The sequence below is a fragment of the Phyllostomus hastatus genome, unplaced genomic scaffold, assembly GCF_019186645.2.
Source record: "Phyllostomus hastatus isolate PE091 unplaced genomic scaffold, TTU_PhHast_1.1 phas_scaffold_114, whole genome shotgun sequence".
NCBI classification, from domain to species: Eukaryota; Metazoa; Chordata; class Mammalia; order Chiroptera; family Phyllostomidae; genus Phyllostomus; species Phyllostomus hastatus.
Window position 1 is genome coordinate 28,703 of NW_025334006.1, and position 54,699 is coordinate 83,401.

The 54,699-nt window shown below is 52.6% G+C and overlaps 13 gene segments (V, D, J or C); all 13 read right to left on the minus strand.

The window, feature by feature from the left end:
• Nucleotides 1-5,607: 5,607 nt before the first annotated feature.
• Nucleotides 5,608-6,302, minus strand: LOC123829685. The segment is given in 2 exon segments: nucleotides 5,608-6,032; nucleotides 6,132-6,302. Coding segments are annotated over 2 exon segments (474 nt in total).
• A 1,148-nt stretch (nucleotides 6,303-7,450) lies between these two features.
• Nucleotides 7,451-8,431, minus strand: LOC123829686. The segment is given in 3 exon segments: nucleotides 7,451-7,606; nucleotides 7,905-8,194; nucleotides 8,304-8,431. Coding segments are annotated over 3 exon segments (525 nt in total).
• Nucleotides 8,432-9,770: 1,339 nt separating this feature from the next.
• LOC123829687 lies at nucleotides 9,771-10,620 on the minus strand. The segment is given in 3 exon segments: nucleotides 9,771-9,790; nucleotides 9,992-10,408; nucleotides 10,538-10,620. Coding segments are annotated over 3 exon segments (486 nt in total).
• Nucleotides 10,621-16,601: 5,981 nt separating this feature from the next.
• Nucleotides 16,602-17,286, minus strand: LOC123829688. The segment is given in 2 exon segments: nucleotides 16,602-17,020; nucleotides 17,113-17,286. Coding segments are annotated over 2 exon segments (468 nt in total).
• A 2,980-nt stretch (nucleotides 17,287-20,266) lies between these two features.
• On the minus strand, nucleotides 20,267-20,875 carry LOC123829689. The segment is given in 2 exon segments: nucleotides 20,267-20,661; nucleotides 20,770-20,875. Coding segments are annotated over 2 exon segments (420 nt in total).
• A 2,757-nt stretch (nucleotides 20,876-23,632) lies between these two features.
• Nucleotides 23,633-24,263, minus strand: LOC123829690. The segment is given in 2 exon segments: nucleotides 23,633-24,024; nucleotides 24,125-24,263. Coding segments are annotated over 2 exon segments (441 nt in total).
• A 1,437-nt stretch (nucleotides 24,264-25,700) lies between these two features.
• On the minus strand, nucleotides 25,701-26,279 carry LOC123829691. The segment is given in 2 exon segments: nucleotides 25,701-26,086; nucleotides 26,216-26,279. Coding segments are annotated over 2 exon segments (435 nt in total).
• A 1,692-nt stretch (nucleotides 26,280-27,971) lies between these two features.
• Nucleotides 27,972-32,698, minus strand: LOC123829692. The segment is given in 3 exon segments: nucleotides 27,972-28,021; nucleotides 32,206-32,493; nucleotides 32,594-32,698. Coding segments are annotated over 3 exon segments (387 nt in total).
• A 1,276-nt stretch (nucleotides 32,699-33,974) lies between these two features.
• LOC123829693 lies at nucleotides 33,975-34,542 on the minus strand. The segment is given in 2 exon segments: nucleotides 33,975-34,360; nucleotides 34,491-34,542. Coding segments are annotated over 2 exon segments (435 nt in total).
• Nucleotides 34,543-39,036: 4,494 nt separating this feature from the next.
• On the minus strand, nucleotides 39,037-41,853 carry LOC123829694. The segment is given in 3 exon segments: nucleotides 39,037-39,304; nucleotides 41,344-41,665; nucleotides 41,775-41,853. Coding segments are annotated over 3 exon segments (669 nt in total).
• Nucleotides 41,854-44,623: 2,770 nt separating this feature from the next.
• On the minus strand, nucleotides 44,624-45,453 carry LOC123829695. The segment is given in 3 exon segments: nucleotides 44,624-44,641; nucleotides 44,745-45,076; nucleotides 45,177-45,453. Coding segments are annotated over 3 exon segments (399 nt in total).
• Nucleotides 45,454-46,750: 1,297 nt separating this feature from the next.
• Nucleotides 46,751-47,325, minus strand: LOC123829696. The segment is given in 2 exon segments: nucleotides 46,751-47,136; nucleotides 47,267-47,325. Coding segments are annotated over 2 exon segments (435 nt in total).
• A 5,947-nt stretch (nucleotides 47,326-53,272) lies between these two features.
• On the minus strand, nucleotides 53,273-53,851 carry LOC123829697. The segment is given in 2 exon segments: nucleotides 53,273-53,622; nucleotides 53,732-53,851. Coding segments are annotated over 2 exon segments (429 nt in total).
• Between the last annotated feature and the right edge of the window lie 848 nt (nucleotides 53,852-54,699).

Sequence of the window (54,699 nt, forward strand, 5' to 3'; positions counted from 1 at the left end):
ACACCTGCCTTGCAGAGCTCCATGCAGAGCAAAACCCATCTGCACAAGAGAGCAAGAAGTATTGGTCTCTGTTCTTCATTCTCAGCATCATTCAAGGGATCTGCAACTCCTTTAATCTAAGCCCCGCCCCAGGGTTTCCCTCCATCCTCCCCCTCCAGGGAAGAACCTCCCTGCAGACTTTAGATTACAACGAAGCCACAGCGCCTCCTAGTGTCCAGTGAGCAGAAAGAGCACAAACAGGCTCTCTTGACAGGACATAAAACAAGGGGTGTTTTGTTTCGTTGAATACAAGGGGTATGAGGTACTGATATGATTTACTGGTGTTAGAGGATCAATAAATAAAACTGTAATATTGTAGCTTCAGATGGAACCACGTGAGAGCTGGACATTGGAGTCAGATGTGTGGAGATAATATCAATTTTAATATTGGTGAACCACAAGACCCAGTTGTGAATCCGAGGGGGCTGGCTAACACTACGCAGAATCAGAATTTAAGTCACTTCCCTCCCTTCCAAACTACAGGTGGACCCCGTAAAGAAAGGAAGTTCCCCGCTAATTTTAGTGCATGTTGAGAAAACAGCCTACCTCTTCTCTAGGTGGCCAGTAACAAAGCAAGAAGACAGAGGCTAAAGTAAGGTGAAGAGATTAAACAAAACACTTTACATGCCTTTCCAGAGAGCGATTCCACGAGGAATAGGAAAATCAGAACAGGGCGATTTCTTTAGGGAAGCCCCCCAAGTGGGAAGTGTGGTTTTCCCCACAAGACTGGGTTTCCGTGGGGAAATGCAGGTGGCCATGCATCAGCCATTCTTCCCAGTTCCAACCACTTGCCCCTGGGCACCTTCATTTAAAAAGCACATGGGTTGCACTAGCAATGACGCAAATTGTAAGTCTCTTCTATGCTTCCTGACTGAGTCTAAACATTCAGTCCCTGCTTTATATCCTGTCTTGTCACATGGTTCAATGGCGTGTCAGAGGTCAACGGAATGTGACTTTTATTGGAATACAATAAAGGTAAAAAAATAAACATTCCAATCATAGAATGACAAAAACAAACAGCTATCTCAATTTGATAATAAATACCATTTAAGTTTTGTAAAAAAAAATTTTGGTTGAAATTAAAGTTGATAAATCTCATGCAAGTTGACATAAGTCTCTATGTCATTTGAGTTATTTAAAGAAATGATAGACTCAGAATCTGACATTATTTTTTATTTAAAATTTCACATGAAATGATTTTGACCTCAATCTTAGTAATTACAGATGAGAGCACTCAAACCAACCCTTCCTGATTGTCTAAATAGTTGGATAAAATAAAAGAAAGAACTTTAATTAATGTCCTAAAAATACAGGGAGGGACAGGAGGCTGGGATCTTGCAGAGCGTGAGTACCGAGGGAGGGGCACAGCTGTCCCTTTGCCCCGAGGGCACTGGCCCACCCGTCTCAGTGCTCACAGGACAGGGGGACAAAGGTCAAAGGCCAAATGTATCAAACTGGGAAAACAGACAAACTCATTGCACAGATGACCTAGAGGTGAACATGTTCTCTAGCTGATCTGGGACACTTCTCACCTTGAATGCTACCTCGTCCTAGGTTGCCCCAACTTGCTGATACCCCTTGCATTTGGCAAAAGCAAAATAAAATTCTCTTTGGAGAAAGACTCATCCATCTGAGATAAAAAAAAAATTATATCTACAAAGCCCGTGTCTGGCACCAAGTCAAAGATAATCAGATTCATAAACAAAACATACCAACACCATGAAAACCCAAACAGCACGACTGAGAAGCAGCAGAAAATCAATTAAAACAGCCCCACAGAGATCTCAGCTGTGAAAATGATCAGCCTCTAAAACCACTGTTTCCTGCTTTAAAGAAATCAAAGATGATCTAGGAGAATGTTATTAGGGGGTTAGTAATTACGAAATGTGACGTAGCAGATTGGAAAACAAGCACATAAAACCTCTGGCAAGGAGACGGTGGGTTGCTGCGCTCACCGATGATGGAGGTTTGTCAGACACGGCCATTGGAGGGAAGGAGGGGGACATGGGCCCAGGAGATGAGGGGTACGCAAGGTGTGGATGGACAGACATTAGACTGGCAGTCCTGGTTGGACAAGGAGGAAGTGAGGCCAGCAGGGGCTGAGCAGCAATGATAACACCTTCAGGAAAATCTGCGTGTGCTGCTTTCCCAACAGTTCCAACCAGTGTTCCAAACTGCCTCCTCGTCTTAGAGAATCCAGGCAGAAGTGAGAGTACAGCGCGTGGGTCTCCACACAAAGAATGCGCAGTATTATCAGATGGGATCATTGGACCAAGGGCAATGGATTGTTTCAGAATTTTTCACTAAGGAACATTTTAATGCACTAAGGAGCTATTTTAATGCACCAGGGCAGACAGCTGGAACTATCCTCAACAGCCTCGGAACTGGCTGGCTCTGGCCTGGATATAATGTTGAGCGGTCCTGGTTATGTTGAAGAGTGAGACCACCCCGGAGAAAGGAGGATTCGTTCTGAGCTGAGATTTCAGACTGGTTGTCACAGTATCCATTTGCGTGTATTCCTTCGAAGTAGGAAAAGGACTGAATAAAATAGCTGAAACCATCGCCATCATCAACAACATCATTATTATCAGCACATTTCCACAAAATGGAAAAAAATGTTTTCCAAACACATACCATGTACTGAGACTTGGCTGCAGAAAATTTGATAAGAAAGGCAGCGAGGAACCTAGAAAGCAAAGGATATCAATTAAAATCATTTAGAGGGTAAAAGCCCCCACAAAGGGAGAGCCTGCTGTTGGCCACTCTCCCAGAATCACCATCTGTATTATTATTACAGCGAATTGTACGCTTTTGGTGACTGCATAATTTTTGTAAGAGAAGATTCCTCATTAGTGCCTGAGGACTGACTCCGTGAGACATAAGTCACTTTCAGTTTTGCATCCTTGAATTGTCACCAAAAAGTGCTTCAAATCCCAGAGTCGTAATTATTTTCAGCCCTGATATTTCAAGAAATAATTCACATCCTCCTTTCTCACGAATTCTAGATTGCTTCTTTCCCGTGCGTGAGGAACAAGGGGAGGCCTGTGTTCAGAGCTGCCGGGGGCGGAGCAGAGGGAGGGGAAGCCTGGTGTTTTGTGCACAGGAAGGAAGCGTCTCTGTGACGCTGTGGCTAAGCTGCTGGCGCAGAAATACACGGCCGAGTCCCCCAGCTCTGCACGCAGGATCTCGAGAGTTGAGTCTGTTCCTTTGGGCCTCCGTGCAGAAAATCGATCCTTAGACAACTGAGAATCATCCATTGCTTCTTCATTCTCAAAGCGGACCAAAAGCCCTGGGCCCTGTCCCTGGAACTGCTGGTACCAGTAAAGGGTTTGGTGGTCCGAAATGGGATTACACCACAAAGTGGCCGCCTGACTCTTTCCTAGGATCTTATGTCTGGGAGTCTGAGTGACGCCACCTTCCGTGAGTTCTGTGAAGGGAAAAGACAAAGGAAGTAGGAAATGATTGGAATGATCCCTGGAAACATAAAATGCAGAGATCTTGCTGTTCTAAGGACTCACCGGCCCCCAGCAGACAGAGGGTTACCCAGCAGAGGAGCCTGAGGCCCATGGCAGAGTCAGGTCAGGAGTGGGAGGTTCACCGGGTCAGGTTCCTTGTGAGCAGGAGCCGAGGAGGAGGGACGTCTCTTGTCCCCACAGGGCAGTCCCCACAGTGACATCACTGTCTCCGCAAATGCTCCGTCTTAAAAACTAATGGTTGTAAACTAAAACATACCTACAAGTTTGTTTAGCATATTCGCAGACTGTGTGTAAGCTCATCCAAGCGGCCTCCGCTCACTGCTCCAGGGCCCGAGTGATTGGGCCCCCCCAACCTCACCTCTACATCTCCATCACCATCCTCTGACCCTCTGCTGGATGTTTCTGCTGGGACGTGGCCAAGGCCCATCGGTTAATGACCTCTGCGTTACCGGTGATGGCCCGTCTCCTTGGATGTTTCTCTTTTATGGCGGTCTCCATTCCCCCAGTCACAGGAGCTTAGACAAAGTGGAAGCTGCGGTAATTCCCACCACTGTAGCCTAGAAACACAGGGAACCAACGGCACGCTTGAAGGTGGAGAGATGAGATGAAGCCCGGGGCGCAGATTGAAGTCGGGAGCTTTCATTCTGCCCAGAGGTCGGAGACCACTTTCCTCTTGGCTTTCGCCAACCTCCATGATGCACAACGAACTGGAGCCTTCATCTCCGCGCTGCTGGCTCCCAGGTGAAGGGTGTCGTATATCTTACCTGCAAAGGGTGGAGAGCTCTCTGATCCCTGAAAATACCAGAGTGGACACAGTATTGGCAATATGAATTGCATAGACCTTCTGCAATGTGAAAAAACCTACACCTCTAACATGACTTACAAGTGAATTTCATGGTTTTTTAAAAAGAGAGCAATTGCCTTGGCCACATGGCTCAGTTGGTTCAAGTGCCGTTCTATGAACTAAAAGGTTGTGGGTTCGATTCCCAATCAGGACCCATACCTAGATTGCAGGTTTGATCCATGGTGGGGGTGTGAATGGGAGGTAATGGATGGATGTTTTTCTCTCACATCTCCCTCTCTCTCTCTCTCTCTCTCTCTCTCTCCCTGTATGTGTGTGTGTGTGTGTGTGTGTGTGGTCCCTACACCTACAAGCAAGGCTGGGGATCTAGAGCAGCCTGGGGAGGTGGTGACCACGAGGGGTCTGTCACATGAGGATGGTGTCCCTTCCTCATGCCCCTTCCCAGTCTGCAACTTACCCTTCTGTGTCTCATGGTGTGTTTTGTGGTATCTTTTGATGTACAAGGATATAATTTAACACCACTGAAATTATAAATATGTTTGTCAATATTTGTATATTACATGATTTTATAAGTATTTATATGCTTTATAAATGTTTGTGCTCTTTTGTGTCTTTGCTAAAAACACTCCCCCTTAAATGAATGCCTGAATATCTTTCCTTCACTTCTCCTAGTAAAATCTAAGTTTTCCTTTTCACATTTGAGAGTAAGTATGCCTAAAATATATTGTCACGTAAGGAATGAAGGGGAAACCTAGAGATAAGAGGGTGGGACGTAGGTTCCATGCTGAAGAAATAATCTGTAAAACAGATCCCTGAGATGGCACATCTGAGGGAGAAACTGAATGCAGATGAATGAATCTAGGGAGAGCAGAGGAGACTTGTACAAGAAGACCGTGGAGGTCAAGGGCAAGGTGAAGGGCAAACACTATAGGACCTTGTAGGGCTATTGTCCCAGAGGAGAAAGGCAGCCAGCGGCAGATCCATCTGAAGGAAAATTTATGACTATAAGTTGAAGGGGATAGAGGGTGGGGACCAGCGTAAACGAAGTCACTGAAGCCCCTAGGAGAGTGTGGGGACTTTAAGATTATCAGGAGAATCCTCATGCAGCTCAACTTGTGATGCATTTTCCTTTCTGCAAACGGGAAAAGAGAAAGAGAGAGAGAGAGAGAGAGAGAGAGAGAGAGCGCGAGAGGGCACTGCAGAAGGCAGAACCAGCTAGTTAAGTGTGTTCGGGTGCTTGGTCTCCAGTCAGGCTGAGACTGGTACAGAGGAGGACTTTGGCCCTGAGGGTCATGCCCAGTGCCATAAGGCCCCCACACTGGCAGGGACTCCTTTGGGTTTGGGCCAGGAATCAGAGCGCAGCCTCAGGATTTCTACTGACACTTTCTGTGCAGAGAGGAGGCGGCCGTGCAGCACTGTGGGTTCACTGCTGGCACAGAAGTACACAGATGTCTGGGAGGGGGTGGCCGACTCCAGCGTGAGGGGGAAGTCTTCTTGTTTTGATCTAGAGACACTGTACCCATCAGGGACCTCTCCTTTGTCGATGACCCCAACACCCGCGGAGTAATGGATCAGCCTCAGCCCGTGACCCGGATCTTGTCGATACCAGTACATATAGTTGTGGTCATAAGTCTGGTTGCAACTCAGTATCACCTTCTTTCCTGTCCCTGTGACCTTGTTTCTTGGGCTCTGGGTAACTTCGGCATCCAGGTGTCCTGTGAGAGAGAGTGACATAGTGTGAGGTTGTCATCCTAAGATGAAGGCTTGGGATGAAGTCTTGGGAATTCCAGGGGAGGAAGCCCACCTGCACTCACCTGCCCACAGGAGGCAAACAGCTGCGCAGAAGAAGAGCCTGGTGACCATTTCGGGTCCAGGACAGAATCTCACGTCTTCCAGTTCCAGTTGGGCACATAGAACTCGGCCTCTCAGGGACTCGGGGACATCACTGACCTTCACAAATGCTTCAGCTACAGAGCTAAGCTGCCTCACCCCTCCCACAGGAACGAATCAGTGACACAGAGAAAGCTGAGCAGTGCAGCATGGGAAAAATGTGTAAGTCTGTTTTTAAAGAAATCTAGTAAGTCCCACATTCTTTTTTCCCACCTTCAGGTATGAAATTCATGCCTCTATGCATAATGATACAATTCCTTATTTGAATACTGCTACAATTTTTAACACCATTTTTGGTGCTTTGGCAGATTTCTCTGCTGATAATACACCTTCACATTCTGTCTACTAGTGATTCTCTTTGCATATATTCTGGATAATTTCGATGTCAGCCCACAGGGATCCTCTTGGTTAAAGGAACTAACTGATACCCAGAAAGTTTTCACAGTGTCAGCGTCAGGGTCATTGGAATCTGAGACTTGATTTACGTTGTCTCACGATCCACCCACTGGTGGGAGCCCAGCCACCGAGCTCAGGTCTCTGCATGCTCACGCGTAAGAGTCTCCCCTGGTTCCAGCTGAGGCCCGGGGGGACTAGATACTTATGGCCCCGTGACTGCACTTTCTGTGAAAAAGAGAGTTAGTGACATAGACAGATATTTAGCCAGGGATCCCCGTCCTGCTACCTCTTACACAGGTCATACCTCAGTGTGACATGACCCTGTTTCTGTGACTGCTCTTTTGATGTCACGTTGATGGGCAACACCAACCACCCAGCAGTGAGAAAGGACATGGAGTAAAAAATCAGAGGCCAGGGCGATGTGACACTCAGGTGTTGTCTGCAGCTCCTCACCTGGGCACATGGGGCAAGTTGAGATTTCCTGACCAGAAGTGGTAAAGCTGAGGACAGGCTGAGAAACCCCCATTCGCCACCCTGTCCGGTAGTTCAGAAGCACGCATTCCCCACATGAGCTCCCAGAGTGCTCCTTGACGTTCCTGGAAGGCTTCTGTTTCCCTCCTAGGATCTCCTGATGGACTGGAATTTCCCCAGGTGACTTAGCTCCTCTCATAGGAGCATATCATGGTCTTGCTCTGTCTGGAACTATGACACAACAGACACACGTCCTCTGGCTTGAAGCTCTATGTCCTTAGCAGTTGGCAGGCAATCAGCCATGTACCCTACATCTGAGAGGTGACCTCCCATCCCAGATTAGAGGGTCTTGAAATGGAAGATACTATGCTCTGTTCTATCCCATGGACCAAGGCCCAGGCAGGACCATGGAATCCAGGCGCTTGTTGACTTCAGAGGCGTGGAGATGGAGGATGCACGTGCATGGGACGTTTGGAAGGTCCAGCAGCTGCAGCTCCCTGTCTAGGAAATGGTGCACTGAGTGCTCCCCCCTCTGCAAAGTGGACACACGGTGTTCACCAGGACTGGGCACCACAACACACAGTGTGGACTCCACTCTGTCACAGAAGAGGGCTTCCTGCCATGTGCTGGGAATTGCACACTGCTGGCAGAGCTGGGAAAACATTCAAGAAGGCTCTAACTGAGCTCAGCAGGGCAGGGAGAGAGTTAGAAAGGAAACAAAAACCAACAGTGAAACTCAGCTGAGGCCCTCTCCCTCTGCCTGTGACATCAGCTGGGACAGGAGGGTTTGGGTACAGAAAGGCATGGGCCCTGCAGGGCTGTGTGTCTACGCTGCTGGCACAGAGGTACACGGCCGAGTCTTCCACCTGCAAGGTGCGCATGGTCAGCTCGGAGCTGTAGTCACTGAATACTTTTACTGAGAAGTGATCTGGGATGTCTCCTTTCATGTACTCCTGCTTTTCATAATACTGAATGAGAAACCTAGGTCCCTGCCCTTGAGCCTGTTGGTACCAGTACACACTCTTGTGTCCGGAGATGGGGTGGCAGTTCAGAACAGCCTCCCCACTGCGGCCTTTGATGAGGTGTCTTGGGGACTGGGTGACTCCAGCAGCCACTGACCCTGTGGAGGAAGGAGACGGAGCTGAGACCAGCCCAGGAGGCAAATGGACACTCCAGGAACAGCGAAGGATGTTGAGTTGCAGCGATGTCCCACCTGAGCTAAGACTCACCTGCACCCAGCAGACACAGGGCCATGCAAGAGAGGAGCTGGGTGCCCCTGGAAGATTTAGGAAGGACCAGCCAGGCCATGTCTCTGCTCAGGGCTCTGGTCCTTTGGTTGAGAATGCAGTTTTGTCCCTCTCTTTGCTCCCTTTGGAGGACTTGCTTGTGACGTCACTGTTCTGATGTCACTGTCTTTGTAGGCACCCATGGGTACTCACACCCCAGGACAAGCTCAGCTAGTCCTATTCTACCTGAATCTGTCCATTTTCCTATGAGCAGGTGCAGCTAGCTGTGCTGAGTTGGACCCCGAGGGTACAGGGCAGGTGGCCATCAGCACAGGTTGTCTTTGCCTTGAGCAGGTGCTCCTTGCTCTACACTGGCTCAGGTTACCCAGGCTCCTCCCTGAAGCCCCATCACACTCTCCACCAAACATGGTCTCCAGGAGAAATTTAACTCCATGTAAGGCCAAGTTCATGGCTCCCTGCTATAACATACACACCGACATATCTGTTAATGTGAGAAGATAAGATCAGTGAGCCTCTGATTCATCAGATAATCTCCTTGATGCAGGAATCAACCCAAGATTCTTCCCATGAATCCTCCCTCTCCCACAGGGCACCATCTGCATCTCACTCCATGGATCCACAGCGCCCTCATGTGGCCACTTATGCAGCAGCGCTGTTGACACCTCCCTTGCAAGGAAGCCTGGGAACCATGAGCAGAGGGGACCACAGGAGGGTTTGTGAGCAGGGAGGCGGTGACAGTGCCACACTGTGGTTGCAGTGCTGGCACAGAGGTACACGGCCGAGTCCCCAGGCTCTGCAGGCTGGATGGTCAGATTGGAGTAGGAGCCGTCAGGTCTCACAATGAAGAACCGATCCTTAGGCATCCCGGAGGTGTCCACAGGTTCCTTGTTTTGAAAGTACACTAAGAACTTCGGGCCCTGCCCTGGCACGTGTCGGTACCAGTAAAGGACAACATGGCCAGAAATAGGATCACACCGAAAGGTCACATTCTGTCCCCTCTTGGTGACCTTGTAACTGGGGGACTGGGAGACTCCAGCTTCTGTATGACCTGGGGACACAGAGGTTGACAACAGAATGAGGAAAACAAATGTAATCATCTCTCTCTCTCACGCACACACACACACACACACACGCACTAAAACTACTTGGTTTTCTGAGGACTCACTGGCCCCCAGCAGAGAGAGGGTCGCCCAGCAGAGGAGCCTGGTGCCCATGGCAGGGTCAGGTCAGGAGTGGGAGGTTCCCCAGGTCAGGTTCCTTGTGAGCAGGAGCAGAGGAGGAGGGACGTCCCTCGTCCCCACAGGGCAGCTCCCACAGTGACATCACTGCCTCTCTCAGGCCCCTTGACCTCAGGGACATGTGATGTACATGGGCACACTTGGGTGACTCGTTTAAATACTTACAAGCTGTCAGGGAAGAGGTGACAATCCCTGATGGTCCTTCCTCCCCCTAGGCCTGCTCACCTAAACCTGGAAGATGAAAGCCACGTGGGCACAGCACTGGGAGCAGCGGGCAGAGGGGCAAACCACAGGTGTTGAGGAACAGACTTCAGTGTTTCCTTGCTCCTCTGCTTATGAAATGTGAGTCCCAGAAATGTTACTTCCCACCACGTATATAAACAGGAACAAGGATATTTAAGCTGCACGATGTCTGGGGGCATTACAACCTACCCCATCTGTAAGCAGCAGAACGGTGTCTGGGGAAGGCCTGAGCCCGTCTGGCTGGCAGCTGCCACTTCCTGAGTGGGGCGGAGTGTTTTTGTGCAGGGGGCTGCCGCTCCTGCAGGGCTGTGTCACGGCTGCTGGCGCAGAGATACAGGGCCGAGTCGCTCAGCTCCAGCGAGCTTGCGGTCAGCTCAGAGCTATAATTGCCAAACTGCTTCATTGAGAATCTATCGGGAATGTTCCCTTTTTGTCGTTCTTGCCCATTGTAGTACTGAATGAGGAAATCGGGACCCTGTCCGTGAACCTGTTTGTACCAATACACAGACAGGTGTCCAGAGATATAGGAACACTTCAGCGTCACTTGCTGTTTTCTTGCTGTGATCAGGTGTTTTGGGGTCTGCGTGACTCCAGAGTCCACTGGGCCTGTTGGGAGGAGACACAGAGGAGCTGGGGGCAGAGCACAGGGAGCCTCCCGAGGCAGCCACCACCCCAGGCTTGTGTGTCAGGGATGTGACTGCGTGTCCAGACTGACACACAGTGTCCAGGGCTCACCTGCTCCCAGGAGACAAAGGGCCACACAGCACAGGAGCCTGGGGCCCATGGCAGCTTCCCAGGACTTCTCCCAGGTCTGGGCGGGGTCCCCTGGGGTGAGCGGTCTACAGTTCTGTGCTCCCTGTGTCCTGATAGGAGCGTTTGCTATGACGTCACTGCTCTGATGTTGTAGTTGCTCTGATGGGACTCTCCAAGGAGGCTGCCCCCTGGTGCTCTGTACTCTCGGTAGGACCCAGGGTCCAGAATCTATTCACCACTCCCTGTGCTGAACAGCCCCATGGCTGAGGGTTGCCTGCAGCTTCAGCACTATCGCCAGGTGCCTACAATATTGTCCCTACCTGGCCCTGCCTGACCTAATTACGAGCCCTTGTTGCTGACTCTACTTCCCATCTTGGGATGTAGACCCCTCCTTGGTGTCTCCTGAGGTGCAGGCATGTCCCCTCTTGATGGGCAGGAGGAGCCTGTGCCAGCTGCACACATGTCAGGACCCCTCAGTGACTCCAGCTGCTTCCCCCTGCAGACATGTGGGCCAGGGGTCCCTTAACTTCCCTCCTGTGGGCCACTCCTGGTCTCACAGTGCTAGGGGACTGTTAATTCTCTCTCTGCACCTGCCCCTGCCAGCAAGGCTGCCTTGACCAAGTCCACCAACAGTGGGTCTTTTAACGTTTAGCGGGACCTCCCGCCCATTCCACAGCTGTAGGGAGACTGCCCACAACTGAAACCTTCCTCAGCATCTGCCCTGTGTTGGGTCCCTGCCCAGGTCTTCTTAACCCTTTCCTGCTCTCCCAGACTCTCCCCAGAGCCCCTTCCAGGTCAGTGGTGTCACAGCGCCATCTGGTGGCCAGTAACTGACATCTCATTACCGTGTCTTCTCCCATGGCCCAAGGGATGGTGGGCAAGTCTGCCTGGTCTAGAGGCAGAAGATTCCAGAAGCACTATCCTTTATAAGGTATCTCAACATCCTGAACCCTAATCCCAACTAGAATACCTACTGTGATCGTATTTCTTTCAGGTTCCAGGCTTAATACCCCACCCCTGTCCCCCTGGAGCACTAGCACGTCATCTGCAGCTGCAGTCTGGGATCGGCTTCCTTCACATTGTCTTCTGAAAGGCAGAGGGAGAGAAGGGGAGTGGGAGGAAATACTGTCTAGTCTAAGTAGGAAGGAAAACACACAAGTTGAAGGTTAAAGCATTTCTTTTATCTCCATTGCTGAAAATAAACACAATGCAAAAAAGAAAACAGGTGTTTTGAGTTACCTCCAAAATGTAGATAAGCAAAAGACTGGGAAGATAATGATATTACCTTCAAGATGGAGGCAAATGTGTGAGAATAAATGTTAAAATTGAAACACAAGTGATATATAACACACACGGTTGGGGATCAGTCGTGGAGAAAAGACACCCAATGGGGAGCTGTGGACGCGGGGACTGAGAACCCCACGCACAGCCCACACGGGAGGAGCAGCCGCACAGTGGGCACCTGCTCTGTGAGCACGGAGCTGGTTTTGGGGGAAGCGGCGGCGCTGTGGGAGACAAGCGAACACTGGTACAAAACAGTGTCCTAAGGAAGCAGAGCGGCCAGGGTCAGGTGCTGGGCAGTGGCATAAATGGGGACACAGTCCGGGAAGGGGTCCCTGATGGCTTCCCGAGGACAGGGAGCTGCCCTGGGAGCCCAGGCCTCCCTCCCTCCCAGGAGGCCCAGGGGCCTGAGCACAGTCCACACACGACCAGGAAATCTCCGCCCCAAGGACTCTCGTTCCTGGGTGAGCAGATCTGGTGTCATGGCTACCACAGTGTTGAGGTGGGTTTTCAGAGACACTTACTGTCCTTACCTGCTGTGCAAGGTCAGGCTCCTGGATCAGGACTGAGTCTGTGACCTCCAGTCCCACCTCAGAACTGAGGACTCCCGGACACCCATGATCCGAAGGCCTGTCCCCTCTGCCCATGAGTGGGGATTTGCCAGAAACCTACAGCTGCCCCCACAGACAGGGGCTCGATTATTTATATTTGCAGCAGATAATATATCCCAAAATAACACATAAAATAATTAAAATGAAGTAAGGCATATTATCTAGAAAATGTCACACCATTGAGTTAAAAGAATTCAGGGAAATGACTTCAAGTCCAAATGCGAGGACACCAAGAAAAACCCTCATCTCTAGAAAGGGTTACCCATGGGGTCAAGATGAAACCGAGAGGTCGTGGACGCACGCTGCAGCCTGACACTCAGGATGGAGCGGCGGGAAAATGAAAACACAATAGAGTGTGGGCTCCTGCAGCCTGGCAGAGGACATGACGCCGTTCAGGCATCACTATGGCGATTCTCAGTCAACGGGCACAAAAGCGGTGAAGACCTTCACTCCCAACAGGAAGGAACATTTGACAAGTTGCTGCAGAAAGCCCCCAAGGTGATAGGGTGGCTCAGAGAAGGGTGCGCAGGAAGAGGGTGTCACCAGCATTCCAGATGCGGACAAGCCGTGAGGAGCAGGCAAGCTTCCCACCCACAGCGGAGCTGTGTTGGGGGCCGAGACCCACAGTTTTACCAAAGACTGTTTGTGTCCATGAGGTTCAGTGTGTGTCTTGGAGCACTGAGCTGGCTCTGGGAATCCTCATTACTTAATTATGTTACTTATTTACTTCCCTAGAGATGAGAGGGAATGGGAAAGAGGAGAGAAACATTGATGTGGGAGACAAATATGCATAAAATACCTCTTGTATGTGCCTCAACAGGGTACCAGTTCTGCAATCCAGACATGTGCCCTGACCGGGAATCGAACCAGCAAGGCTTTGGGTGGCAGTACCAGGCCCAGCCAACTGAGACTCACCAGGCAGGGCTTTGTTCTCTCTTCCCAAAGCACAGCTGATGCCCAGAACTGCATTGTCACTGGGGAATGCTGAGCAAAGAAGGGCTGCTTAGAGTGGGGGAGCCGCATGGAGGGAGAAGGATGAGGGTATGTGCCCATGAAGGGGTGACAAGGCCACCCTGTGCTGGAGCTGCTGGCACAGAGGGACACGGCCGAGTCCCCCAGCTCTGCAGGCTGGATCCTCAGAGTGCAGTGGAGCCCCCTGGTCTCTGAGCAGAGAACAGGTCCTAGGCATCCCGCAGGAGTCTGGGGATCCCGGAGTTGAAAGTCCATCAGAAACTCTGGGCCCTGTCCCAGGACCTGTCAGCACATATAAATGTCAAGTGTCCAGAAATGGGATCACACCTGAGGGCCACTCCCTGGGCCCGCTTGCTTGGAGACACCTGGAGTGATGCCCAGGGAAATATCTGAGTTGGGAAGCTCCCACTCCTTCTGCAGGGCTCGACCTAGTGCCATCTCTGTGCTCATCAACCTCCACGTACTATTAGGTGTCTCCCCTGCCCACAGCAAAGCCCCGTGTCCTCCTTAGTCACCAGCACTAAAAACCACGTTTCTTATACCTTCCGTCTGGAGGAAGACTCGATGTCCTGCACCTTTAACACACCTGCAGGTGATACTCACGGGGATCTACGTGCATATGCTGTTCATGACTCCCCACCCTGGAGGCATCACACTCAGGCTGATGACAAGAAAAGCTAGAAAGAGGAAACACCTTCCCAGCTAACAGTGCACCTGGCAGGACAGACTGACAGACAACAGCAGTGCAGACTGTGTGTCTGAGGCCCTGGACATAGACCAGGCCTGGTAGACACTAACCTAGAGGGGGACCTCATCACACACTGAGGGTCCCCCTGCAGGCAGGGTGTCTCAGGGCTCTAAAGTGTAGGAGTTTAATCAGGGGTCCCATGAATCCCGAGTGCAGGGCCTCAACCTTCCTTTCTGTGCAGAGAGAGGGTGGTCGTGCAGCGCTGTGGATCAGCACGTCTCTGCTGGCACAGAAGTACACAGATGTCTGGGAGGGGGTGGCCGACTCCAGCGTGAGCAGGAAGTCCTCCATGTTCACTCTAGACGCACTGTACCCATCGGCATCCTCTCCTTTGCTGGAGATCCCAACACCCCCTGAGTAGTATATCTGCCTCAGCCCATGGCCCAAGTTTTGTCGATGCCAGGACATAGCATTATGGTTATTAGTCTGGTGACACTTCAGTGTCACCTTCTTTCCTGTCCTTGTGACCTTGTACCTTGGACTCTGAGTGACTCCTGCATCCAAGTGTCCTGTAGAGAAAGTGACAGACCCTTATGTTGTCACTCTATGACCAAGCCTGGGACTGAATGCTGGGAATCCCAGGGCAGGAAGCCCACCTGCACCCACCTGCCCACAGGAGACAAAGAGCCACACAGAAGCAGACCCTGGTGACCATCTCAGGTCCAGCGCAGAATGTCACCTCTTCCAGTTCTGTCTGGGGAAACACAAGTCAGCCTCTCAGGGACTCAGGGACATCACTGTCCTTCACAGATGCCTCAGCTACAGAGCTCACCTGCCTTCCCCTCCCCCACAGGAACAACCCAGTGACACAGAGACAGTTGAGCAGTGCAGCATGGGAAAAATGTGTAAGCCACTTTTTAAAGAAATCTTAGCAGTACGTATGCTTTCCCCTGACTTTTGGTAAGGAAATTCGTTTTTCTATGCATAATGATACAATTCCTTACCTGTACAATTTTTCGTCCTATTACTGTAGACTAGGAAATGTTCCCATAGCAATTCTCATACTTTGGTGGTGACTTCTCTGATCAAATTTCACTTCAGATACATTATTCTCGCTTTTCTCTTTGCATAAACTCTGGGTAATTTCAATGTCAGCCCACAGGGATCCTCTCCCTTAAAGGAACAAACTGATACCCATGGCATTTTCAAAGCTTCAGGTTGGAGGCCATTGGAATCTGAGAATTACTTTCTGTTGTTTCATGATTCACCCACTGGTGGGAGCCCAGCCTCCCGGGCTCAGGTCTCTGCAGGCTCACGGGTAAGAGTCTCCCCTGGTTCCAGCTGAGGCCCCGGGGGACTAGACACCTTTGGCCCCATGACTGTGCTTTCTGTGACAAAGAGAGGAGCCTTGTCCTGATGAGATATTCAGCCAGTGGTCCCAGTGCTGCTACCTCTTACACAGGTCACACCTCAGTGTGACGTGACCCTGTCTGTGACTGCGTATCTTGATATCATGCTGATGGGCAACAACAAGCACCCAGCAGTGAGAAAGGACACGGAGTCAGAAATCACAGGCCAGGGCCATGTGACACTCAGGTGTAGTCTGCAGCTCCGCACCTGGGCAGATGTAGCAGTTGAGATTTCCTGACCACAAGTGGTGGAGCTGAGGACAGGCTGAGAAACCCCGATCCCCCACCCTGTCCGGTAGTTCAGAAACACGCATTCCCTGCATGAGCTCCCAGAATGCTCCTTGACACTCCTAGAGGACTTCTGTTTCCGTCCTAGAATCTGCTGATGGACTGGAAATTCCCCGGGTCACTTAGCTCCTCTCTTAAAGGGATATCATGGCCTCGCTCTGTCTGGAACTATGACAGGACAGACACACGTCCTCTGGCGTGAAGCTCTATGTCCCAGAATTCGCAGGGAATCAACCCTGTACCCTAACTCAGGGGTACTGGTCCTTTGGGTGTGAGGGCGGAGTTTGTCCCTCCCTTTGCTCTGTCTGCAGGATTTCCCTGTGATGTCACTCTCTGCTGTCACTGTCCAGTAAGGTTCCTCATATACCCTCACCCCGAGAACAGGACCGTGTGGTCCAGTGTTCCCCTACTCTGTCCGTCTTCCTATGAGCAGGTGCAGCTGGCTGTGCAGAGCTGGCCCCCACCATGGTACTGAGCCAGAGGCCAGCCCCATAGCTTCAGAGCAAGGGCCCCTGTCTCTACACCTGGCTTGGGTTTTCCAGGCTTCTCACTGGAGCCCCATCATACTCTGCACCAACATAGGCTCCAAGAGAGGCCATAACTCCATGGAAGACCAGTTCCTCTCTCCCTGCTGTGACAGACAAATGCTTATCTGTTAATGTGGAAAGATACGATCAGCAAACCTCTGATTCATCTGATAATTTCCCTGAAGCAAAAACCAAGCCAAGACACACCCCCTTCACCCTCCCTCTACCTCATGGTGCCATTGCATCACACTCTGCGGATCCACAGCGCCCTCATGTGGCCACTTCTGCAGCAATGCTGTTGACACCTCCTGCTAGGGAGTCTGGGAACCATGAGCAGAGGGGAGCACAGGAGGGTTTGTGAGCAGGGAGGCGGTGACAGTGCCACACTGTGGTTGCAGTGCTGGCACAGAGGTACACGGCCGAATCCCCAGGCTCTGCAGGCTGGATGCTCAGAGTGGAGGAGGAGCCGTCAGGTCTCACAATGAAGAACCGATCCTTAGGCATCCCGGAGGTGTCCACAGGTTCCTTGCCTCGGAAGTACACCAAGAACTTCGGGCCCTGCCCTGGCACGTGTTGGTACCAATAAAGGCCAAAGTGGCCAGGAATAGGATCACACCGAAATGTCACATTCTGTCCCCTCTCGGTGACCTGGTTCCTCGGGGACTGGGAGACTCCAGCCTCTGTGTGACCTAGAACACAGAAGTTGACAACAGAAGGAGGAAAACAACTGTAATCGTCAAACACACACACACTGAAGCTGCCTGGTTTTCTGAGGACTCACCGGCCCCCAGCAGACAGAGGGTCGCCCAGCAGAGGAGCCTGGTGCCCATGGCAGGGTCAGGTCAGGAGTGGGAAGTTCACTGGGTCAGGTCCTTGTGAGCAGGAGCAGAGGAGGAGGGAACATGTCTTGTCACCTCGGGGCTGTTCCCATAGTGACATCACTGCCTCTCTCAGGCCCCTTGAACTCAGGGTTGCATGATGTATGTGAGAGCACACTTGGGTGACTGGTGTAAGTAGTTCTACACTCCTTCTTAAACAAAACCCATGCATGGCTGTCCCTTTGGGGTTCCCTGCTGCTGGACCCAGGGTTCCCACGTGACACCTATCCCCTGTCTTCCGGGTCGGCTGGCATTTTCACTCTGACATGTCAACAGTGTCATCAGTACAACACACCAAAGGGTGAATCCATTATCTTCTTTGCAATTTGGGACCTCCTGGTTGCACCCTATTCTGTCACCATCCCCTCCTCTCTCCCAGTCACACATGCTCAACCTTGTCCCTTTCTTAGCAAGGAGGGTGTCGGGGTGACTCAGCTTTGCCCTGGACACACTGACACACTCAGAGATGCACGGATGCAGCGACGCCCTGGGAAATGTCGGAGTGGGAGCTCCTCTTCCTTCTGCAGGTCAGGACCGAAGCCCTGCCTGTCCTCATGAACCTCCACGTGGTGTTACGTCCACACAGTCCGTAGCAAAGACTCGTGTCCTTCCTAGTCACCATGTATTGAAAAATCAACTTCTTATAGCTTCTGTCTGGAATAAGACTCAATATCCCTGACGTTTAGGACCCCTGTGGGTGATATACAGGAGGGTAGTTGGGTCTGATTATTGATGACATTTGCCCTGGAGGCAGGAGACTCAGGCTGAGAACAAGAAAGCTAGAGCTGGGGAGGCTGCAGGGAAGGACACACTGGGGGAAAGCAACAGGGGAAGCGTGTGGGCCTGAGGCCCTGGGTCCATGTCAGGCCTGGCAGACATAGCCCTGGAGGTGGACCTTGTCACGTTCCAGGCTCACCCTGCAGGCAGGGGCCACTGGGGGCTCCAAGCAGTAGGAGTCTGCACAGAGATCCCCTGAGTCCGGGTGCTGGGCCTCCCCCTGACTTTCTGTGCAGAGAGGAGGCGGCCGTGCAGCACTGTGGGTTCACTGCTGGCACAGAAGTACACAGATGTCTGGGCGGGGGTGGCCGACTCCAGCGTGAGGGGGAAGTCTTCTTGTTTTGATCTAGTGACACTGTACCCATCATGGACCTCTCCTTTGTCTGTGATCCCGACACCAACTGAGTAATATATCTGCCTTAGCCCGTGACCCAGGTCTTGTCGATACCAGGACATATACTCATGCTGGTCAGCCTGTTGACAACTCAGTGTCACCTTCTTTTCTGTCCCTGTGACCTTGTACCTTGGACTCTGGGTGATTCCTGCATCCAGGTATCCTGTAAGAAAGGGTGACGAAGTATGAGTTTTCACCATAAGACAAAACCTCTAATGAAGTCTGGGGAATTCCAGGGCAGGAAGCCCACCTGCACTCACCTGCCCGCAGAAGACAAAGAGCCACACAGAAGCAGACCCTGGTGACCATTTGAGGTCCAGGACAGAATCTCATGTCTTCCAGTTCTGTTTGGGCACACAGAACTCAGCCTCTCAGTGACTCAGGGACCTCTCCGTCCTTGACACACCCTCCCCCACAGGAACACACCAGTGACACAGAGGAAGCAGAACACTGCAGAACAGATACATGTGTAAGTCTGTTTTCAGAGAAGTCTAATAAGTAGTACAGTCTTTTTGCCAATTTTTGGGTAAGGGAATTTGTGCCTCTACTCATAGTAATAGGATTCCTCACCTGAATGTAGGTACAATTTTTAATAATATTTTTAGTGCTTCGATAGATTCCTCTGCTTTTAATATACCTTCAAATTCTGACGACTAGTGTTTCTCTTTGCATACATTCTGGATAATTTCAATGTCAGCCCACAGGGATCCTCTTCCTTAAAGGAACTAAGGAAGAGTTCTCACAACCTCAGGGTCAAGGTCATTGGAATCTGAGAATTACTTTACATTGATTCACTAGTCACCCACTAGTGGGATCCGGGACACCCGGGCTCAGGTCTCTGCGTGCTCACGGGTAAGAGTCTCCCCTGGTTCCAGCTGAGGCCCGGGGGGACTAGATACATATGGCCCCGTGACTGTGCTTTCTGTGACAAAGAGAGGAGCCTCGTCAGTGACCTGGATGGGATATTCAGCCAGCTGTCCCCATCCTGCAACCTCTTACACAGGTCACACCTCAGTGTGATGTTACCCTATCTGTGCCTGTGTATCCTGATGTCATGTTGATGGGCAACAACAAGCACCCAGCAGTGAGAAAGGACATAGAGTCCTAAAGCACAGGCCAGGGCGATGTGACACTCAGGTGTAGTCTGCAGCTCCGCACCTGGGCAGATGTAGCAAGTTGAGATTTCCTGACCAGAAGTGGTGGAGCTGAGGACAGGCTGAGAAACCCCCATCCCCCACCCTGTCCGGTAGTTCAGAAACACGCATTGCCTGCCTGAGCTCCCAAGGTGCTCCTTGACACTCCTAGAGGGCTTCTGTTTCCCCCTGATGGACTGGAAATTCCCCGGGTCACTTAGCTTCTCTGTTAGGAGCATATCATGGTCTTGCTCTGTCTGGAACTATGACAGGACACACATGTGCTCTGCCTTGAAGCTCTACGTCCTTGAAGGTGGGAGGCAATCAGCCATGTACCCCACTCCTAGAGGTGTGACCTCCCCATCCCAGCTCAGATGCTCTTGAAACAGGAGAGACTGTGCTCTGTTCTACCCTATGGACCAAGGACCTGGTACGATGATGGAATCCAGGGTCTTGTTGACTTCGGAGGCGTGGAGATGAAGGATACATGTGCATGGGACGTTTGGAAGGTCCAGTAACTTCAGCTCCCTGTGGATGAAATGGTGCGCTGAGTGCTCCCTACTCTGTAATGTGGATACATGGTGTTCACCAGGACCAGGCACCACAACACACATTGTGAACTCCACTCTGTCACAGAGAAGGGCTTCCTGCCATGTGCTGGGAATTGCACACTGGTGGCAGAGCTGAGAGAACATTCAGGAAGGCTCTAGCTGAGCTCAGCAGGGCAAGGGGTATGGCAGAAAACGATGAAAACTATCTGTGGAACTGGGCTGAGGTCCCCTCCCTCTGCCTGTGACTACAGCTGGGACAGGACGGTTTGGGTACAGAAAGGCATGGGCCCTGCAGGGCTGTGTCTACGCTGCTGGCACAGAGGTACACGGCCGAGTCCTCCAGCTGCAAGGTGTGCATGGCCAGCTCGGAGCTGTAGTCTCTGAACTGCTTTCCTTTGAAGCGGTGGGGGAAATTTTCTTTGTCGTACTCCTGCTGTTCATAATACTGAATGAGAAACTTGGGTTCCTGCCCCCGAGCCTGTTGGTACCAGTAAACACTCTTGTGTCCAGGGATGGGGTGGCATTTCAGAACGGCCTCCCCACCACGGCCTTTGATGAGGAGTCTCGGGGACTGGGTGACTCCAGCAGCCACTAACCCTGTGGAGGAAGGAGAAGAGCTGAGACCAGCCCAGGAGGCAGATGGACACTCCAGAAACAGTCAAGGATGCTGGGTTGGAGGGACATCCCACCAGAGCTGAGTCTCACCTGCACCCAGCAGACACAGGACCATGCAACAGAGGAGATGGGCACACCTGGAGGATTCAGGCAGGGCCAGACTGGTCCATGTCTCTGCTCAGGGCTCTGGTCTTTGGGGTGAGAGAGCACAGGCTTGTCCCTCCCTCCCTTTGTTCTCTTTGGAGGGCTTGCCTGTGACGTCACTGTTCTGATGTCATTGTCTTTGTAGCATCTCGTGGGCACCCACTCCTCCAGGACAGGCTCAGCTGTTCCTGCATTTCCTGAGGTTGTCCATCACCTACGAGCAGGTGCAGCTGGCTGTGCTGAGTTGGGCCATGAAGGTACAGGGCAGGTGGCCATCAGCACAGGTTGTCTCTGCCTTGAGCAGGTGCTCCTTGCTCTACCCTGGCTCAGGTTACCCAGGCTCCTCCCTGAAGCCCCAGCACACTCTCCAGCAAACACAGGATCCAGGAGAAACTTAACTCCCTGCAAGGCCTACTTCATGGCTCCCTACTAAAACATACCCACCTGCTTGTCAGTTAATGTGAGAAGATAAGATCAATGAACCTCAGATTCATCAGATAATCTCCTTCTTGCAGGAACCAGTCAACATTCTTCCCATGAACCCGCCCTCTCCCACAGGTTGCCATCAGCATATTGCTCTGTGGATCCACAGCGCCCTCAAGTGGCCACTTGTGCAGCAGGGCTATTGACCCTGCTGGAGCTGGCTGGGTTCTCTCTAAATTAGTCATCAGGGATCCCCTAGGACTCTGCTCAGCTCCTGCTACTTTCTTGTTTACCTTTCTCAGGCTCACCCTTTGCTTGTGGTGGTGCAGGAGGTGTGATGCCTTCTCCAAACAGGAATTAAAGTTATCAACCTGATCAGTGAGTGATCATGGAAAGAGGACGCCATGCACGCAGCTGCCCAGGGAAGGGAAGGCAGGACCCTCAGCAACGCTCTGTCTTCACCCAGCGATTCCTGGGGAGGGTCTACGCTGGGCTCCCGTCAGCCAAAACATCTCCTCAGCACTGAAAGAAACCCTCTGTGCAGAAGGAACTAAGAAATGGTCTACTTACATGTCACTTTTTTTTTAGAGCACCATGTTCAACTTTTTTTTTAATTGATTTGTCTTCTTTAATTATTGACTTCTAGGAATTGTTTATATTTTGAATACATGCTCTTTTCAGTTATATAGTTGAATGTTCTTAATATCTTTTGATGAACGGGATTTTTAAAATTTTCATAAAGGAGAATGTGTGTAGATATCTTCATTTATTTTAAAAGTATATTTTACTAATTGTGCTATTACAGTTGTCCTGATATTTTTCCTCTACTTTCTCCTCATCTTCCCTGCACCCTCTCACCCTCCAACATTCCCCCCACCCCTTAGTTGATGTCCATGGGTTGTACACAGAAGTTCTTTGGCTTCCCTGTTTCCTATACAATTTTTAACCTCCCCCTCTCTATTTTGTACCTACCAATTGTGCTTCTCATTCCCTGTACCTTTACCCCCATTCTCCTCCCTCATCCTCCCCACTGATAACACTCCAGGTGATCTCCATTTGTGTGATTCTCTTCCTGTCTTATTGTATGCTTAGCCTTTGGTTTTGTTTTTTTTTTAGGTTCAGTTGTTGATAGTTGTGAGTTTCTTGTCATTTTACTGTTCTTGGTTTTTGATCTTCCTCTATTTCTTACATAAGTACTTTTATCTTTTTACATAATAAGGGTTTGGTGTTGATGAACTCCTTTAACTTGACCTTATTTGGGAAGCACTTTCTCTGCCTTTCCATTCTAAATGATAGCTTTGCTGAGTAGAATCATCTTGGATATAGGTCTTTGCCTTGCATGACTTCAACTACTTCTTTCCAGCCCTTCTTGTCTTCAAGGTTTCTTTTCATAAATCAGCTGATAGTCTAAAGGGAACTCCTTTGTAAGCAACTCTTCCTTTCCTCTTGCTGCTTTTAACATTCTCTGCTTATCTTTACTCTCGGGTAACTTAGTTATGATGTGCCTTGGTGTGTGCTCCTTGGGCCCAATTTCTTTGAGACTCTCTGAGCTTCCTGGACATCTTGGAAGTCTATTTCCTTTGCCAGATTGGGGTTTCCCTTCATGACTTTTTCAAATAAGTTTTCAATTTCTTCCTCTTCCTCTTCTCCTTCTGACGCCTCAGCTGGCCGTTTCACTAGGACATGCCAACAGTGTCATCAGTACAGCACACCAAAGGGTGAATTCATCACCCTCTCTGCAATTCAGGATCTCCTGGGAGCACCCTGTCCTGTCACCACCCCCTCCACTCTCCCGGTCACACGTGCTCGACCTCCTCCCTTTCTTAGGCGAGGGTGGGCATCGGGGTGACTCGGCTTTGCCCTGGACGCACTGACACACTCAGAGACTCACAGATGGAGCGACGCCCTGGGAACACCTCAGTAGGAAGCTCCTACTCCTTCTGCAGCTCTCGACCAAATGCCCCTCTGTGCTCCCTGACTTCCATGTGCTCTCATGTCTCCACAGCCCACAGAAAAGCCTTTGTCCTTCTGAGTCACCATGCATTTGAAATCAGATTGCTCAAAGGTTATTTCGAGGAGACCACCTGTGACTGACCTGTCAGACATGTGTGTATGATACACAAGTGGGCACAGATGTGTCTGGTTACTGATGACCACCCACCCTGATGGCCTCTGACTCAGGCTGGTGACAAGACAAGCAAGAGCTGGGGAAGCACCGTCCCAGCCAATGAACCAGCTGCAGAGGACAGACAGACAGACAGCCATCACAGGGGGACAACTGTGTGTCCCAGGCCCAGGCTTTGGTCCCAGCCTGGCCGACACTGCCCTAGAGGGCAACCTCAGCACACACAGAGTGTCACCCTGCAGGCGGGGGTCACTGGGGGCTCTAAGGTGTCGGAGTCCGCACAGGGCTCCCCTGAGTCTGGGTGCGGGGCCTCCCCCTGACTTTCTGTGCAGAGAGGAGGCGGCCGTGCAGCACTGTGGGTTCACTGCTGGCACAGAAGTACACAGATGTCTGGGCGGGGGTGGCCGACTGCAGCGTGAGGGGGAAGTTCTTTATATCTGGTCTAGAGACGCTGTACCCATCAGGGACATCTCCTTTCTCAGTGATCCCAGCACCCACTGAGTAATGGAGCAGCCTCAGCCCGTGACCCAGGTCCTGTCGGTACCAGTACATGTTGTTATGGTTCAAGTCCTGGGCACAACTCAAGGTCACCATCTGTCCTGTTGTCACGACCTGGAATGTCGGGGACTGAGTGACGCCAGCCATCCCCAGACCTGCGGGGAAGACAGGAGAACAGATGCTGCAGCCTCCAGGGAGCGGCTCGCTGCTGGGCCTGGGCACTGTCCCCACAGAGGGGCCCAGCCCAGGACCCACCTGCACGGAGGACACACAAGGCCACACAGCACAGGAGGCCGCCGCTCATGGTACGATCCGGGCTGACTCAGGGTCCCTCTGGGTCTGTGGGTGGCTGGGAAGGAGCAGGGCTGTCCAGGGAGTCTCTCTGAGGTGTCACTCCCGCTGCCTGGGCCCCAGCGCCAGCTGGTCACATGGGGACACGCCCCTTCCCCAGAGCGTCAGATCAGAAGCAGACGGGCAGGGGAATAGCTCAGTGAGAAGAACGCTTGTGGCCAAACTGACTCGAGTCCGAAAGTCATTGTCACCCTCTGTGCACACAGTGTGTGACTCAGGGGTGCTTTCTGCTGCCCGCAGACCTTCCTGCCGCCCTGGTCTGCTGTGAGTACACGTCCCTGTGCTCTTGCACCTGAGGGCAACCCTGAGGGCATTCTGATGCCTTTAGGGCTCGGGGGCCCAAGTCGTCCCTCAGCCTCCTGTTTACTTTGCTGGTCGTCCAGCCTCCGCTCACTGTCCCTCCCCCCACAGGGGCCCTCCTGGTCTCTGGTGGCCAAACCTCAGGGGCAGGCTTGTCACCACTTGAGGATCCTTTGACTCTGTTTCCTCTCCATCCCCCGACAGATGGGACCCCTGCCTCGTGCTCCCCAGTACTTTCAGAGTGCCCTGAGAACGTGCTTCCCATGTTCGGGGTGAGGCAGTGGCCAGCGCATCCAGTCCAGGGAGACACCTTCCTCTCTGTGGGGTGCTCAGCTCTGCAGGTGCCCTGCTGGCCCCTCGGGTTACAGAAGGATATGGGGAGAGGCGGCTGCCACCAAGGATAGAGAGTGAAAAATGCTCTTTTTAAATTGAGACATTGTTCCACACAGAATGTCTCCATGTGAAGGTTTCCTGACATTAATTATAATAAAAATAACGGGTCTTTAAATACTTGCAGCTAATCTCCCCACAGTCCCATGCTTTTCAGGAACCCTAACTTCCTCCAAGACTCTGTGCAGGCCCAGGTGACGGGGACAGTGCAGGAAATTGTGCCTTGCTCAGTTGCTGGTTCAATTCCAATTCCCAGACTAGGGCACATGCCTGGGTTGCAGGCCAGGTCTCCAGTAGGGGGTGTACAACAGGCAACCACAATGATGCTTCTCTCCTTCTTTCTCCCTCTCCTCCCTTCTAAAAATAAGTAAATAAAATCTTCAAAAAAAGAAAAGAACAGAAATTGTGCCTTTCTTTGCTTTCATCGTGAAGCATGGATGCATATTCACTGCCTTGAAGTGAAATGTTCCTTGAAGCTGTCAGGGAAAAGGTCGACAATCCCAGATGGTGTGTGATGTCCCCAGGCCCATTCACCTAAACCTGGAAAAGGGAAGCCAAGGTGGGCACAGTGCTGGGAGCAGGGGTGGGGCAGTCGTGTGCATCCATATGTGTTGAGCAGACTTGAGCGATTTCTGGCCTCTTGGGTTATGAAATCTCAGACCCAGGAACATGACTTCCCACCAGGTGTATAAACAGGACAATGACACCTAAGCTGCATGATGTCTGTGGGCATCCAATCCCACCCCATCGGGAAACAGCAGACAGTGCCTGGGGAAGGTGAGCTGCGCTCTCAGGCCTGAGCCTGTCTGGCTGGCAGCTGCCACTTCCTGAGTGGGGTGGAGTGTTTTTGTGCAGGAGGCTGCCACTCCTGCAGGGCTGTGTCAGGGCTGCTGGCGCAGAGATACAGGGCCGAGTCGCTCAGCTCCAGCGAGCTCGTGGCCAGCTCAGAGCGGTAGCCATCCAGCGGCTTCACAGAGAACCGATCAGGCAGGTTCCCTTTTTGTCGCTCTTGCCCGTTGTAGTACTCAACCAGGAAATCAGGGCCCTGACCCTGAACCTGTTTGTACCAATACACAGAGAGGTGTCCAGAGATATAGGAACACTTCAGTGTCACTTGCTGTTTTCTTGCTGTGATCAGGTGTTTTGGAGTCTGCGTGACTCCAGAGTCCACTGGGCCTGTTGGGAAGAGACACAGAGGAGCTGGGGACAAGGCACAGGGACCCTGCTGAGGCAGCCACAACCCCAGCCTTGTGTGTCAGGGATGTGACTGCGTGTCCAGACTTACACACAGTGTCCAGGGCTCACCTGCTCCCAGGAGACAAAGGGCCACACAGCAGAGGAGCCTGGGGCCCATGGCAGCTTCCCAGGACCTTTCTCTGCTCAAGGTGGGGTCCCCTGGGGTGAACAGTCTACAGTTCTGTGCTCCCTGTGTGCTGATAGGAGCATTTGCTATGACATCATTGGTCTGATGTTGTCACTGCTCTGATAGGACTCCCCAAGGAGGCTGCCCCCTGGTGCTCTGAACTCTTGGTGGGACCCAGGGTCCAGATTCTATTCACCACTCCCTGTGCTGCACAGGCCCGTGGATGAGGGTTGCCAGCAGCTTCAGCGTTGTCCCCAGGTGCCTACAAGGTCCTCCCTGCCTGGCCCTGCCTGAACTAATTACCAGTCCTTGATGCTGACCCCTACATTCCTTCTTCTCCTAAAGACTCAGGGAGACCCCTCCTTGGTGTTTCCTGAGGTGCAGGCATGTCCCCTCTTGCTGTTCAGGAGGAGCCTCGGCCAGCTGCCTACATGTCAGGACCCCTCAGTGACTCCAGCTGCTTCCCCCTGCACACATGTGGGCCAGGGGTCCCTTAACTTTCCTCCTGTGGGCCACTCCTGGTCTCCCACAGTGCTAGGGGACTGTTAATTCTCTCTCTGCACCTGCCCCTGCCAGCAAGGCTGCCTTGACCAAATCCTTCAACAGTGGGTCTTTTAACATTAGGTGGGACCTCCCACCCACTCCACAGCTCTAGGGAGACTGCCCACAACTGAAGCCTCCCTCAGCATCTGCATTGTGTTGGGTCCCTGCCCAGGTCTTCTTAACCCTTTCCTGCTCTCCCAGACTCTCCCCAGAGCCCCTTCCAGGTCAGTGGCGTCACAGCGCCATCTGGTGGCCAGTAACTGACATCTCATTACTGTGTCTTCTCCCATGGCCCAAGGGATGCTGGGACTGTCTCCTTGGTGTACAGGCAGAAGATTCCAGAAGCACTATCCTTTAAACGGTCCTCAACATTCGGAACTGTAACCTCCTGATTGACGGCACAGGAATGAAGGATGATTTCAGGCTTTCTGATTTTCAAAGTCTTTTCAAGATTTCTACCAGGTTTCTCTATTCTCTTTTTCAAAGAGCACCCTACCGTTTTATCAGCTTTCATCCCCACCAAGCCCTGCCTGCTCTGTACCTGGATTCCACCAGGGCTCATTGGAAGAAAGATGAAAGGAGTGAGTGGTTACCTGAGTCCAGGCACAGGCGTCTTCTGTGAACATGACCCGGTCTAGTCAGTGACCAATAGGTTCAGAGCGTGAAGGGAGCAGAGACCCACGTGAGTCTGCTGGGAATCCAAAATACAGCAAAAGTCCCTGGGAGGACATTCATTCATAGGTGTTGTGGTAAGACTTTTTGTTTTCATAAGACTGTTGAATGAATGGGTGGCAGAATGAATGAAATACAAATGGCGGTCTCTTCCAGGGAGAGGGGACTTCTGACAGTCACTGCACTCCATCCCTGTCACAGTGTAGGCTGCACCCAGGGTCGCAATACCAGAGAAGGTCTTAGGAGCACGCGGCATATTTGGGAAATGACCCCAGGAAGCAAAAATAAGGGAGCAGGGAGGAAGCAACAGGGAAGGAGAGACCAGTATGAGGTGGGGTGTTGCCTCTGTGCTGGGACATGGGGAGATGGACTTGTTAGCACCTGCTGAGAAGCACACATGATGCCTCCCAATCTCTCCTCCTGAGCTCAGAGGCTAAAATGTTTGTCCCCTGCCCTGCCCATGGGCCCCAAACCCCAGGAGTGTTAGCACTTCTGCAGCTCTGGCTGCTCCAGGGAGCAGGCCTCCTGGGCTCCTGGGACAGAGAGGAGACCAGCGCAGACAGCAGAGGGACTCCTGCTGGACTGGGGCTGGGGTGCACTCAGTACCAGGAAAATGGACACGGTCTTGCAGGGAACTGCCCACTGCAGCTGAGGCTGAAAGCAGAGCAGGGCCAGGATGTGATGGGGGGCACTGGAGGCCCCACCACGATGGCCTCTCTCTAAATGAAACTGTCCTTTCTGCCCTCCCTCTGCTGTGTGATCACCAAACGCCCTGGAGCCACAACTTCTGGAAGCAACACACCTTCTTGTGTGTCAGACTTCACGTCAGACAGGAAGTGCTGTTGTGGGTCCCATATTCCATTTCCCCCAGAAGCAACTCTTTGTCCAATAGCCCACTCCACTAACAGATTACCAGAGGTCACTGCTTGCATTTCAGAGGAGTCTGTGCGGGAACGGACGTGAGGCAGGGACAACGCACCTGTGCCTGCCTTGACCCCGGCACTGCACCCAGCAGTGATTGTGCTGGACGAGGGGTTTGTCACAGACTTTATGGGCACCTACGGACACCTGAACCCATATTTTTTTCATTAAAGCCCATTTCAAAATCCTCTGAACTCTCTAACAATCAGTGTTTTTACCACTAATATAGGTTGCACGCCCACCTCACAGAAAAGGAGCAATAATTTCCTCCTATTGCCCATGTTTTGTGTGGTAGCATGGGTCATCCATGGAATTTCCTCAACTAAAAATGGAACTGCCTTTTTACCCGGTGATTCCACCACTGGGAATGTACCCTGAGAATCCCCAAACACCAATTAGCAGGATTTATGCACCTCTGTGTTCATAGTGGCACCATTGACAGTAGCCAAGAGCTGGAAACAGCCTAAGTGTCTGTCAGCAGATGAGTGCATAAAAACTGTGGTACATCTACACAATGGAATGTACACAACAGAAAAAAATGAAGGCATTCTTCCCTTATGGAACAGCATGGATGGATTTAGAAAGCATTATGTTAAGAGAAATAGGGCAGTTGGTGAAAGACAAATACCATATGATCCCACTTCTAAGGGGAGTCTAACAAATAAAATAAACCAATGAGTGAAACACAAGATCCAGTAGAATTAAGGTTTGCTTGAGTGTGGTTGGTAGGGTAACAATATGGGTGTAATCATCTATACTTTTAATTTGAACCTTTCACCTAAATGTCATTCGGTGTGACTGAGTGTGTGATGTTGTTATGCTACAGAATGATGAGCTCTTCTTTGATAATAAAAGATTTGGAAATGAAAAGTGTCCTTATTAGTGCCAGACTCTGTAGAATGGAGCCATGGCACAGACTGACGGCTGGAGGAGGCGAGGGAAGAACTGGAGACTCACTGACAGAGGAGGAGGGGTTAGTAAGGAACAGAAATGGGGGACCCACAGACAGAGATGTGGGGATTGGCTACGGTCGTGGGAGGCTGGCTAGGTGGAGGGGAGAAAAAAGGAAATACTACGACCTGTAATAGCATGACAATACAATGCTTCAAAAGGGTAATAAATAAGGTATTGAATTAAAACACAAAATAAGTAGAATTGAAGTTATCTGTGTTCCCCCATAGATTCCCCCGCACGCCGTGTATGGTTCCATCTTTCCTTCAACGTCCCTGATGCTCAGCTGTTGTCTGCAGCTCCTCCCCTGGGCAGATGTAGCAATTTCAGATTTCCTAACCAGAAGTGGTGGCGCTGAGGACGGGCTGAGACCTCTCATCCTCCTCTACCCTTGGCAGTGGTTTAGAAACACGCATTCCCTGCATGAGTTCCCAGAATGCTGCTTCACACTCCTAGATGGCTTCTGTTTCCCTCCTAGAATCTCCGGATAGACAGGAAATACCCCAGGTCACTTAACTCTTCTCTAAGGGGGATATCATGGCCTCACTTCTCTGGAACTATGACAGGACAGACACACGTCCTCTGGTGTGAAGCTCTATGTCCTAGCAGTTGGCAGGGAATCAGCCCTATACCCTAACTCAGGCGTACTTGTCTTTTGGCTGAAAGAGCAGAGTCTGTGCCTCCCTTTGCTCTGTCCTCACGATTTCCTTGTGATGTCACTGTCTGCTGTCACTTTGTAATGAGGTACCACAGGTGCCCTCACCCCCAGAATATGATCTGGTGGTCCAGCGTTCCTATTCTGTCCATCTTCCTATGAGCAGGTGCAGCTGGCTGTGCTGAGCTGGGCCCCCCACGGTACTGAGCCAGAGGCCAGCCCCACAGCTTCAGAGCAAGGACTCCTGTCTCTACACCTGGCTTGGGTTTTCCAGGCTGCCTCACTGGAGCCCCATCACACTCTGCACCAACTTAGGCTCCAAGAGAGACTGTAACTCAATGTAAGACGAACTTCATGGCTCCCTGCTATGACAGACACCTGCATATCTGTTCATGTGAAAAGATATGATCAGCAAACCTTTGATTCATCCGATAATTTCCCTAATGGAGGAACCAAGCCAAGTCTCTCCCCCTTCAACTTCCCACTCCCTCAGGGCACCACCTGCATCTCACTCTGTGGACCCACAGCGCCCTCAAGTGGCCACTTGTACGGCAGCACTGTTGACATCTCCTTTGCAAGGAAGCCTGGGAACCATGAGCAGAGGGGAGCACAAGAGGTTTTGTGAGCAGGGAGCTGGGGACGGTGACACACTATGGTTGCAGTGCTGGCACAGAGGTACACGGCCGAGTCCCCAGGCTCTGCAGGCTGGATGCTCAGATTCGAGTAGGAGCCGTCAGGTCTCACAGCAGAGAAGCGATCCTTAGGCATCCCGGAGGAGTCCATGGCTGCCTCGCCTTGAAAGTACACCAACAACTCTGGGCCCTGCCCCAATGTCTACTGGTACCAGTAAAGAAAAGAGTGTCCAGAAATTGGATCACACCGAAATGTCACATTCTGTCCCCTCTCGGTAACCTGGTTCCTCGGGGACTGGGAGACTCCAGCCTCTGTGTGACCTGGAACACAGAAGTTGACAACAGAAGGAGGAAAACAACTGTAATCGTCAAGCACACACACACTGAAGCGGCCTGGTTTTCTGAGGACTCACCGGCCCCCAGCAGACAGAGGGTCGCCCAGCAGAGGAGCCTGGTGCCCATGGCAGGGTCAGGTCAGGAGTGGGAGGTTCCCCAGGTCAGGTCTTTGTGAGCAGGAGCAGAGGAGCAGGGATGTGTCTTATGTCCAGAAGGCAGTTCTCATGGTGACATCACTGCCTCTGTCAGGCCCCTCCACCTCAGGGACACGTGATGTATATTGGAGCACACTTGGATGACTAGCTGAAATAGTTATAAGCTCCTTTTACAACAAAATGCATGCACGGCTGTCACTACGGGCTCCAGTGCTGTCTGTATGCAAAGGTGTCACACTGAGTCTGATTCACATGTCACTCTGGTTGACTGGCATTTTCACTAGCACATGTCAACAGTGTCATCAATACAACACACCAAAGGTTGACTTCATTGTCTTCTTTGCAATTTGGGACCTCCTGGGAGCACCCTGTTCTGTCACCATCCCCTCCTCTCTCCCAGTCACACGTGCTCAACCTTGTCCCTTTCTTAGCAAGGGGGGTGTTGGGGTGACTCAGCTTTGCCCTGGACACACTGACACACTCAGAGACTCACAGATGGAGAAGTGTCCTGGGAAATATCAGAGTGGGAGCTCCACCTCCTTCTGCAGGTCAGGACCGAAGCCCTGCCTGTGCTCATGAACCTCCACGTGGTATCATGTCCACACAGCCCGTAGCAAAGCCTCGTGTCCTTCCTAGTCACCATGTATCCAAAAATCAACTTCTTATAGCTTCTGTCTGGAATAAGACTCAATGTCCCTGACCTTTAAGACCCCTGTGGGTGATATAGAGGAGGGTTAGCTGGGTCTGATCCTCGATGACATTTCACCCTGGAGGCACAGACTGAGGCTGAGAACAAGAAAGCTAGGGCTGGGGAGGCTGCAGGGAAGGACACACTGGGGGAAAGCAACAGGGGAAGCGTGTGGGCCTGAGGCCCTGGGTCCATGTCAGGCCTGGCAGACACAGCCCTGGAGGTGGACCTTGTCACGTTCCAGGCTCACCCTGCAGGCAGGGGCCACTGGGGGCTCCAAGCAGTAGGAGTCTGCACAGAGATCCCCTGAGTCCGGGTGCTGGGCCTCCCCCTGACTTTCTGTGCAGAGAGGAGGTGGCCGTGCAGCACTGTGGATCACTGCTGGCACAGAAGTACACAGATGTCTGGGCGGGGGTGGCCGACTTCAGAGTGAGGGGGAAGTTCTTTATATCTGATCTAGAGACGCTGTACCCATCGGGGACCTCTCCTTCGTCCGTGAACCCAATACCCGCAGAGTAATGGATCAGCCTCAGCCCGTGACCCAGGTCCTGTCGGTACCAGTACATAGCATTGTGGTTCAAGTCCTGGGCACACCTCAAGGTCACCGTCTGTCCTGTTGTCACCACCTGGAATGTCGGGGACTGAGTGACGCCGGCCATCCCCAGACCTGTGGGGAGGACAGGGGAACAGATGCTGCAGCCTCCAGGGAGCGGCTCGCTGCTGGGCCTGGGCACTGTCCCCACAGAGGGGCCCAGCCCAGGACCCACCTGCACGGAGGAGACACAAGGCCACGCAGCACAGGAGGCCGCTGCTCATGGCAGCAGCCGGGCCGACTCAGGGTCCCTCTGGGTCTGTGGGAGGCTGGGCAGGAGCAGGGCTGTCCAGGGAGTCTCTCTGAGGTGTCACTCCCGCTGCCTGGGCCCCAGCGCCAGCTGGTCACACGGGGACACGCCCCTTCCCCAGAGCGTCAGATCAGAAGCAGACGGGCAGGGGCACAGCTCAGAGGGAGAAGAACGCGTGTGGCTGAGCTGCCAGGAGTCCCAGAGTCGCCCTCCCCCTCTGTGCACACAGTGTGTGACTCAGGGCTGCTTCCTCCTGCCCACAGACCTTCATGCAACCCCGGTGTGCTGTGAGTACACGTCCCTGTGCTCTTGCACCTGAGGGCAACCCCTGAGGGCGTTCTGATGCCTTTAGGGCTCTGGGGCCCAAGTCGGCCCTCAGCCTCCTCTTTACTTTGCTGGTCGTCCAGCATCCGCTCACTGTCCCTCCTCCCACAGGGGCCCTCCTGGTCTCTGGTGGCCAAACCTCAGGGGCAGCCTCATAAGCCCTAGAAGACCCTCTGGCTCTGTTTTCTCTCCATCCCCTGACCGATGGGGCCCCCACCGTATGCTCTAGTGGACCTTCAGATTCACCTGAGAACCTGATTTCCGTTTCAGGGTGAGGCAGCACCAGCACATCCAGCCCAGGCCCGGGACCTGGGTTTCTGCGTGGTGCTCGGCTCTGCAGGTGCCCCCATGGCCCCGGCAGTTACAGCTGTGTGAGGGATGTGGGCACAGGCGCAGCCTCCAGGGTGAGAGAGTGAAACTGTCTCTACATTGAGACCTTTTTCCACAGGGACTATCCCCCGTGAAGAACTGCTGACACTACTATAAAATAATAGTCTTTAAACACCTGTAGCGAACCTACTCACAGTCCCACACTTGACATGAACCAAAACTTGCTTCAGGGCTTTGTGTAGCTCGAGGTGACGGCCACAATGCAGGAAGTTGTGCCTTTCTTTGTTGTCATTAGGAAGGATTGATGGATATTTGTTGCCATGAAGTGAGATGTTATTGAAGTTGTGAGGGAAGAAAATGACAACCCAGATGGTGTGAGATCTCCCCAGAGCTGTGCAGATAAACCCAGAAAAAGAAAGCCAGATGCGGACATGCTTCTGGGAGAGGTGGATGGGACAGATACACAGATGTTGAGGAGCAGACTTCAGTGATGTTTTGGTCCTCCGGTTACGGAATGTGAGACCCAGGAACATGACTTCCCATCATGTGTATAAACAGGACAATGACCCCTAAGCTACAGGATGTCTGTGAGCATCCAATCCCACCCCATCGGGGAGCAGCACACAGTGTCTGGGGAAGGTGAGCTGCTCTCTCAGGCCTGAGCCTGTCTGGCTGGCAGCTGCCACTTCCTGAGTGGGGCGGAGTGTTTTTGTGCAGGAGGCTGCCACTCCTGCAGGGCTGTGTCAGGGCTGCTGGCGCAGAGATACAGGGCCGAGTCGCTCAGCTCCAGCGAGCTCGCGGTCAGCTCAGAGCGGTAGCCATCAAACTGCTGCACTGAGAACCGATCAGGCATGTTTCCTTTTCCTCGAGCTAGCCCAATGTAATACTCAACCAGTAAATCAGGGCCCTTTCCCTGAACCTGTTTGTACCAAAACATAGATTCGTGTCCAGAGATATAGGAACACTTCAGCGTCACTTGCTGCTTTCTTGCTGTGATCAGGTGTTTTGGGGTCTGCGTGACTCCAGAGTCCACTGGGCCTGTGGGAGGAGACACAGAGGAGCTGGGGGCAGAGCCCAGGGACCCTGCCGAGGCAGCCACCACCCCCAGGGCTTGTGTGTCCGGGATGTGACTGCGTGTCCAGACTTACACACAGTGTCCAGGGCTCACCTGCTCCCAGGAGACAAAGGGCCACACAGCACAGGAGCCTGGGGCCCATGGCAGCTTCCCAGGACCTTTCTCAGATCAGGGTGGTGTCCCCTGGGGTGAGCAGTCTACAGTTCTGTACTCCCTATGTGCTGATAGGAGCATTTGCTATGACATCATCGGTCTGATGTTGTAGTTGCTCTGATGGACCTTCCAAGGAGGCTGCCCCTGGTGCTCTGAACCCTTGGTGGGACCCCAGTTCTAGCTTCTGTGCATCATTCCATGTCTTGCACAGCCCCATGGCTAAGGTTGGCTGCAGCTTCCTAATGCGTGGGTCACCAGCCAGCAGTGATCATGGAACGCTGCTGATGGCTCGTTGATATGCGAGAAAAACATGCACAGAGACAGACCAGTTTCTGTGGAGAAGCAGGGACGGAATGGCCACCCTCTCTAGTGGGGAGCGCCGACTTACCGTCCAAACCTGCTTTTATTGGGCTCGTTTTGCATAATAATTCAAGTACAGTACTCATTACGAGGAAGTAAGGAACCAAAGAAAACCAGGAACTCTGTGGGTCTATTCTGAGTCAGGATCAAAGAGCTGTGAAACTTTGAGGAACAAACTAACTTCCTTCTTGGACCCTTATCATTCAACTGAGAGCATTCTAAACAAAGCAGGTTTCACAGTAATTTACATGCTCTTTCTTAGGCCTGATCACCCGGGGAATCCGCCCTTTTCAGCACAGAGCTACACCACTCTGTCATTGTTTCAGGCTTAGGTAGAACAAGGGAAGTAAGGCACCCAAGAGATGAGGAGATTTTCTCCCAGACGATGAGAATTCAGGCTATGTCAAAGCCGAGGAGCGAGGGTCCATCACCCCCTTTTGTTGCAGCTCCCAAAGTCCTTCTTTGGGGGGCCTCCCACGTGATCGTGCCTGTCTTAGATCGTTCCCCCCTCGGGGAATCTTACCCGTCTTTGGCTAACCGACCAAGCTTTGGGGTTCAGTTATGAATGAAGCAGCAGAAGCAACGTTCCTGCCTGGGAGATAAGCTTTTGTCTCCTGGCTGGCTTATGGTCCAAGGGCGTTCCCTTAGCCTGAGCCTAGGTGGGGGTTACAGCTTCTGATACCAGCCAGGGCGGTTCCCAACAGCATGCCCACCGTCCCCAAGTGCCTACAACATTGTTCCTGCCTGGCCCTGCCTGAACTAAGTACCAGCCCTTGATGCTGACCCTACATCCCTTTTTGCCCTTTGTGCTCAAGGAGACCCCTCCTTGGTGTTTCCTGAGGTGCAGGCAGGTCCCCTCTCCCTGGGCAGGAGGAGCCTGTGCCAGCTCCATGCGACCTGGGACCCCTCAGTGACTGCAGCTGCTTCCCCCTGCACACATGTGGGGCAGGGGTGCCTTCACTGTCTTAACCTGGGCCACTCCTGGTCTCCCGCAGTGCTAGGAGACAGTTAATTCTCTCTCTGCCCCTGCCCCTGCCAGAAAGGCTGCCTTGCCCAAGTCCTTCAACCATGGGTCTTTTAACGTTTAGCGGGACCTCCCACCCATTCCACAGCTGTAGGGAGACTGCCCACAACTGAAACCTGCCTCAGCATCTGCCCTGTGCTGGGTCCCTGCCCAGGTCTTCTTAACCCTTTCCTGCTCTCCCAGACTCTCCCCAGAGCCCCTTCCAGGTCAGTGGTGTCACAGTGCCATCTGGTGGCCAGTAACTGACATCTCATTACTGTGTCTTCTGCCACAGCCCAAGGGATGGTGGGCTTGCCTGCCTGGTCTGCAGGCAGAGGATTCCAGAAGCACTATCCTTAATAAGGTATCTCAACATCCTGAACCCTCATCCCAACTTTATTACCCACCATGACCTTATTTCTTTCAGGTTCCATGCTTAATACCCCACCCCTGTCCCCCTGGAGCACCAGCACGTCATCTGCAGCTGCAGTCTGGGATCGGCTTCCTTCACATTGTCTTCTGAAAGGCAGAGGGAGAGAAGGGGAGTGGGAGGAAATAATATCTAGTCCAAGTAGGAAGGAAAACACACAAGTTGAAGTGTGAAGCATTTTTTATCTCAATTGGTAAAAATAAACATAATGCAAAAAGAAAACAGGTCTTTCATGTTATCATCAAAATATAAATTGGCAAAGACTGGGAAGATAATGATATTACCTTCAAGATGGAGGCAAATGTGTGAGAATAAATGTTAAAATTGAGCTACAAGTGATATATAACACACACGGTTGGGGAGCAGTCGCGGAGAAGACACACCCAATGGGGAGCTGTGGACGCGGGGACTGAGAACCCCACGCACAGCCCACACGGGAGGAGCAGCCGCACAGTGGGCACCTGCTCTGTGAGCACGGAGCTGGTTCTGGGGGAAGCGGCGGCGCTGTGGGAGACAAGCGAACACTGGTACAAAGCAGTGTCCTAAGGAAGCAGAGCGGCCAGGGTCAGGTGCTGAGCAGTGGCATGAATGGGGACACAGTCCAGGAAGGGTCTCTGATGGCTTCCCGAGGACAGGGAGCTGCCCTGGGAGCCCAGGTTTCCCTCCCTCCCAGGGGGCCCAGGGGCCTGAGCACAGTCCACACACGACCAGGAAATGTCCGCCCCAAGGACTCTCGTTCCTGGGTGAGCAGATCTGGTGTCATAACTACCATAGTTTTTGGGTGGGTTTTGGAGGGACAGACACTGTCACTACCTGCTACCCAAGGCTCAGGCACCTTGATTGGGACTGAGTCTGTGACATGCAGTCCCAGTATCAGAGCCGAGGGTTCCCTGTCAGGACTCCTGGAAACCCATGATCCGAAGGCCCGTCCCCTCTGCAGATGGCTGGGGGTTTGCCAGACATTTGTAGCTGCCCCCACAGACAGGGGCTCCATTATTTATATTTGAGCAAATCATATATCCCAACATAACAGGGAAGATAAATAAAAAGAAATAAAGCATGTTGTCGAGAAAATGTCATATCACATTGAGTTAAAGAATTCAGGGAAATTACTTCAAGTCAAAACGGGAGGGTGCCAACAACACCCCCATCCCTACGAGGATTTACCCACGGCGTCAAGACGAAGCCGAGAGGTCGTGGACGCACGCTGCAGCCTGACACTCAGGATGGAGCGGCGGGGAAAAAGAAAACACAGTAGAGTGTGGGCTCCTGCAGCCTGGCAGAGGACATGACGCCATTCTGGTATCACTATGGCGATTCTCAGTCAACCGGCACAAAAGCGGTGAAGACCTTCACTCCCAACAGGAAGGAACATTTGACAAGATGCTGCAGAGCCCCCAAGGTGACAGGGCGGCTCAGAGAAGGGTGCGCAGGAAGAGGGTGTCACCAGCATTCCAGATGCGGACAAGCCCTGAGGAGCAGGCACACTCCCCACCCACAGCGGAGCTGTGTTTGGGGCCGAGACCCACAGTCCTACTGATGACTATTTGTGTCCACGATGTTCAGTCTGTGCCTTGGAGCACTGAGCTGGCTCTGGGAATCCTCATTACTTAATTATGTTACTTATTTACTTTCAGAGAGATGAGAGGGGATGTGAAAGAGAAGGAGAGAAACATTTATGTGGGAGAGAAATATGCATAGGATACCTCTTGTATGTCCCTCAACAGGGTATCAGTTCTGCAATCCAGACATGTGCCCTGACTGGGAATCAAACAGCAAGCAGTTTGGTTGGCAGTACCATGCCGAGCCAACTGAGGCTCACCAGGCAGGGCTTTGTTCTGTCTTCCCAAAGGACAGCTGATGTCGAGAACTGCATCGTCACTGGGGAACGATGAGCAAAGAAGGGCTGCTTAGAGTGGGGGAGCTGCATGGAGGGAGAAGGATGAGGGTGTGCGCATGAGGGGGTGAGGGGGCCACCCTGTGCTGGAGCTGCTGGCACAGAGGGACACGGCCGAGTCCCCCAGCTCTGCAGGCTGGATCCTCAGAGTGCAGTGGAGCCCGCTGGCCTCTCAGCAGAGAACCGGTCCTTAGGCGTCCCGCAGGAGTCTGGGGATCCCGGATTGGAAAGTACATCAGAAACTCGGGGCCCACCCCGGAATCTGTCAGCACATGTAAATGTCAAGTGTCCAGAAATGAGACCACACATGAGGGCCACTCCCTGGCCCCACTTGCTTGGAGACACCTTGAGTGATGCCCTGGGAAATATCTGAGTTGGAAGCTCCCACTCCTTCTGCAGGGCTCGACCTAGTGCCCTCTCTCTGCTCATCAACCTCCACGTACTACTAGGTGTCTCCCCTGCCCACAGCAAAGCCCCGAGTCCTCCTTAGTCACCAGCACTAAAAACCACGTTTCTTATACCTTTCGTCTGGAGGAAGACTCAATGTCCTGCACGTTCAACACCCCTGCAGGTGATACTCACGGGGATCTACATGGATATGCTACTATTCATGACTCCCCACTCCAGAAGCATCACACTCAGGCTGATGACAACAAGAGCTAGGAAGAACAAAGAACTTCCAAGCTAACAGAGCACCTGGCAGGACAGACTGACAGACAGCGACAGTGCACACTATGTGTCTGAGGCCCTGGACCTAGACCGGACCTGGTAGACACTAACCTAGAGGGGGACCTCATCACACACCTGTGGTCTCCCTGCAGGCAAGGTGCCTCAGGGCTCTCAGGTGTAGGAGTTTGCTCAGGGGTCCCATGAATCCCGAGTGCAGGGCCGCAACAATCGTTTTTGTGCAGAAAGAGGGTGGTCGTGCAGCGCTGTGGATCACCACTTTTCTGCTGGCACAGAAGTACACAGATGTCTGGGAGGGGGTGGCCGACTCCAGCATGAGCAGGAAGTCCTCCATGTTCACTCTAGACGCACTGTACCCATCAGCATCCTCTCCTTTGCTGGAGAACCCAACACCCCCTGAGTAATATATCTGCCTCAGCCCATGGCCCAGGTCTTGTCGATGCCAGGACATAGCGTTATGGTTATCAGACTGGTGACACTTCAGTGTCACGTTTTTTCCCATCATTGTGACCTTGTACCTTGGACTCTGGGTAATTCCTGCTTCCAAGTGTCCTGTGGAGAAAGTGACAGAGCCTTACGTTGTCATCCTAAGACCAAGCCTGGGACTGAATGCTGGGAATCCCAGGGCAGGAAGCCCACCTGCACCCACCTGCCCACAGGAGACAAAGAGCCACACAGAAGCAGACCCTGGTGACCATCTCAGGTCCAGCGCAGAATGTCACCTCTCCCAGTTCTGTTTGGGGAAATACAAGTCAGCCTCTCAGGGACTCGGGGACATCACTGTCCTTCACAGATGCCTCAGCTACAGAGCTCACCTGCCTCCCCCTCCCCCACAGGAACAACCCAGTGACACAGAGACAGTTGAGCAGTGCAGCATGGGAAAAATGTGTAAGCCACTTTTTAAAGAAATCTTAGCAGTACGTATGCTTTCCCCTGACTTTTGGTAAGCAAATTCGTTCTTCTATGCACAATGATACAATTCCTTACCTGTACAGTTTTTCATCCTATTACTGTAGACTAGGAAATGTTCTCATAGCAATCCTCATACTTTGGTGGTGACTTCTCCGATCAAATTTCACTTCAGATGCATTATTCTCGTTTTTCTCTTTGCATAAACTCTGGGTAATTTCAATGTCAGCCCATAGGGACCGTCTCCCTTAAAGGAACAAACCCATATCCAGTTTTCATAGCCTTGGGGTCAAGGCCATTGGAATCTGAGAATTCTTTTACATTTTACCACGATTCACCCACTGCTGGGAGCCCAGCCACCCGAGCTCAGGTCTCTGCATGCTCACGGGTAAGAGTCTCCCCTGGTTCCAGCTGAGGCCCAGGGGGACTAGATACCTTTGGCCCCGTGACTGTGCTTTCTGTGACAAAGAGAGGAGCCTCGTCAGTGACGTGGATGGGATATTCAGCCAGCGGTCCCAGTGCTGCTACCTCTTACACAGGTCATACTTCAGTGTGACGTGACCCTGTCTGTGACTGTGTATCTTGATGTCACCTTGATGGGCAACAACAACCAACCAGCAGTAAGAAGGGACACGGACTCAAATATCAGAAGCCAGGGCGATGTGACACTCAGGTGTAGTCTGCAGCTCCTCACCTGGGCACATGGGGCAAGTTGAGATTTCCTGACCAGAAGTGGTAAAGCTGAGGACAGGCTGAGAAACCCCCATCCCCCGCCCTGTCCAGCAGTTTAGAAACACGCATTCCCCGCATGAGCTCCCAGAGTGCTCCTTGACGTTCATTCCTAGAGGGTTCTGTTTCCCTCCAAGGATTTCTTGATGGGCTGGAAATTCCCCAGGTGACTTAGCTCCTCTCAGAGGAGCATATCATGGTCTTGCTCTGTCTGGAACTATGACAGGACAGACACATGTACTCTGTCTTGAAGCTCTACATCTTAGCAGTTGGCAGGCAATCAGCTGTGTCCCCCACTCCTGAGGGGTGACCTCCCCATCCCAGCTCAGATGCTCTTGAAACAGGAGAGACTGTGCTCTGTTCTACCCTATGGACCAAGGACCTGGTACGATGATGGAATCCAGGGTCTTGCTGACTTCATAAGCGTGGAGATGAAGGATGGACGTGCATGGGACGTTTGGAAGGTCCAGTAGCTTCAGCTCCCGGTGTATGAAATGGTGCACTGAGTGCTCCCCCGTCTGCAAAGTGAACACAAAGTGTCCACCAGGACCGGGCACCACAACACACAGTGTGGACTCCACTCTGTCACAGAGAAGGGCTTCCTGCCATGTGCTGGGAATTCCACACTGCTGTTGGAGCTGGCAGAACATTCAGAAGGCTCTAGCTGAGCTCGGTAGGGCAAGGGTGTGGCAGAAAACAATGAAATCCATCTGTGGAACTGGGCTGAGGTCCCCTCCCTCTGCCTGTGACTACAACTGGGACAGGACAGTTTGGGTACAGAAAGGCATGGGCCCTGCAGGCTGTGTCTAAGCTGCTGGCACAGAGGTACACGGACGAGTCCTCCAGCTGCAAGGTGTGCATGGCCAGCTCGGAGCTGTAGTCTCTGAACTGTTTCCCTTTGAAGCAGTCGGGGAAGTTTTCTTTCACGTACTCCTGCTGTTCATAATACCGAATGAGAAACTTGGGTTCCTGCCCCCGAGCCTGTTGGTACCAGTACACACTCTTGTGTCCAGAGATGGGATGGCATTTCAGAACGGCCTCCCCACCACGGCCTTTGATGAGGTGTCTTGGGGACTGGGTGACTCCAGCAGCCAATGACCCTGTGGACAAAGGAAATGGAACTGAGACCAGCCCAGGAGGCAGATGGACACTCCAGGAACAATAAAAAACACTGGGTTGGAGGGAAGTCCCACCTGTGCTGAGACTCACCTGGTCCCAGCAGATACAGGACCATGCAACAGAGGAGCTGGGTGCCCCTGGAGGATTGAGGCAGGACCAGCCAGGCCATGTCTCTGCCCAGGGCTCTGGTCTTTGGGGTGAGACAGCACAGGCTTGTCCCTCCCTCCCTTTGCTCTCTTTGGAGGGCATGCCTGTGATGTCACTGTTCTGATGTCACTGTCTTTGTAGCATCTCGTGGGCACCCACACCTCCGGGATAGGCTCAGCTGGCCCTGCATTTCCTGAGTTTGTCCATCACCTACGAGCAGGTGCAGCTGGCTGTGCTGAGTTGGGCCCTGAGGGTACAGGGCAGGTGGCCATCAGCACAGGTTGTGTCTGCCTTGAGCAGGTGCTCCTTGCTCTACACTGGCTCAGGTTACCCAGCCTCCTCCCTGAAGCCCCATCACACTCTCCACCAAACACAGGCTCCAGGAGAAACTTAACTCCCTGCAAGGCCTACTTCATGGCTTCTTGCTAAAACATACCCACCTGCTTGTCAGTGAATGTGAGAAGATAAGATCAGTGAACCTCAGATTAATCAGATAATCTCCTTCTTGCAGGAACCAAGCCAAGATTCTTCCCATGAACCCTCCCTCTCCCACAGGGTGCCATCAGCATCTTGCTCCGTGGATCCACAGCGCCCTCAAGTGGCCACTTGTGCAGCAGCGCTGTTCACCCTGCTGGAGCTGGCTGGGTTCTGCCTAAGTCAGTCATCAGGAAACCCCCAGGCTGGGTTGTGCCTAAATTAGTCATCAGGGATCCCCAAGGACTCTGCTCAGCTCCTGCTGCTTTCTTGTTTACCTTTCTCAGGTTCACCCTTTGCCTGTGGTGGTGAGGGAGGTGTGATGCCTTTTTCCAAACTAGAATAAAAGTTATCAACCTGATCAGTGAGTGATCATGGAAACAGGACGCCATGCACGCAGCTGCCCAGGGAAGGGAAGGCAGGACCCTCAGCAACGCTCTGTCTTCACTCTGGGGAGGGTCTACGCGGGGCTCCTGTCAGCCAAAACATCTCCTCAGCACTGAAAGACACCCTCTGTGCAGAAGGAACTAAGAAATGGTCTACTTACATGTCACTTTTTTTTCAGAGCACCATGTTCAAACTTTTTTTAATTGATTTGTCTTCGTTAATTATTGATTTCTAGGAATTGTTTGTATTTTGAATACATGCTCTTTTCAGATATATACTGACATCTTCTTAATATCTTTTGATGAATGGGATTATTACAATTTTCATAAAGGAGAATGTGTGTGTTTTTAAGTTTAGATATCTTCATTTATTTTAAAAATATATTTTACTAATTGTGCTATTACAGTTGTCCTGATTTTTTTCCTCCACTTTCTCCTCATCTTCCCTGCACCCTCTCACCCTCCAACATTCCCCCCACCCCTTAGTTCATGTCCATGGGTTGTACACAGAAGTTCTTTGGCTTCTCTGTTTCCTATACGATTTTTACCCTCCCCCTCTCTATTTTGTGCCTACCAATTATGCTTCTCATTCCCTGTACCTTTACCCCCATTCTCCTCCCTCATCCTCCCCACTGATAACACTCCAGGTGATCTCCATTTGTGTGATTCTCCTCCTGTCTTATTGTTTGCTTAGCTTTTGGTTTTGTTTTTTTTTCAGGTTCAGTTGTTGATACTTGTGAGTTTCTTGTCATTTTACTGTTCCTGGTTTTTGATCTTCCTCTATTTCTTACATAAGTACTTTTATCTTTTCATATAATAAGGGTTTGGTGTTGATGAACTCCTGTAACTTGACCTCATTTGGGAAGCACTTTCTCTGCCTTTCCATTCTAAATGATAGCTTTGCTGAGTAGAGTCATCTTGGATATAGGTCTTTGCCTTGCATGACTTCAACTACTTCTTTCCAGCCCTTCTTGTCTTCAAGGTTTCTTTTCATAAATCAGCTGATAGTCTAAAGGGAACTCCTTTGTAAGCAACTCTTTCCTTTCCTCTTGCTGCTTTTAACATTCTCTGCTTATCTTTACTCTCGGGTAACTTAATTATGATGTGCCTTGGTGTGTGCTCCTTGAGTCCAATTTCTTTGAGACTCTCTGAGCTTCCTGGACATCTTGGAAGTCTATTTCCTTCGCCAGATTGGGGGTTTCCCTTCATGACTTTTTCAAATAAGTTTTCAATTTCTTGCTCTTCCTCTTCTCCTTCTGACGCCTCAGCTGGCCGTTTCACTAGGACATGCCAACAGTGTCATCAGTACAGCACACCAAAGGGTGAATTCATCACCCTCTCTGCAATTCAGGATCTCCTGGGAGCACCCTGTCCTGTCACCACCCCCTCCACTCTCCCGGTCACACGTGCTCAACCTCCTCCCTTTCTTAGGCGAGGGTGGGCATCGGGGTGACTCGGCTTTGCCCTGGACACACTGACACACTCAGAGACACACAGATGGAGCGACACCCTGGGAACACCTCAGTAGGAAGCTCCTGCTCCTTCTGCAGGTCACGACCAAGTGTCCCCTCTGTGCTCCCTGACTTCCCTGTGCTCTCATGTCTCCACTGCCCACAGAAAAGCCTCCTGTCCTTCTGAGTCACCATGCATTTGAAAACAGATTGCTCAAAGGTTTTTTCGAGGAGACCACCTGTGACTGACCTGTCAGACATGTGTGTATGATACACAAGTGGGCACAGATGTGTCTGGTTACTGATGACCACCCACCCTGATGGCCTCTGACTCAGGCTGGTGACAAGACAAGCAAGAGCTGGGGAAGCACCTTCCCAGCCAATGAACCAGCTACAGAGGACATACAGACAGTCAGCCATCACTGGTGGACAACTGTGTGTCCCAGGCCCAGGCTTTGGTCCCAGCCTGGCAGACACTGCCCTAGAGGGCAACCCCAGCCTACACAGAGGGTCACCCTGAAGGTGGGGGTTACTGCGGAGTCTAAGGTGTAGGCATTTGCACAGGGCTCCGCTAAGTGTGGGTGCTGGTGTCCCCCCCTGACTTTCTGTGCAGAGAGGAGGCGGCCGTGCAGCACTGTGGGTTCACTGCTGGCGCAGAAGTACACAGATGTCTGGGAGGGGGTGGCCGACTCCAGCGTGAGGGGGAAGTTCTTTATATCTGATCTAGAGACGCTGTACCCATCGGGGACATCTCCTTTGTCCTCGAACCCAACACCCACTGAGTAATGGATCAGCCTCAGCCCATGACCCAGGTCCTGTCGGTACCAGTACATGTTGTCATGGTTCAAGTCCTGGGCACAACTCAAGGTCACTGTCTGTCCTGTTGTCACGACCTGGAATGTCGGGGACTGAGTGACGCCGGCCATCCCCAGACCTGCGGGGAAGACAGGGGAACAGATGCTGCAGCCTCCAGGGAGCGGCTCGCTGCTGGGCCTGGGCACTGTCCCCACAGAGGGGCCCAGCCCAGGACCCACCTGCACGGAGGAGACACAAGGCCACGCAGCACAGGAGGCCGCCGCTCATGGTACGATCCGGGCTGACTCAGGGTCCCTCTGGGTCTGTGGGAGGCTGCACAGGAGCAGGGCTGTCCAGGGAGTCTCTCTGAGGTGTCACTCCCGCTGCCTGGGCCCCAGCGCCAGCTGGTCACACGGGGACACGCCCCTTCCCCAGAGCATCAGATCAGAAGCAGACGGGCAGGGTCACAGCTCGGAGGGAGAAGAACGCGTGTGGCTGAGCTGCCAGGAGTCCCAGAGTCGCCCTCCCCCTCTGTGCACACAGTGTGTGACTCAGGGCTGCTTCGTCCTGCCCACAGACCTTCATGCCGCCCTGGTCTGCTGTGAGTACACGTCCCTGTGCTCTTGCACCTGAGGGCAACCCCTGAGGGCGTTCTGATGCCTCTAGGGCTCTGGAAGCCCAAGCCGTCCCTCAACCTCCTTTTTACTTTGCTGGTCGTCCAGCATCCGCTCACTGTCCCTCCTCCCACAGGGGCCCTCCTGGTCTCTGGTGGTCAGACCTCAGGGGCAGGCTTGTCACCACTTGAGGATCCTTTGACTCTGTTTCCTCTCCATCCCCCGACAGATGGGACCCCTGCCTCGTGCTCCCCAGTACTTTCACAGTCACCTGAGAACGTCCTCCTGTGTATGGGGTGAGGCAGTGGCCGCACATCCAGTCCAGGGGGACACCTCCCTCTCTGTGGGGTGCTCAGCTCTGCAGGTGCCCTGCTGGCCCCTCGGGTTACAGAGGGATGTGGGGAGAGGCGGCTGCCACCAAGGAGAGAGAGTGAGAAATGCTCTTTTTAAATTGAGGCATTGTTCCCCAGGGAATGTCTCCATGTGAAGGATTCCTGACATTAATTATGATAAATATAATGAGTCTTTAAACACTTGCAGCTAATCTACACACAGTCCCATGCTTTGCAGGAACCCTAACTTCCTTCAAGACTCTGTGCAGGCCCAGGTGACGGGGACAGTGCAGGAAATTGTGCCTTGCTCAGTCGCTGGTTCAATTCCCAGACTAGGGCACATGCCTGACTTGCAGGCCAGGTCCCCAGTAGGGGGCGCACAAGAGGCAACCACACAATGATGTTTCTCTCCTTTCTCCCTCTCCTCCCCTCTAAAAATAAACAAATAAAATCCTTAAAAAAGGGCAAAAAAAAGAAATCGTGCTTTTCTCTGCTGTCATCATGAGGGATGCATGGATATTCGTTGCCTGAAGTGAAATGTTCCTTGAAGCTGTCAGGGAAAAGGTCGACAATCCCCGATGGTGTGTGATGTCCCCAGGCCCACTCACCTAAACCGGGAAAAGGGAAGCCAATGTGGGCCCAGCGCTGGGAGCGGGGGAGGGGCAGTCGTGCACATCCGTATGTGTTGAGGAGCAGACTTGAGCGAGTTCCTCCTCCTTGGGTTATGAAATCTGAGGCCCAGGAACATGACTTCCCACCAGGTGTATAAACAGGACAATGACACCTAAGCTGCATGATGTCTGTGGGCATCCAATCCCACCCCATCGGGGAACAGCAGACAGTGCCTGGGGAAGGTGAGCTGCTCTCTCAGGCCTGAGGCTGTCTGGCTGACAGCTGCCACTTCCTGAGTGGGGCGGAGTGTTTCTGTGCAGGGGGCTGCCGCTCCTGCAGGGCTGTGTCAGGGCTGCTGGCGCAGAGATACAGGGCCGAGTCGCTCAGCTCCAGCGAGCTCGCGGTCAGCTCAGAGCGGTAGCCATCCAGTGGCTTCACGGAGAACCGATCAGGCAGGTTCCCTTTTTGTCGCTCTTGCCCATTGTAGTACTCAACCAGGAAATCAGGGCCCTGACCCTGAACCTGTTTGTACCAATACACAGAGAGGTGTCCAGAGATATAGGAACACTTCAGCATCACTTGCTGTTTTCTTGCTGTGATCAGGTGTTTTGGGGTCTGCGTGACTCCGGAGTCCACTGGGCCTGTTGGGAGGAGACACAGAGGAGCTGGGGGCAGAGCCCAGGGAGCCTCCCGAGGCAGCCCCCACCCCCAGGCTTGTGTGTCAGGGATGTGACTGTGTGTCCAGACTTACACACAGTGTCCAGGGCTCACCTGCTCCCAGGAGACAAAGGGCCACACAGCAGAGGAGCCTGGGGCCCATGGCAGCTTCCCAGGACCTTTCTCAGATCAGGGTGGGGTCCCCTGGGGTGAGCGGCCTACAGTTCTGTACTCCCTGTGTGCTGATAGGAGCATTTGCTATGACATCATTGGTCTGATGTTGTCGCTGCTCTGATGGGACTCTCCAAGGAGGCTGCCCCCTGGTGCTCTGAACCCTTGGTGGGACCCCGGTTCTAGCTTCTGTGCATCATTCCATGTCTTGCACAGCCCCATGGCTAAGGTTAGCTGCAGCTTCCGCACCGCCCCCAAGTGCCTACAAAATTGTCCCTGCCTGGCCCTGCCTGAACGAAGTACCAACTCTGGCTGCTGGCCCTACATCCATTTTTGCCCTTTTTGCTCAAGGAGACCCCTACTTGGTGCCTCCTGAGGTGCAGGCAGGTCCCCTCTCCCTGGGCAGGAGGAGCCTGTGCCAGCTCCATGCGTCCTAGGACCCCTCAGTGGCTCCAGCTGCTTCCCCCTGCACACATGTAGCACAGAGGTCCCTTCACTGACCTAACCTGGGCCACTCCTGGTCTCACAGTGCTAGGGGACAGTTACTTCTCTCTCTGCACCTGCCCCTGCCAGCAAGGCTGCCTTGACCAAATCCATCAACAGTGGGTCTTTTACCCTTTAGCGGGACCTCCCACCCATTCCACAGCTGTAGGGAGACTGCCCACAACTGAAACCTGCCTCAGCATCTGCCCTGTGTTGGGTCCCTGCCCAGGTCTTCTTAACCCTTTCCTGCTCTCCCAGACTCTCCCCAGAGCCCCTTCCAGGTCAGTGGCGTCACAGTGCCATCTGGTGGCCAGTAACTGACATCTCATTACTGTGTCTTCTGCCACAGCCCAAGGGATGGTAGCCATGTCTGCCTGGTCTACAGGCAGAAGATTCCAGAAGCACTATCCTTTAAATGGTATCTCAACATTTGTAAGCCGTAATACCAATATTAATTCCCACCATGATGCTATTTCTTTCCGTTTCCATACTTAATACCCCACCCCTGTCCCCCTGGAGCACTATCGCATAATCTGCAGCTGCAGTCTGGGATGTGCTTCCTTAAAACCATCTTCTGAAAAGCAAAGGGAAAGAAGGGGAATGAAAGGAAATAATATCTTGTCCAAAGGAGAAAAGAAAACACCCAAGGTGAAGGGTAAAGTGTTTCTTTTATCTCCATTGCTAGAAATAAACATAATGCAAAAAGAAAACAGGTCTTTCATGTTATCTCCAAAATATAAATTGGCAAAGACTGGGAAGATAATGATATTACCTTCAAGATGGAGGCAAATGTGTGGGAATAAATGTTAAAATTGAAACACAAGTGATATATAACACACACGGTTGGGGAGCAGTCGCGGAGAAGACACACCCAATGGGGAGCTGAGGACGCGGGGACTGAGAACCCCACGCACAGCCCACCCGGGAGGAGCAGCCGCACAGTGGGCACCTGCTCTGTGAGCACGGAGCTGGTTCTGGGGGAAGCGGCGGCGCTGTGGGAGACAAGCGAACACTGGTACAAAGCAGTGTCCTAAGGAAGCAGAGTGGCCAGGGTCAGGTGCTGGGCAGTGGCACAAATGGGGACACAGTCCAGGGAAGGGTCCCTGATGGCTTCCCGAGGACAGGGAGCTGCCCTGGGAGCCCAGGCCTCCCTCCCTCCCAGGGGGCCCAGGGGCCTGAGCACAGTCCACACACGACCAGGAAATGTCCCCCCCAAGGACTCTCGTTCCTGGGTGAGCAGATCTGGTGTCATGGCTACCACAGTGTTTAGGTGGGTTTGGAGGGACAGACACTGTCACTACCTGCTACCCAAGGCTCAGGCACCTTGATTGGGACTGAGTCTGGACATCCAGTCCCAGCATCAGAGCCGAGGGTTACCTCTCAGGACTCCCAGAAAAACCCATGATCCGAAGGCCTGTCCCCTCTGCCCATGGCCGGGGGTTTGCCAGACGTTTGTAGCTGCCCCCACACACAGGGGCTCGGTTATTTATATTTGAGCAAATCATATATCCCAACATAACAAGGAAGATAAATAAAAAGAAATAAAGCATGTTGTCGAGAAAATGTCATATCACATTGAGTTAAAGAATTCAGGGAAATTACTTCAAGTCAAAACGGGAGGTTGCCAACAACACCCCCATCCCTACGAGGATTTACCCACGGCGTCAAGACAAAGCCGAGAGGTCGTGGACGGACGCTGCAGCCTGACACTCAGGATGGAGCAGCGGGAAAAAGAAAACACAGTAGAGTGTGGGCTCCTGCAGCCTGGCAGAGGACATGACGCCGTTCAGGTATCACTATGGCGATTCTCAGTCAACGGGCACAAAAGCGGTGAAGACCTTCACTCCCAACAGGAAGGAACATTTGACAAGTTGCTGTAGAAAGCCCCCAAGGTGACAGGGCGGCTCAGAGAAGGGTGCGCAGGAAGAGGGTGTCGCCAGCATTCCAGGTGTGGACAAGCCCTGAGGAGCAGGCACACTCCCCACCCACAGCGGAGCTGTGTTTGGGGCCGAGACCCACAGTCCTACTGCTGACTATTTGTGTCCACGATGTTCAGTCTGTGCCTTGGAGCACTGAGCTGGCTCTGGGAATCCTCATTACTTAGTTATGTTATTTATTTACTTTCAGAGAGATGAGAGGGGATGTGAAAGAGAAGGAGAGAAACATTGATGTGGGAGAAATATGCATAGGATACCTCTTGTATGTCCCTCAACAGGGTATCAGTTCTGCAATCCAGACATGTGCCCTGACTGGGAATCAAACAGCAAGCAGTTTGCTTGGCAGTACCAGGCCCAGCCAACTGAGACTCACCAGGCAGGGCTTTGTTCTCTCTTCCCAAAGCACAGCTGATGCCCAGAACTGCATCGTCACTGGGGAACGATGAGCAAAGAAGGGCTGCTTAGAGTGGGGGAGCTGCATGGAGGGAGAAGGATGAGGGTGTGCGCGCATGAGGGGGTGACGGGGCCACCCTGTGCTGGAGCTGCTGGCACAGACGGACACGGCCGAGTCCCCTAGCTCTACAGGCTGGATCCTCAGAGTGCAGTGGGAGCCCGCTGGCCTCTCAGCAGAGAACCAGTCCTTAGGCGTCCCGCAGGAGTCTGGGGATCCCGGATTGGAAAGTCCATCAGAAACTCTGGGCCCTGTCCCGGAACCTGTCAGCACATGTAAATGTCAAGTGTCCAGAAATGGGATCACACCTGAGGGCCACTCCCTGGCCCCACTTGCTTGGAGACACCTTGAGTGATGCCCTGGGAAATATCTGAGTTGGAAGCTCCCACTCCTTCTGCAGGGCTCGACCTAGTGCCCTCTCTCTGCTCATCAACCTCCATGTACTACTAGGTGTCTCCCCTGCCCACAGCAAAGCCCCGTGTCCTCCTTAGTCACCAGCACTAAAAACCACGTTTCTTACAGCTTCTGTCTGGAGGAAGACTCGATGTCCTGCACCTTTAACACACCTGCATGGGATACTCACGGGGATCTACGTGCATATGCTGTTCATGACTCCCCGCCCTGGAGGCATCACACTCAGGCTGATGACAACAAAAGCTAGAAAGAGGAAACACCTTCCCAGCTAACAGAGCACCTGGCAGGACAGACTGACAGACAGCGACAGTGCAGACTGTGAGTCTGAGGCCCTGGACATAGACCAGACCTGTGTAGACACTAACCAAGAGGGGGACCTCATCACACACCGAGGGTCCCCCTGCAGGCAGGGTGCTGCAGGGCTCTCAGGTGTAGGAGTTTGCTCAGGGGTCCCATGAATCCCGAGTGCAGGGCCGCAACAATCGTTTTTGTGCAGAGAGAGGGTGGTCGTGCAGCGCTGTGGATCACCACTTTTCTGCTGGCGCAGAAGTACACAGATGTCTGGGAGGGGGTGGCCGACTCCAGCGTGAGCAGGAAGTCCTCCATGTTCACTCTAGACGCACTGAACCCATCGGCGTCCTCTCCTTTGCTGGAGAACCCAACACCCCCTGAGTAATATATCTGCCTCAGCCCATGTCCCAGGTCTTGTCGATGCCAGGACATAGCGTTATGGTTATCAGACTGGTGACAGCTCAGTGTCACGTTTTTTCCCATCATTGTGACCTTGTACCTTGGACTCTGGGTAATTCCTGCTTCCAAGTGCCCTGTGGAGAAAGTGACAGACCCTTATGTTGACATCCTACCACCAAGCCTGGGACTGAATGCTGGGAATCCCAGGGCAGGAAGCCCACCTGCACCCACCTGCCCACAGGAGACAAAGAGCCACACAGAAGCAGACCCTGGTGACCATCTCAGGTCCAGCGCAGAATGTCACCTCTTCCAGTTCTGTCTGGGGAAACACCAGTCAGCCTCTCAGGGACTCGGGGACATCACTGTCCTTCACAGATGCCTCAGCTACAGAGCTCACCTGCCTCCCCCTCCCCCACAGGAACAACCCAGTGACACAGAGACAGTTGGGCAGTGCAGCATGGGAAAAATGTGTAAGTCACATTTTTAAAGAAATCTTAGCAGTACGTATGCTTTCCCCTGACTTTTGGTAAGCAAATTCGTTCTTCTATGCACAATGATACAATTCCTTACCTGTACAGTTTTTCATCCTATTACTGTAGACGAGGAAATGTTCCCATAGCAATGCTCATACTTTCGTGGTGACTTCTCTAATCAAATTTCACTTCAGATACATTATTCTCGCTTTTCTCTTTGCATAAACTCTGGGTAATTTTGATGTCAGCCCACAGGGATCCTCTCCCTTAAAGGAACAAACCCATATCCAGAGAGTTTTCACAGCCTTGGGGTCAAGGCCTTTGGAATCTGAGAATTACTTTACGTTTTCTCACGATTCACCCACTGGTGGGAGCCCAGCCACCCGAGCTCAGGTCTCTGCGTGCTCACGGGTAAGAGTCTCCCCTGGTTCCAGCTGAGGCCCGGGAGGACTAGACACCTTTGGCCCCGGGACTGTGCTTTCTGTGACAAAGAGAGGAGCCTCGTCAGTGACGTGGATGGGATATTCATCCAGCAGTCCCAGTGCTGCTACCTCTTACACAGGTCACACCTCAGTGTGACGTGACCCTGTCTGTGACTGCGTATCTTGATGTCGCCTTGATGGGCAACAACAACCACCCAGCAGTGAGAAAGGACACGGAGTCAAAAATCAGAGGCCAGGGCGATGTGACACTCAGGTGTAGTCTGCAGCTTCTCACCTGGGCAGATGTAGCAAGTTGAGATTTCCTGACCACAAGTGGTGGAGCTGAGGACGGGCTGAGAAACCCCCATCCCCCACCCTGTCCGGTAGTTCAGAAACACGCATTCCCTGCATGAGATCCCAGAATGCTCCTTGACACTCCTAGAGGGCTTCTGTTGCCCTCCAAGGATCTTCTGATGGACTGGAAATTCCCGGGGTGACTTAGCTCCTCTCTGAGAAGCATATGATGGCCTCCCTCTGTCTGGAACTGTAACAGGACAGACACATGTCCTCTGTCTTGAAGCTGTACTTCTTAGCAGTTGGCAGGCAATCAGCTGTGTCCCCAACTCCTGAGGGGTGACCTCCCCATCCCAGCTCAGATGCTCTTGAAACAGGAGAGACTGTGCTCTGTTCTACCCTATGGACCAAGGACCTGGTACGATGATCGAATCCAGGGTCTTGTTGACTTCAGAGGCGTGGAGATGAAGGATGCACGTGCATGGGACGTTTGGAAGGTCCAGCAGCTGCAGCTCCCTGTCTAGGAAATGGTGCACTGAGCCCTCCCCCCTCTGTAATGTGGACACACATGTCCACCAGGACTGTTGACCACAACACACACTGGAGCCTCCATTTTATCACAGAGGAGGTCTTCCTGCCATGTGCTGGAAATTGCACACTGCTGGCACAGCTGGGAGAACATTCAGGAAGGCTCCAGCTGAGCTCAGCAGGGCAAGGGGTGTGGCAGAAAACAATGAAAACCATCTGTGGAACTGGGCTGAGGTCCCCTCCCTCTGCCTGTGACATCAGCTGGGACAGGAGGGTTTGGGTACAGAAAGGCATGGGCCCTGCAGGGCTGTGTCTAAGCTGCTGGCACAGAGGTACACGGCCGAGTCCTCCAGCTGCAAGGTGTGCATGGCCAGCTCGGAGCTGTAGTCTCTGAACCGCTTTCCTTTGAAGCGGTCAGGGAAGTTTCCTTTCTTGTACTCCCGCTGTTCATCATACTGAATGAGAAAGCTGGGTTCCTGCCCCTGAGCCTGTTGGTACCAGTAAACATTCTTGTGTCCAGAGATGGGGTGGCATTTCAGAACAGCCCCCCCACCACGGCCTTTGATGAGGAGTCTCGGGGACTGGGTGACTCCAGCAGCCAATGACCCTATGGAGGAAGGAAATGGAGCTGAGACCAGTCCAGGAGGCAGATGGACACTCCAGGAACAATAAAAAACACTGGATTGGAGGGAAGTCCCACCTGTGCTGAGACTCACCTGGTCCCAGCAGACACAGGGCCATGCAGCAGAGGAGCTGGGTGCCCCTGGAGGATTGAGGCAGGACCAGACTGGCCATGTCTCTGCTCAGGGCTCTGGTCTTTGGGGTGAGACAGCACAGGCTTGTCCCTCCCTCCCTTTGCTCTCTTTGGAGGGCTTCAGTGACGTCACTGTTCTGATGTCACTGTCTTTGTAGTATCTCGTGGGCACCCACACCTCTGGAACAGGCTCAGGTGCTCCTGCATTTCCTGAGTTTGTTCATCACCTATGAGCAGGTGCAGCTGGCTATGCTGAGTTGGGCCACGAGGGTACAGGGCAGGTGGCCATCAGCACAGGTTCTCTCTGCCTTGAGCAGGTGCTCCTTGCTCTACACTGGCTCAGGTTACCCAGGCTCCTCCCTGAAGCCCCAGCACACTCTCCACCAAACACAGGCTCCAGGAGAAACTTAACTCCCTGCAAGGCCTACTTCATGGCTCCCTACTAAAACATACCCACCTGGTTGTCAGTTAAAGTGAGAAGATAAGATGGGTGAACCTCAGATTAATCAGATAATCTCCTTCTTGCAGGAACCAAGCCAAGATTCTTCCCATGAACCCTCCCTCTCCCACAGGGTGCCATCAGCATATTGCTCCGTGGATCCACAGCGCCCTCAAGTGGCCACTTGTGCAGCAGTGCTATTGACCCTGCTGGAGCTGGCTGGGTTCCGCCTAAGTCAGTCACCAAGAAACCCCCAGGTTGGGATCTGTCTAAATTAGTCATCAGGGATCCCCAGGGACTCTGCTCAGCTCCTGCTGCTTTCTTGTTTACCTTTCTCAGGTTCACCCTTTGCCTGTGGTGGTGAGGGAGGTGTGATGCCTTTTTCCAAACAAGAATAAAAGTTATCAACCTGATCAGCGAGTGATCATGGAAAGAGGACGCCATGCACGCAGCTGCCCAGGGAAGGGAAGGCAGGATCCTCAGCAAAGCCC